The sequence below is a fragment of the Mustela nivalis genome (assembly GCF_964662115.1).
Source record: "Mustela nivalis genome assembly, chromosome: 20".
In the NCBI taxonomy this organism is placed as follows: domain Eukaryota; kingdom Metazoa; phylum Chordata; class Mammalia; order Carnivora; family Mustelidae; genus Mustela; species Mustela nivalis.
This window is the reverse complement of record NC_139039.1, coordinates 36,288,787-36,360,875: the sequence shown is the minus strand read 5'-3', so window position 1 is coordinate 36,360,875 and position 72,089 is coordinate 36,288,787. Positions and strand designations below refer to the sequence as shown.

Here is a 72,089-nt window from a genome sequence, read left to right as displayed (position 1 = left end):
AGACAAGAGTGGCAGATGATTCATCAAATCCCACAGCCAGCAGTCAAGGCTGAAACACCCACGCACCGAAGGAAAAAAAGAAATTGTCACTCTAAAGCTCTTTGTCCAAGAAACTGTCTTTCAAAAAAAAAAAGCCAAATAACAGTATTTTCAGCCAAAAAAAGTAATTAATTGCCTGTATATCTGCACTGAAATAAAGGTTAAATGAAGTTCACCAGACACCAGGAAAATTACAGGAGCTGGCAATGTGCTTAGAAACAAAGGAATGCGGAGCAGGAGAAATGGTGGGGATGGCTCTGACATACACAGACCCTACAGCATCCCTCTCACGTTTACGTCTTTTTTTTTTTAAAGATTTTATTTATTTATTTGAAAGAGATCACAAGTAGGCAGAGAGAGAGGGGGAAGCAGGCTCCCCGCTGAGCAGAGAGCCCGATGTGGGGCTCGATCCCAGGACCCCGAGACCATGACCTGAGCTGAAGGCAGAGGCTTAACCCACTGATCCACCCAGGTGCCCCTCACGTTTACATCTTTAAGGGGCAGGACTTCCAGCTCTGACTGCATGAACAGACTGAACAGGAGCTTACATGCATGTGTGCACACATGCACATACACACGGACACACACATACACACACGTGCACACAGTCTACCACATTTACAACACGTTCCAGGCTCTGGAAGCCCCAAAAAAAAAAAAAAAAAGTCAAGACAATGAATGAAGAGTGTTTATCCACAACATGCTGGCAGAATTTGGATAAGAAAGGTAGAGATCTGGGAGCATCTTACCAAGCCCACTCACTCGGTGGAGATGGTCTCTGAGGGAGCAGAGCTGACAACGAAAACAAGCAGCTTTTCTGCCGAGGGGCCAAAGCATATCTGGATGGTGATGATCATTTCTTGGATTGTACAAATCTCCAAACCCCAAACTGAGTGTATTTTGGTACATTATAGATGTAAATTACAGCCCAGTAAAACTGATTTTAAAAAAAAAATGTAGATCTCAAAGAACTGATGTAGATTTTTATAGAACATGAGCTCAAAACTGGAAACGCCCATTGTTAAGAGAAAGCATCGACAGGAGCAAAGATCACAAATTCACGACGCTGGCAATGATGTAGCGACTGTATTAGAATTACACGATCCCAGTTATTTCAAATTTGTTTAATGTGAATAAATAAGATGGTGTTGGAAGTATAATTAACTAATAGGAAACAATCAAATTTATCATAAGATCCAAAGAATAAACAACAATCCAGCGAGAATCTCCGCGGAGAGGTTAAGCAGACTCGAGAAGGTGGCTGAGGAGTTAGTGGAGAGGTTGCTACGGAAGCAGAATGCAGCAGAGAAAAGGAGATGAAAAATGTGTGTGAGAGATAAAGAGGAACGGACTCAGTGAGCCGACCCCATGTTCAGTCAGCAATGCAGGGGACAACAGAATGGGGAAGAAGCAATATTCAAGGAAATAACAGTGGAGAATAAATGAACAAATGGATATACAGTCCCAAATTGTGCCAACTTACAGAACACCAAACACAAAGTGAAAATGCTAGGGGAAAAAAATCAAAAACAGCTATAAACAGGGAAAACGGGACCATACAGTAGACTTTTCAAGCCTACTTTAGAAATTAGAAAAAAAGTAAAAGGATATCAATAAAAGTACTGAAGGAATTTAGTTATTGTATTAGTGAAGGTTCTCCAGAGAAATGGAACCAATAAGATATACAAAGATGGATGGAGGGATAGACAAATGGATAGACGAATGGATGGATGGGTGGACAGACAGATGGACAGACACACGGATGGGAGATTTATTAGAAGAATCAGCCCACATGGTTGTGGAAGCTGAGGAACCCCAGGATCTGATTTCTGCAAGCTGGAGCACCAGGAAAGCCAGCGGTGTCCCTCCGTCCCCATCTGAAGTTATGAGGACGAGAAGCACCGACATCTGACGGTAGAAAACAGAGGTTTTAGCTCCAGCCATGCGCTTACTGCTCCCTCCTCTGCATCCTTGCTCTATTAGGGACCTCAGGGGACTGGAGGTTACCTACCCACGGGACAAAGGGTGATCCCATTTACTCACTCCACAGACGCCGATGTTGATATCTTCCCAGACTCACCAGACAGAATGTTGTCAGCTCTCTGGGCATCCCTTAACCCAGCCAGGTTGACTATCAACTGGGCATTCCATACCCTAATAATCTAGAAATAATGAGGGTGAATAAGGGTATCTTTAAGAAAAAGATGGGGGGGGGGAAGAAAAGAAGGAAAGAAGGGAGAGAGAAGGAAAGAAGAAGAAAGAGGCAGGACGGATGGACGGACGAAGGAAACAGAGAAAATTATACTCAAGGAAAGTAAAAAAGGAACACAAGGAAAGTGGTTGTAGAAGGTCTCATATGCAAAAAGAAACGCTGAACAAAGGAAATGTGAGGATATTGGATGTTATGATTTTCTTTCAACTTCGCATTTCCTGAATTTTCTTTGCATTGTCTTCATATTAGTATTTTTTTAAAAAAGAATGATGTGGGACCATTTATTACAGGAACAAGCAGTACTGGACTCCCAGCAGGCCCAGAGAGCATGGCATTATCCCACCACAGTGATGGATGGAAGAGTCATCACTTAGCTGTGGGAAGTCAAAGGCAGAAGGGCTTTGTAGAGGGTCTTACATAGCCTCTCCCAATTTTTAGTGAGTAAAGAAAGGTCACATATAATACGTTCTTTTTTAAAAGGAGAAACATTTGTAGGTATGTTTTAGGAAAATTTCCATCCAAAACAGTGGAGCACTTTGAAAAGGTTTAACACTTTCAGGGTAAAGCACAACCATGTGCAAAGTTACATGGAGTGAAACGCTTTATTATCTAGTATCACCAGATCGATGCAAGCATTAATTGCACCTGATTGCTTAATAAGGAAGTTTGAATTAATAAGGAGATAGTTCTAATATAGAAAACAAGGAAACAAAGCCTTTCTTTCCAGTTGATGAGCTGATAATGGTAAGAAATGTTTATTTGCTTTTGTCCTTCTACACTTCTCCCCATGGGGTACCCAGCCTAGTGCTTTATGGTAGAACATAATCAGTGAACTGCAGGAGAATTCACTGAATCTATTTAAAGTTGTAGTCTCTTTTCATGGGCAGAGAATGGGCAACATAATACAGAAAATGTCGATCTAATACTTAATTAAATATTTGTTTTCCTGATGAATTTAAGTAGATCAAGAAGAGACTCCAGGATGATGATTGAGAGTATCCAAAAAATAATAATAAGAAGAAGAAGAATCCTCTAATTCCTCAGTCTGGGTAGAGTTTGGAGCTATACGGATTAGTTCAATAAAAGAGTGTAGGTGATGTATACGGGGGGCATGGGCGGAGGCAGTCAGAGAGAGAAGGAGAGACAGACACTGTCAGAAAGAACAAGCACAATCAAGACAACGTTAAATGTTCTTGGAAAACATAAACAAGAGGCTGTCGTTAGGGCTATGATTTAATTGTATCAGAATAACAACACGAGATTGAATGTAATGCATCAACGGAGAACTAAATCAACTACCCCGAGAGACAGAAAAAGCACTGTGGCGTTCAAAAGGAAGGAAGGAAGCCTTCGTGCACTGAGGAGGATATGAAAAAGAGGCAAAATTGTGCGTACAGTACAGCGTCTTCCAAGGATGATAGGGGAAAAGACAGTCCCCCCTGCCACGTCCTTTTGAGTTTTAGATATGTGAGTGCTCTGCTGGACTTCAAAAAGACACACACACACACACACACACACACACCCTCCCAGCTGAACAGCATACGTCCCTGATTAGTGCATTTGCTCATTTGCTTTATATATGCCCCATTTTCACATTTCTGCATGAATCACAGATACAAGATGCTATTTACGTTTGAAGGCCACAGATCTAGCAAGGCTCAGAGAACAGCAGGAAAGAAGGAAAAACACCAAACACAGTGAACGTTTCCTGCTCACATTTGCGGGAGGTGCATTGGCTTGTGGGATTCTGTGCATGTATAAGCCAGAAAAACAAAATTAACATCATCTCAGCCCCCTCCCCTGCCCGCCACAGAGAGACTGCCTTTTCTGCCTCATGTGAAAAATTGGCACAACAAATATAGAGCCAAAACCAAAGACACTGACAGCCCAGGTTGATTTACTTGGCAACGGCAGAGAGTTTCCAGAGAAAGGTATATAATTCATCCAGAAGTTGAGGAGACCAATGAGAAACAAAAGAGTGAGCACAATTGGCTGTTTGCATAGAGCGGGGAGAAATATTTGAGGGATTGCTGCCATGACTGTTTTTTTTTTCTTTTTCTTACTTTTTTTGGTTGACAGATTGGTTTTCTACTAGTTTTTTTCTTTTTCTTCTTTGAATGTTTTATTGTACTGAAATGAACCCTAAGAAGGGATGTATATATACATATATGTGCATATAAAATATGTATACATAGATACCTGTAATACACATATATACCTGTAATACATGTGTAATGTAATCTGTCTAGCCATCCATATATTACAACGACCAAATGAGAAAATATTATGACAGTGTTTTGTGTACCACAAAGAACTATCATATAGTACTTTCCTCATTTGGTCATTGTAACAAGCTTTAAAGAAAACATTCTTTTTTTTTTAAGGAAGCAGGATGAAAATGGTCCAATGCTTTATTCATTACAGCACAGCTAACACTGGAAAGCGGCAGAGTTTAGTTTATGTATCCATTCATGCACGCATTCATTCAAGAGCTTAGCCCAGGCCAAATACTTTTGTTTGCTTTCAAGATACAAAGAAAAAGTCGAGTCTCTGCCTTGAGGGAGCTCATGTCCTAGCAGAGGATGACAAAGGTCCAGCACACATGTGCTGAGGAAGAAATGTCCCATGTACGAGGCAGGCACGAAGTCTGCCAGCTGGGTCACACGAGCTTGGATGAACCAGGTCACCTGGAGCTGACCTGGAAAGCTGTGCGGGCATTCCCGAGGGAGATGGGACAACGGGGAGAGAGAGAAGACATGGAGAGGATATCTCTGGCCAAGGACCTTCCCTTGAAGAGCCACACCCTTCCAAGGAGTGTCCCCCAGCCTGCCATCGTGAGACGTTGACAAAGGGCTGTGCTCTTCAGGTGGTCAATTCCCAAAAACCCTTCTGTCTCTGAGCCCAATTTCTCCTATGGTCTCCAAACTTCAATGCACGTAAAATCACTGCGGTGATCGTTTGAAAGTATCTGGAGCCACCTTGGGGTTCTGATTTTGATTCACACAGTCAGGCAGAACAGAAGCCAGACTTCCAGTCTTCGGGCTAAGGAGAGACTGTGTGGTGTAGGAGAACAGCCAGTGACGGAGTGCCCAGCACATCTGCCAGCACTGGCTCGACCACCATGAAGCCCCTTCTTGTCTTGGGGCCCACATTTTAGCATTTGCAAAGTGATCACACGCGCCAGGGGAGCAGTTTCCAAAACTGTGGTTGTGTTTTCAGAGTAGATGTTGCTGTCGTTGTTCAGACACTTCTTACAGGGAACAGGAATAAATAAGTAACCAGTATTGGGATGATTCAGACGTGAAGAGAACAAGCTCTCATGCTTGCTCTGCTGCTCACCCAGAACACTTCTGTGACCAAACGCATGGGTTTGCCACACACCAAACAATCCCCCAGCTCTCCAGACACAAGCTGGGGATCCCGCAATTCAGTTCCATTCTAACCCTACCAACCTATCAACCTGCAGATCCCACAAGTCAAGGGCTCAGTCCCACAAGATGGCACCCACTGCTGGTAAAAATCACCAGCCCTGTCACTTGTTATTGTCACCTGTAGCTCTGATGGATTCTCTGTAAGTCAGGGGTCCATGAGCCATCCTCAGTTTCAATGATCTGCAAGAATGGCTCACAGAACTCAGACGACCTACGTTTGCCACTTTGTTACTCAATAAGGGACATGCTGAAGGCTACAGATGAAGAGCCATATGAAGGGATATATAGGGTGAGGGCTAGATGGGTCTAGAGCGGAAGCTCCAGGCTCCATGGACCGGGTGGTTAGCCATCCTTCCAAAGTGTGAATGCCTCACCCATCCGGATGCTGTCAGAACTCTGTAAGTTAGGCATTTTTGTAGAGGCTTCTTCACATAGGCATGACTGATTAGTAACTCAATCTCTAGCCCATTCCCCTCCCCCAAGGACAGGAATGGGACTGAATACATAAAGTCCATTTACTGCTGACCCTACAGTCCACTGGGTCATCCAAAAACTTGTGGTAAAGCTAGATTGGACTGTGCCTCACAAAATTTATCTGAAAATATCCCAGAGAAATGCCACAAGAAAAACGGGCGTAGCATATGTGCATCTCATTCACATGCATCTATAAGAGAACGTCCTGATAAATGATCCCGCCTCTGACCTGTTTCAGACTTTCTCATTGAAAGTGATGAATTGGAGAAGGGAAACAGCTAAGACATGGTTGGAATTGCTTGGTACCTACACTGAATATTTTAGAGTTGATATTTACTTTGACCTACAAGGGCAGCCTTGACCATTTTTACTCATTAACACAACTCCTTCAGGGGCTCAGATACACATCCTGATTTTGAGGAGGTAACAGGGAAAAAATTATTTAACTGTCTATAAAATAGATAAAGAGTCTGTACAAAAGAGAAATGACTTACACCACCAGCAGCAGCGGGATTAAATGCCACGAAGGGGTTAAGAGATGTATTAATACAGAGAACAGCACTGAGTTGCAGGGCAAGGGTCCCGGAGTGATCCATCACCGGCCACGGGCATGGCGCAGAAAACCGCACAGGTAGCCAAAGAGCACTGATTAGCACGAACAGATGGTAAGGTAGTGACAGCCCAAAGTTAGTCTAAAGCTTACAATTCAATATGCTTCGGCTTCTTCCTAAGTGTGCAATGCACAGACGAGTTTATGGTGATTACACAATAATTATTAAATAACACATTTGAGTCGCACAATCTTGATGGGCTCGCAATACATTAGCCATAGTTTCCATGTAGCCAGAACAGAGTTGGTGCTTAATGTTAAATGAATAAGGACGTAAAACTGGAAAAAAAAAAAAAGGACAATATGAATACTGAAATTAACTATAAGATAAATGCCATCACAGCTACCTTCTACAAACAATCAATAGCTATGTTAATCTAATACATTTTGTCTGCCTCAGATTTTTTTTTTTAAGATTTTATTTTTAAGGACTCTCTACACCTGAGGCAGGGCCTGAACTCTCAACCCTGAGATCAGGAGTCCTAGGCTCTACCCACTGACATTGTCTGCAAAGCCACTAACCTCGGGACCGTCCTTTCGCTTGCCTCTTCAGAGCCCCTCAAGAAAAGCTTTTGAGAATCTACAGACCATGATAAATACAACATTAATCACGTTATCAATGAATCCCCAGCCACAGACAAGTGGGAGAAACAAAGTTCACATCAAAGTTGGAAAAAGAAAGAAAGCCAATTCAAATTCAAGTCAGAATCATCAGTAAGCAATACGGAAAATGAGATCAGCTTCATTCTCTCACTCTCAATGCCTCTGAGAGAAAGAAAACAATTAGCCATTGGTGCTAACTAGAAGCTACAGGTCACACGCGGCAGCGTCCCTCCCTGCGTAGCAGTGGTGATGCGGTGGGATTCTGCTTCTTACTAAGAGGGCTCTTTCTTCTTCCCTTTGCTGTTTTTCACTGTCAAATATTCAACTGGTGGGTGTTTCATGTTTACTTACTTTTCTGGCTTTTGGTATCTACACCCACACTGGGTTTGCAAAAATAATAATAATAATTCATTATTATTTATTAATTTATTATTATTAATTTATGACCGCGCTATCCTCCTGTGCCTTTTCAGAAACAGAATATTTCATTTCTAAAGCGACTGTTCCCAATCTAAGAAGAAATATCAAGAGTCTCACTTTCTTTGTATAAATTTTTAAAGATTTTATTTTTATTTATTCGACAGACAGAGAGATCACAAGTAGGCAGAGAGACAGGCAGAGAGAGAGAGAGAGAGAGAGAGAGAGAGACAGAGGGAAGCAGGCTCCCTGCTGAGCAGAGAGCCCGATGCGGGACCCCATCCCAGGACCCTGAGACCATGACCTGAGCTGAAGGCAGAGGCTTAACCCACTGAGCCACCCAGGCGCCCTCTTTGTATTAATTTTTAGACTCCCTGTTTCATCTTTCTGAGATTTCAGGGCTCTCAAGAATGTACCAGGTGAGAAGATGCACACTTCTTATCTCTCGCTGTCACACGGACGCCTCGCTTGCTGAGAAGCACAGAATATTCCTCAACAACATCCCAGGGCTTCAGTGCAACATCCCAGGGCTTCAGTGCAACATCCCAGGGCTTCAGTGCAACATCCCAGGGCTTCAGTGCACAATAAAACCAATGGGCTCACCGTGTAGGTGTGAGAAACAAAGTTGACCTCCACTGAAAAGAAAGGATTTAACCAGGTTTAGTGAACTTTCTCGAGAAGACAGAGATCAACATGTGATGCTTGTTAGGATCTTCCATGAAGACGGCACCACACAGGTGAAGGGACACAGAAGGGGAATGAGATTCCCGTCTCTGAGTAACTGACATTCCTTGAAGCCTGTGCACCAAGAACCTCACTCCCAGCAAGAACAGAATAAAAGCTAGAGGGAAAGTGAAAAGTCCTACATGAAAAACAGAGACGGGGGAGAGGTTAGTGGTCAAAAACCCAGGAATCCTTCCCACGAGAAATGGTATCTGAGGTGCCGGACCACTGCAGCTGGAGATGGTGGAACAGAGCATGTGTGCAGGGTTTGCCTTAATCACGTCGGTTACATGCTTGGAATCTGCATGTGGGCAGGAGGAGGAGGAGGAGGAAGGTCAAGGACATGAGTTAGACCAGAAGGAACAAAAAGCCACAATAATTAGTTGAGGCTTTAATGAGCGGGCACGAAAAGATTTTTAAGCAAAGAAATAACATAATCAGGGCTGTGTTCTAGGAAGATTTTGGAAGCAGAAAGTGTTACTCTCGATGTGGAAGGAATCTCAATTATGTTTAAATCATTGATGTACCTAATTCATAAAGATTTGTGGGACGACACTGCATTACTAGAGGACTACTTGTGACTATTAATACTTTATATTAACAAAATGCTTCCTAGTTAAAAAAAATAAATTTTCTATTTAGGATCTCATTGTAGCTTTGCAATTGCCTCAAGACGTAGGGAGCATTATCTTTGCTTATAAATAGAGAGTAATCTTCTGTCATATACACCATATATATACATATACATCATAATTAGGAGAGCAAAGACCAGAATCCAGGATTCTGGAAAATCTCATGTGATGTTAACGGTTATATGAATTAAATGTCAGTGAGAGATCAAGAGAGTGGGGGACTTAGGAAATAACAGTGACTAAAAAAGTAAAATTTTTAAAAACATAGGTTCTAATTCAGGAATTCAGGAATGACTCAATGATTTTATATGTATCCTACTTGAAACACATAATTTCACTTTTAGAGAAAAAAACAGGAGTTAACATAGAAAAGGGCTTCATGGGTGGCTCAGTCAGTTGAGTGGCAAATTCTTTTTTTTTTTTAAATGAGGTAAGTTAGATTTGTTTTATGCAATATCATTACTATAAAATGATATATTTAAGAAAAAATGCATACATTGCAACAATAAGTATATCTGGTAGGTCTTGTTTTCTTTTTTTTAATTAATTAATTAATTAATTTTCATAAACATATAACATATTTTTATCCCCAGGGGTACAGGTCTGTGAATCGCCAGGTTTACACACTTCACAGCACTCACCATAGCGCATACCCTCCCCGATGTCCATAACCCCACCCCCCTGTCCCTCCCCCCTCCCTCCAGCCACCCTCAGTCTGTTTTTTGAGATTGAGTCTTTTATGGTTTGTCTCCCTTCCAATCCCACCTTCTTTCATTTTTTCTTTTCCTACCCCCAAACCTCCCCACATTCATTTCCACTTCCTCATATCAGGGAGATCATGATAGTTGTCTTTCTCTGATTGACTTATTTCACTAAGCATAATACCCTCTAGTTTCATCCATGTTGTCGCAAATGGCAAGAAGTAATTTTTTGATGGCTGCATAGTATGTGTGTGTGTATATCTCACATCTTCTTTATCCAGTCATCTGCTGATGGACATCTAGTTTCTTTCCATAGTTTGGCTATTGTGGACATTGCTGCTATAAATATTCAGGTGCATGTGCCCCTTTTGAGCACCACGTTTGTATCTTTAGGATATATACCCAGTAGTGCAATCGTTGGGTCATAGGGTAGCTCTATTTTCAGTTTTTTGAGGAACCTCCACACTGTTTTCCAGAGTGGTTGCACCAGCTTGCATTCCCACCAACAGTGTAGGAGGGTTCCCCTCTCTCCGCATCCTCGCCAGCATCTGTCATTTCCTGACTTGTTAATTTTAGCCATTCTGACTGGTTTGGGGTGGTTATCTCATTGTGGTTTTGATTTGTATTTCCCTGATTCCAAGTGATGTGGAGCATTTTTTCATGTGTCTGTTGGCCATCTGGATGTCTTCTTTGTAAAAAGGTCTGTTCATGTCCTCTTCCCATTTCTTGATTAGATTATTTGTTCTTTGGGAGTTGAGTTTGGGAAGCTCCTTATAGATTTTGGATACTAGCCCTTTATCTGATATGTTGTTTGCAAATATCTTCTCCCATTCTGTCAGTTGTCTTTTGGTTTTGTTAACTGTTTCCTTTGCTGTGAAAAAGCTTTTGATCTTGATGAAATCCCAATAGTTCATTTTTGCCCTTGCTTCTGTTGTCTTTGGCAATGTTCCTAGGAAGAAGTTGCTGCGGCTGAGGTCGAAGAGGTTGCTGCCTGTGTTCTCCTCAAAGATGTTGGTGGATTCCTTTCTCACATTGAGGTCCTTCATCTATTTTGAGTCTATTTTCATGTGTGGTGTAAGGAAATAGTCCAATTTCATTTTTCTGCATGTGGCTGTCCAGTATTCCCAGCACCATTTGTTGAAGAGGCTGTCTTTTGTCCATTGGACATTCCTTCCTGCTTTGTCAAAGATTTGTTGACCATAGAGTTGAGGGTCTATTTCTGGGCTCTCTATTCTGTTCCATTGATCTATGTGTTTGTTTTTGTGCCAGTACCATGCTGTCTTGATGATGACAGCTTTGTAATAGAGCTTGAAGTCTGGAATTGTGATGCCACCAACGTTGGCTTTCTTTTTCAATATCCCTTTGGCTATTCAAGGTCTTTTCTGGTTCCATATAAATTTTAGAATTATTTGTTCCATTTCTTTGAAATAATGGATGGGATATTGATAGGAATTGCATTAAATGTATAGATTGCTTTAGGTAGAATAGACATTTCCACAATATTTTTCTTCCAATCCATGAACGTGTAACATTTTTCCATTTCTTTGTGTCTTCCTCAATTTCTTTCATGAGTACTTTATAGTTTTCTGAGTATAGATTCTTAGCCTCTTTGGTTAGGTTTATTCCTAGGTATCTAATGGTTTTGGGTGCAATTGTAAATGGGATTGACTCCTTAATTTCTCTTTCTTTTGTCTTGATGTTAGTGTAAAGAAATGCAACTGATTTCTGTGCATTGACTTTATATCCTGATACTTTACTGAATTCCTGTACAAGCTCTAGCAGTTTTGGAGTGGAGCCTTTTGGGTTTTCCACATATAGTATCACATCATCTGCAAAGAGTGATAGTTTGACTTCTTCTTTGCCAATTTGGACGCCTTTAATTTCTTTTTGTTGTTTGATTGCTGAGGCTAGTTCTTCTAGTACTATGTTGAAGAGCAGTGGTGATAATGGACATCCTTGCTGTGTTCCCAACCTTAGCAGAAAAGCTTTCAGTTTTTCCCCATTGAGAATGATATTTGCAGTGGGTTTTTCATAGACGGCTTTGATAATATTGAGGTATGTGCCCTCTATCCCTACACTTTGAAGAGTTTTAATCAGGAAGGGATGCTGCACTTTGTCAAATGCTTTTTCAGCATCTATTGAGAGTATCATATGGTTCTTATTCTTTCTTTTATTAATGTATTGTATCACATTGATTGATTTGAGGATGCTGAACCAACCATGCAGCCCTGGAATAAATCCCACTTGGTCGTGGTGAATAATCCCTTTAAGGTACTGTTGGATCCTATTGGCCAGTATTTTGGTGAGAATTTTTGTATCTGTGTTCATCAAAGATATTGGTCTGTAATTCTCTTTTTTGATGGGATCCTTGTCTGGTTTTGGGGTCAAGGCCATGCTGGCCTCATAAAATGAGTTTGCAAGTTTTCCTTCCATTTCTATTTTTTTGGAACAGTTTCAGGAGAATAGGAATTAATTCTTTAAATGTTTGGTAGAATTCCCCTGGGAAGCCGTCTGGCCCTGGACTTTTGTTCATTTGGAGATTTTTGATGACTGTTTCAATCTCCTTACTGGTTATGGGTCTGTTCAGGCTTTCTATTTCTTCCTGGTTCAGTTGTGGTAGTTTATATGTCTCTAGAAATGTATCCATTTCTTCCAGATTGTCAAATTTGTTGGCATAGAGTTGCTCAGAGTATGTTCTTATAATTGTTTGTATTTCTTTGGTGTTGGTTGTGATCTCTCCTCTTTCATTCTTGATTTTATATATTTGGGTCCTTTCTCTTTTCTTTCTGGTAAGTTTGGCCAGAGGTTTATCAATCTTATTAATTCTTTCAAAGAACCAGCCCCTAGTTTCGTTGATTTGTTCTATTGTTTTTTTGGTTTCTATCTCATTAATTTATGCTCTGATCTTTATGATTTCTCTTCTCCTGCTGGGCTTAGGGTTTATTTTTTGTTCTTTCTCCAGCTCCTTTAGGTGTAGGGTTAGGTTGTGTACCTGAGACCTTTCTTGTTTCTTGAGAAAGGCTTGTACCGCTATATATTTTCCTCTCAGGACTGCCTTTGTTGTGTCCCACAGATTTTGAACCGTTCTATTTTCATTATCATTTGTTTCCATGATTTTTTTCAATTCTTCTTTAATTTCCCGGTTGACCAATTCATTCTTTAGAAGGCTGCTGTTTAGTCTCCATGCATTTGTGTTCTTTCCAAACTTCCTCTTGTGGTTGAGTTCTAGCTTCAGAGCATTGTGGTCTGAAAATATGCAGGGAATGATCCCAATCTTTTGATACCGGTTGAGTCCTGATTTAGGACCGAGGATGTGATCTATTCTGGAGAATGTTCCATGTGCACTAGAGAAGAATGTGTATTCTGTTGCTTTGGGATGAAATGTTCTGAATATATCTGTGATGTCCATCTGGTCCAGTGTGTCATTTAAGGCCTTTATTTCCTTGCTGATCTTTTGCTTGGATGATCTGTCCATTTCAGTGAGGGGAGTGTTAAAGTCCCCTACTATTATTGTATTATTCTTGATGTGTTTCTTTGATTTTGTTATTAATTGGTTTATATAGTTAGCTGCTCCCATGTTGGGGGCATAGATATTTAAAATTATTAGATCTTCTTGTTGTACAGACCCTTTGAGTATGATATAGTGTCCTTCCTCATCTCTTATTATAATCTTTGGCTTAAAATCTAATTGATCTGATATAAGGATTGCCACCCCAGCCTTCTTCTGATGTCCATTAGCATGGTACATTGATTTCCACCCCCTCACTTTAAATCTGGAGGAGTCTTTGGGTCTAAAATGAGTTTCTTGAAGGCAGCATATTGATGGGTTTTATTTTTTTAATCCATTCTGATATCCTGTGTCTTTTGATTGGGGCATTTAGCCCATTAACAGTCAGGGTAACTATTGAGAGGTATGAATTTAGTGCCGTTGTATTGCCTGTAAGGTGACTGTTACTGTATATTGTCTCTGTTTCTCTTCGATCTACTAATTTTAGGGTCTCTCTTTGCTTAGAGGACCCCTTTCAATATTTCCTGTAGAGCTGGTTTGGTGTTTGCAAATTCTTTCAGTTTTTGTTTGTCCTGGAAGCTTTTTATCTCTCCTTCTATTTTCAATGATAGCCTAGCTGGATATAGTATTCTTGGCTCCATGTTTTTCTAGTTTAATGCTCTGAATATATCATGCCAGTTCTTTCTGGCCTGCCAGGTCTTTGTGGATAGGTCCCGTGCCAATCTAATGTTCTTACCCTTGTATGTTACAGACTTCTTTTCCCCGGCTGCTTTCAGGATTTTCTCTTTGTTGCTAAGACTTGTAAATTTTACTACCAGGTGACAGGGTATGACCTATTTTTATTGATTTTGAGGGACGTTCTTTACATCTCCTGGATTTTGATGTTTGTTCCCTTTGCCAAATTAGGGAAATTCTCTACAAAAATTCTCTCCAATATAACTTCTACCCCCCTCTCTCTTTCTTCTTCTTCTGGAATCCCAATTATTCTAATGTTGTGTCGCCTTATGGTGTCACTTATCTCTCCAATTCTCTCCTTGTGCTCCAGTATTTGTTTGTCTCTCTTTTGATCAGCTTCTTTATTCTCTATCATTTGGTCTTCTATACCACTAATTCTTTCTTCTGCCTCATTTATCCTAGCAGTAAGAGCTTCCATTTTTTTATTGCACCTGATTAATAGCTTTTTTTTAATTTCAACTTGGTTAGATTTTAGTTCTTTTATTTCTCCAGAAAGGGCTTTTATCTCTCTGGAGAGGGTTTCTCTAATTTCTTCTATGCCTTTTTTGAGCCTGGCTAGAACCTTGAGAATCATCATTCTGAACTCTAAATCTGTCATATTAACAGTGTCTGTATTGATTAGGTCCCCAGCCTTCAGTACTGCCTCTTGCTCTTTTTTTTGTGGTGAGTTTTTCTGCCTTATCATTTTGTCCAGATAAGATTTGCTTTCTCCTCCTCTGGAATTCCGATGCTCTCCTTGATGAGTGAAGGTGGTCTTGGCTGGGTTTCTTGTTGATGTTCTGGGGGAGGGGCCTGTTGTAGTGATTCTCAAGTGTCTTTTCCCCAGGCGGAATTGCACTGCCCTTACCAGGGGCCAGGCTAACTAATCCACTTGGGTTTGCTTTCGGAAGCTTTTGTTCCCTGAGAACTTTCCGTTGAGTTCCAGAGGACGGGAAGGAAGATGGCAGCCTCCCAATCTGGCCTGGAGGAGCCAAGAGCTCAGGGTCTGCTCCTCAGTGCGCCCTCAGAGAAAAGCACCCAACCGCCCCCATCTCCCTGGCGCTTGGAGGAAAGCTGAGCGGCAAATTCTCGATTTCAGCTCAGGTCATGGTAGTGTTGTGGGACTGAGCCACTTAACTCACAGAATTTAGAATCAGAATGAATTTCAGAAGGAAAACCACTGAGAGGGGGAAGAATCTTAAGATGTGGGCCCTGAGATTCCTGGGCTCTTGTGTATACAAACAGGTCCCAAATCAACTGATCCTAAGATAGGGAGATTATCTGGGTAATCCTGACCTAATAAGAGAAGTTAAGAGGCTCTTCCTCTTTCTGTCTGATAATACTCATACCCATGTCAAGGGCTGTGCCCTCTGCCCTGTCCCTGTTCCCAAACCTCAGTATAGAACAAGGCAATTTCACAGTTCTTTGTGTCTGACCCAGCTGGGGCCACTTAAAGGACCAGAGGCAGTGGAACGGCATGTCCCTCAGGGTGGGACAGCTTCAGATTCCGGTGGCCATCAGTTTTCTTTCTTGGATTCCAAAACTGGGTTTCTGGCAGGAACCAAGAACCCTGAGTGTTCTCTTTTCTGTGCTGGTTTTCTTCATTGAGTTTCAGTTTCTACAATGGGATATCTGGTATCTTTTGCTGACAGATCAACTTCCAAGATGAAGTTGACCTTTATGGGTTTAATCCTATGGAGCAGTTCATTAATCTCTCATTGTAAGAATACCATTAAACTCAGAAGGGCAGGTATCCTTACCTATTAGTGCTTTTTTTCTTATTCATGTCAGTTAGCACTCCAACATCATATCAGTCAGAATCAAGAATAAAAAACAAAATCATTTTAATTAAAATATAATTTTAGGGACACCTGTGTGGCTCAGTTGGTTAAGCCACTGCCTTTGGCTCAGGTCATGATCCCAGGGTCCCGGGATCGAGTCCCACATTGGAGTCCCCGCTAGGTGGGGAGCCTGCTTCTCTGCCTTTGCCTGACACTCTGCCTGTTTGAGCTCTCTCTCTCTCTCTGACAAATAAATAAATAAATAAACTCTTTAAAAATAAATAAATAAAATAGAATAAACTTTTACATTTGCCAAGGACAAAAAAAAAAAAATCACAGAGCATCAGATCAAATTAAAAGTACCATTCTTAGTTATAATGCTAACAGCCACCAGCTACAAAACAGATTATGTCCCAGACTGAGTTTCAGTTCAGTTTACGTACTGAAATACACATGCAAGCTCAAGTAAAGGGAGATTAAATTAATCTTATTTATCAAAACCCAAAGTTGTCCCATGCCTGAGAATTTTCAAGGCTTAAAAACAAGATTTTTAGAATGTCACATTACTAATGTCCTTAAATTTTCTTAAGGGGTTTGAATTTCAGTTATGTTATCCATCTAAAAAACTTCCTTCAGTTGACTTTTACATGGTATTTGAATTAGATGATACTGAATCGTAGTGACATTTGTAAATATGTACACATAGTTTACTGTTCTTTCCAAAGTTAGTAACATGCAGATCAGCCCATTGAAAAATCACTAACTTGCTTTTATCAGCAAATTTTTAAATAACAGCTAATTCAAGAGCAGACCTTCATTTTCTCTGAACAAAAACCACTTGCTTCATTAAGCAATATGTTGACAGCTAATATGATAAATTTAAATAACAAATATGAATTTTATGAGCTCATTAACTGATAACAAAAGATGCAAAAGGGCATACTTTTGAAAAGGGTGATTACCTCATGTACATAATGTTTGTCAAATTTACTTGAAATACACATAATAGAGCATTGATGTTGCATAAATTATCATAGTAATCCACTTTTAATTTCTTTCTTTCTTTCTTTCTTTTTTTGAGAGAGAGAGCACAAGAGTGCAAGCTGGGGTTGGAGAAATAAGGGAGTAGGGACAGAGGGAGAGAGAGAATCTTAGACTCCACACAGAGCCTCATGTGGGGCTGTATCTTAAAACCCTGAGGATAAAGACCTCAGTCAAAATCAAGAGTCAGACACTTATCCTACAAAGCCACCCAGGCACCCCTAGTTTCTATTATGATACTGCTGGTAACTACACTTCTCAAAAACAAAACAAAACTGAGCAGCAGATGAAGAATGGAAAAAATAGGTAAAACAAATTGATGCTAAATATATGGCCAAAGTATTCAAAGAAAATTTAATCCTAAAATAAACATGATAGGAATAAAGCATATATAGTAGTAACTCCTCCAGTGAAATACAGACGACCTATTTTGCAGAGGTTTTCCTGTTTCTCTACTACTTCTAGAATAAATTCCTCCTTTTGGGCAATATACAAACACTTTGCCTCCCAATAGGATTTCAGCAAAAGTTGTGCATAGTGTTTAATAACAGGGAAAGTTCTCGTTCCTGAGGCACCATCAATCCAGTAATAGATGAAGATACTCCAAACAAAATGTTTCACTTGTCAACATCCTCCTACTGGCTTTCTTACTTCTCTTTACCACCACTGACAAAATGTTGCTGGCACAGAATATTCCCTGTGGTTCCTCAGTGAGGGACCCAAATCAGTCAGTAGTTAATGTGTGGTAAAATTCTTACAGAAGATGATTTCATTTCTGTAATAATGCATGACACCAATCTCTGCATACATCTTCCCAATCTCAACAAGGCCAAGTAGGGGCAAGGTCTAAAGCCGCCCTTGCCTTAAGATGCTTCCTTTATGGGATGCCTTCTGTCCAGCAATGTCCCAGTGCACAATGGTGTTTAAGACTGATGCTGGGTCTCCTGGAGATGACATGAAAAGTGAAACTGATGCCAGTAAGGTGTTCCTCCAGACACCATCCAGCAGAATCTGACCACAGCAGGAGAGCAAAGTCCCAAAGAAAAAGAAACCCCTGAGAAGCACAGACCAACTTCCTTGGGAAGAGTGAGACCCGCCAGGCATGTCAGGCAGAGTTCTTCCAGCAGTCTACCAAGAATACTCGCTTAGGAAGATTTCCATTTTAAAGATTTTATTTATTTATTTGACAGACAGAGATCACAAGTAGGCAGAGAAGCAGGCAGAGAGAGGTGAGGAAGCAGGCTCCCCACTGAGCAGAGAGCCTGATGTGGGGCTCAATCCCAGGACCCGGGATCATGACCTGAGCCGAAGGCTGAGGCTTAACCCACTGATCCACCCAGGTGCCCCAGAAGATTTCTATTTTAAAAAGTAAATCTAAATCCCTGAAAATAAGGCTATAGGACAGGAATCTATAATGGGTCAGTGCAAATGTCTTCTTCCGAGAAGTTTGGTTCATCATGGCACTTACCATCTTGAATCTTCTCTTGAAAATGTGTTACTATTAGATAACTTTAAAGGAAGTCCTTTTTTCATGATTCATTTTGCCTTCCCCATAATGCCTAACACAGTCTATTCCATGCAACGTGCACGCTTGCTAATTTTTTAAGTAAGCTAACAAAGGACTCTCAATTTCTTAAGAATCTAAAGTCCAAATATAGACCATCGTCATTGTGCCTTTAGGTCAGCTCATCCAGATCCTAAGGTATTTTTAGTCAATCAGAAATAACCCCCCGTTAGGGCATACTAGGGTAGGAGGTGCCTTTCCCAGCACAGTCTCCTTATCAACCTCCAAGCAGAACATATTCTCTGTGACTCCTACTGTTTACTCAAAACAATGGAATTGAAATACCTATGGATTTTAGAGGTTTGGTAGAAAAAATTATTAAAAGAGCAGGAAAGAAAAAGCATCACACATTTCAAGATAGCACATACGAAATAAACAATGCAGGAAAAAGAGTATTTTCTTCTCTTTAGGTCTTGGAGAAGACATGTGGGGGTGTTTTGGTTGGTGGGTAGCCAGGGAGGGCTCCTCAAGGTCTGGCAATTCAGCTGGAAGGAACATTCCCATCCCCTGGACCCCCTTCACCGGCTAGAACTCTGCTCTAGGTTGCCCACCGAGAAGGGACACTGAGATGTGTAGAATGACAAAGACTAGAAAGCAAACGGGTCTGGGAACAGCCACACAACCACTGCCATCTAAATGACTCCCCGTCCTCCCTTATTCCACATTTTAACATCTCTGTCCCTGGTAAGGTCTCGTATTCCTTTTCCGAAGTAAAGATGGGAGAACCCATATATGAATACAGCACAGAAATAATGTATTCTGTAGGAGATAAGCAGCTCACTTTTTTTTTTTTTAAAGATTTAATTTATTTGACAGAGAGAGATCACAAGCAGGCAGAGAGGCAGGCAGAGAGAGAGAGAGAGGAGGAAGCAGGCTCCCTGCTGAGCAGAGAGCCTGATACGGGGCTCGATCCCAGGACCCTGAGATCATGACCCGAGCCAAAGGCAGCGGCTTAACCCACTGAGCCACCCAGGCGCCCAAGCAGCTCACTTTTAAACTGTTTGACAATTCCTTTCTTCACACTTACTATTTTCTTGAAAAACTGGTGTTTTAAAGATTTATTTATTTGAGGGAAAGCAAGCAAGCACAGGGGAAGGAGCGGGGTGGGGGGGGGGGTGAGAATCCCAAGCAGACTCCCCACTGAGTATGGAGCCCAATGTGGGACTTGACCTCATGACCCTGAGATCACGACCTGAGCCAAACAAAGGCAGACACTTAATTGACAAGCCACCCAGGTGCCCCCAAACTGTCTTCTTGAACAGTCACAATCCTCTCTCATGAGAAAAAGTCTGCAGTTGCTGTCACTGATCGAGATTTTCTACAGATATAAATTTCTCCTTAGAAACAAAGAAATGTTTTTTTCTGCAAATTTATTTGCTTGAAATACACCTTTGTTCTAACAACTACTCCCACTTACCCCGCTGAACCAGGTCAAACCTCATCTAGGTCCCTTAGGACATCCAATACTTTGAACAAACCCTCCCTATTCTTCTCAAGTCAGAGTGACTTCAACCCAGGTTAGAGTCTCACTTGCTGAATCATAAAGCTGTCCTCAACATAATTTAGGAGCCATCTGATAGCTGTATTTGTAACCCGACAGATGTCTAGGTAGTTAAAACCCTCTGGAGGATGGTGCCATGCAGTTTGGAACTCTTTGAAAGTGGCCCGGTGTTTGTCATTGTTGCTACCACTCGGCCCCTAGGGACCCTGACAGATGCAGCAGATGCCCACTGGAGCTTCTTCTGTCTTGTTCACTCTTTACATCCTCTCCTAACACCCAATAATTTTTTTATTAACCAAAGTCCCTTGGCAATACCAGTTGAAACGACATCTTGCTCTAAAGAGGTCAAAAGAATTCATGCATGAGGCATTGTCAGTATGTTCTGGAGACACAAAAAAGGATATTGCTTCATTATAGTGAACCAGAATTTTGAGGATTCAGAGGGAAAATAGCACTATCACAATCTAACTGTTAAAACTTAACACTATGTGATAGTATGTTTGTACTAATGTGAGCTTTTATGGATGCCATTTCATTGCTCAAAATGAGAATTTATAGGAAAACGCCATTTAGCTTTGTAGCAGGGGCAACTGAAGTTTGCTGCTCCTCCAAATTCTTCATGAATTCTCCTCCACGTGCTCTTGCTTACACGTATGCCTCTGATGCCCCGGGGGCTGTCAGTCATCCACTCAGAACATAGCATCCTGTCTTACCTCACTCCAAAACCCTCTCTTCCACTCTGTTCCTCATTGCCACTATACGCACCTGCCCACCCACTGCCCTCTCCAAGAGACACTCCCCAGAACTGCTGTGCAATTAAAACAAGGGCACAGATCAGATGCCAAGAGCCCTACGCCAAATTCTGTGGCAGGACATTTTAGCCAATAATTTCCTTGTGATGTGATTTGTACTTGTTGATTGGCCAAGATGAAACACTCCATCCAGAAATTACAATTTTTGAGTGAAATGAGAACCAGACAATACATTAACTATAACAGAAGGGTAAAAATTATTGTAGGATCATAAAACCAACTATAGGAGTATCAACCTTTCAGAGAGGCCCAAAGTCCTTGGCTACCTTCAGTCACAGAACAAACACAAATCTTACGATGAGAAGAGACGTGTTTCCTCCCACCGAGTAGTTGACAGACCCGGTTTATTTTGAGCTATTTTCCACATACACCCAGGAGATTTTCAAATTCATAGGTCATGTTTCCATGTAAACAAGCATCTAATTCAGCTGTTTAAGTGCAAAAACAACCTCAAAATAAGTAGTGCATATTAAATAGTATATTTGTCTCTGATCTCTAACTTACACTATAGTATATTTGTCTCTGATCTCTAACTTACACTAAACAGATGTTGAGATTTGGTAGATTTTTAGGATGCTTCTCCTCCATTGTTTCCTAACTCTCTCTGGCACTAAAATGCAGCCATCCAGGAAAGGACTGTGCTGAGGTAGTGACAGTCTTTCACTCCTGCATCTCTGGGATCTAGAATAAGGCCTGGCATGTAGCAGGTGCACAGCATGTTCCAGAGCCTTCCAATAAAGACCTTGAGGACACGATGCTGAGTGAAATGATACACACAAAGAAAGACAAACATTGCGTGGTGTCACTTACAAGTAGAATCTTAAACAAAACCAAAAACAAAAGCCAAACTCACAAAAACAGAGTAAAAAAGTGGTTGCCAGAAGATGAATAGATAAAGAAGATGTGGTACATATACACAATGGAATACTATGCAGCCATCAAAAGAAATGAAATCTTGTCATTTGCAGCGACGTGGATGGAACTAGAGGGTATCATGCTTAGCGAAATAAGTCAAGCGGAGAAAGACAACTATCAAATGATCTCCCTGATATGAAGAAGTGGAGATGCAACATGGGGGCTTAAGTGGGTAGGAGAAGAATCAATGAAACAAGATGGGATTGGGAGGGAGACAAACCATAAGTGACTCTTAATCTCACAAAACAAACTGAGGGTTGTGGGGGGGAAAGGGGGGATGGGAGAAGGGGGGTGGGGTTATGGACATTGGGGAGGGTATGTGCTTTGGTGAGTGCTGTGAAGTGTGTAAACCTGGCGATTCACAAACCTGTGCCCCTGGGGCTAATAACACATTATATGTTTATTAAAAAAAATTTAAAAATTTTTAAAAAATGCATTTTTCAAAAAAAAAAAAAAAGTGGTTGCCAGAGCTGGTGGCAACTGGGAGGACTCAGTAAAAGGAGACACAATTTCAGCTGCAAGTGGAATAAAGTCTGAAGGTCTAATGTGAAACATGTGTTACTGAGTAACACTGAGAGTGTTACTCTCAGTGAGTAACACTCTGTCATGTAATTAAAACTTGCTGAGAGTATAACTTAAATGTTCTCTCTCTCTCTCTCTCTCTCTCTCTCACACACACACACACACACACACACAGAAATTACAAATTTACTGTGATGGGGGTTGGAAAGGCTCTGCTATTGTGAATGTTTGCTGTAGAATCCAATGGGAATTGCAAATATGTACATACAGGTGTTTGTAAATAGATTTTTTATCTTCTCATTTGATCAGATAAAATTCCTCCTCTTTATTTTTTTTTATTTTGTTGGGGCTATCATAGATATTTAACATAGGAAAATGTGTGGACTGAACTGACCTGTCCCTCCTAAGCCAGAAAACAGAAACAGCCAAGCCTTATTTTCACCATGGGGGAGGGGGTTCTTTCCTTGTTTTTCTAGAATGGCTTTACACATGGACACCAAAAGGGACAAGGGGATCCACTAAAAATTATGCCATCCAGATCCTGGACTATATAGTTCCTCCAAATGCCTGATGAAGAAAAAACTACAAAGCTCGTGCCATGTATTTCTGGGCATTCCTCTTTACATAGTTTTGTGTGATCCTTAAAACCACAATTTATGGTGGAATGTTAAAAATAAATTTTTTTAATGGTATTTTTTCCAGTCTCCCAGACTTAGATGCACTATCATTCTTACCAGGAGCTACCTTCCTTCCCTAACCCCTTCCACATAGTTTCTAAATGTTAATCCTGTGTCTCATCATATGAACTTATATAATAAAGTAAGTTCAATAATATTAGGCCTCTATTTTGACCATGTCACTGCAGATGCAGTTGCTTTTTCTGAACCCAACTAAGGGAGGGTGAGTAGCCCCTGATGCTCAGAGCTTTGGGTCTTTGTACTCCAAGATACTTAGAGTACCTGCATTTCCAACACCCTCACAAATAACACTGTTGAGAGAGAATTTCACACAATAGAACTTTTTTTCTTAGAATAGTCCAAATATTAAACTAATGAGAGTTAAATTCTCCTTATGCCTTTGCAGGTTTTTGCCCACATTTTATATCAGGCAGCGGGACCCCAGGTGTGAGAAAAGGGGTTATTTCAAAGTCATTTTCCAGATAGCTTCAAGTACCATCCCGTCTTCTGCAGGGAAAAAGCTAGTGAAGAGGTATCACTCTTAGTGATGCTTTTTAGTTATAAATGTACATAAACCAAGATCAAAAGATTTATCACACTGCCTGCATGCTGCCTGGAATTTCTCCTTTCTCAAAAGCCTTTATGGCCACATTGAACACAAAGCCCTTTCCTATTTGTCTACCTGCAAATGCCTACTCACCCTTCCTAGGCTCAACAAGGCTTAGAAAACCCTATGGGCTGTTCCTGACCCGATCAGGGTCCAGGTAAACTTACCCACTCTTGTCTTGTATAGTACCTCCACTATGCCCCACACAGACCTTGATGAGAACATGGTAATACTCCAACAGATGCTGAGATTTTTTTAAGGAAAAGGACCATCCTTGCATACACAAAGCGGAGCATCGTTTGAGCACATGATATATTTTCACTAAGTATTTGTTGAAAGAATCAGTAAATGGGTAAGTCATGAAATTCAAATGATCCACCCACTTATCCAGTCCTCCAAAGACCTTCCTGAATCACTGGAAATGAGCTGAGAGAGCTCAGAGCAGTGCCCTTTCAATCTGCCAGTATCCTTTGGGATACTTGAACTGAAAACAGTAGAAACAAACTCTGGCCAAAAGTAAAAAAGCATACTAACTGGTAGGATAGGTCTAACTAAGAGAACCAAAGGAAGGCTGAAAAACTCTAGGATTCAGCAAATGTCAAACAAAGTCAAAGAGCTCTTGGGGTACCTACTGGAAACCACCGTCAGGGTGAATAAGCTCCCCCAGTTTTCAGACCTGGTCATCCCACTCAAAATTGAAATTCCAGAACACCTGATCTTGGCCTGATTTGGAGCAGACAGCAATCCTCTACAAGGGAGAGTCAGTCAACTTTCTTGGCTGTGCCATCTGCGTTTTTATGATGGGGGAAGGATTTGCAGCAAAAGAAAAACTAGTCTGCTGCTATGAAAAGGCAGCAAAATAGATACTGGGCAAGAAAAAAATAGTTTTGACTGGCGTCCTCTATCTTTATCTTTGCTCTGATAGAACTTATTGCTGATTCTTTCATTCAACAAAATCATATTAGGAAGCTGCTATGCCAGGAAGCACTCAAGCAGCAAGGATGTAGCAATGAATAAATCTGACACCTCCCCCTGCTCTCACAGATCTTACATTAAAATCAAAGGAGACCGACAATAAACAAATACGCAATACGCCGTGAGCCAATTAGTGAAATGGAGAAAAATGAGTCAGAAAAAGTAAATACTGCAGGTGCTGAGGGATGGATGTAATTGCCACTTCATAAAGGACGCTCAGGGAAGGAAGGCTTCTCCTATAAGGGGACATTTGAGCAAGAACCTCCAAGAACAGATGGTGAGCCATGCTGGTATCTGGGGAAACGGGAGGAGGAACATTTTAGGGAGAAATGGGGATATTATTGGGAATGTAAATTAAGGGTAAGGAGACCAGTGTACCCAAAATGGGGCAAGGAAACATTGTAGCAGAAGAACCACAGGGGTAAATAGCAAGACACATTATACATTTATAACCATAATAATGATAATAATTATAATTATAATCCTATTATAACCATTAATATTCTACAATTATGCCTATTATCTATAATTACAGTTTTATTAATAGATAACACTCATTTTTGATGACCTTGGTACAATACATTGATTTTATTTTGAATGAGATGGGATTTTTTTTGGAGGTTTCTGAAACACATCTAATTTATATTTTAAAATGGTCCCCTTGATTTTTGTGGGCAAAACAGACTATGTGGGCAAGAAGAGAAACATGGAACCTTGTTATGTTGCTGTTATAATCCTGGTTATTTATAATTTTTCCTTGGAGTAGACTGAAGGATGTAAAGACAGATTCTGAATGTGTTTGGGGGTGGGGTAGCACCAGCACAACGAGCGGTGAGTTACGGACTATGTGCACTAGGAAGGAAAGTATTGAGCCTGATCAAATGCAATGATGGAGTTTGTATTTATCGGATAAGAGAAGAATATGTAAGGTGGGCAGAAATTTGATGGCATAGGGTAAGCAGGTAACAGGAATGCAGGTGTAGACATGCTAATTTATACGTACCTGTTGTAAATCCAAGGAAAGATGTCCAGCTGAAGTCAGATGTGGATGTTCATTTGGGAGGAAGGTCCGACCTAAGAATATAAATTTAGAAATCATGTAGGTAAATATTGTTTTTAGACATATTTTCATTTCTGTCTTTTGTTAACAATCAGTTATTTCATCCAGTCCTAGGCTTTAAAACCTAAGCGCGTGGCACTCCGATTTTAGAGGTTAAGAACCTGAGTAGGACCCATCAAAGGTGATGAAGAGATAGGGTCAAAATTGTCACAAATTAAGACAGGGATGTCCCAGAAGTCAAATGATACAAGAAAGACTGAAAACTAGTGAGAACATACATATGGCCCAGCCACTGTGAAAACAGTTTGGCACTTTTAAAAATACTTTAGAAAAATTACAATCCTGAAATTCTACTCCTAGGTATCTACCCAAGAAATTAAAATCTGTGTTCACACAAAGACATAGGCACAAATGTTCACCACAGCATTAAACAGAATAGCCCAAAGAGGGAACAAAGTGCCATCAGCTAATGAGCTAATGAACACAACGTGGTCCATGCGACCATTGATGACTACACGGCAGTAATAAAGGAAAAAAAAAAAAAAAAGAAGACATCCTAGAGCATGGATGAACCGCTGACCCTGTAGTGAATGTGAACTAGTAACTGAAGGAAACGAGACAATAAAACCGCATATTCTATGACTCCATGATATGAAATGTTGAAAGAAAGAAAGAAAGAAAACAAAGGAAAGAAAAAGAAAAAAGAAAAGAAAGAAAAATTGAAAGGAAAGGAGAAGAGAGGAGAGGAGAAGAAACGCGGGCAGGGGAAGGGAGAAGAAGAAGAAGAGAAGAGAAGAAAAAAAGAAGAAAGCAAAGAAAGGCAGGCAGGTGCACACAGAACGCTTCGTGGCTGCTGGGATCTAGCGGCTGGGATGGAGAACACGCGCTGAAAGGCACCATCACTGAACTGTACACTTAAAATGGTTGTGGTTTACTGCATGCAGATAATACCTCAATCAAGTTGTTAAGAGGAAAAAAAGTAATCCATCAAGTCGGATGACCTTAGGATTTTGTCACCCGGAGTTACAACTGCAATTGACAAGAGCTGCTCGTGTGGTCTAGTGGAGCCCCGGAAAGACAGTGGGAGGACAAGCATTGAACACTGAAATCATACTTCAGTTCATCCAATTATTAGATAAAGATGGTTTCCCTATAACTGCTTAACAAAAGCTGAAGAAAATCAAGTTAGTATCCACAGTCTCCCAATTTTTCACACACAATATTCAACAATTAACCTAAAATCACCAGGCATGCCAAGATGCAGTACCAGGGAAAAATGACCTATCAGAAACAGACTCAGGGTCTGGAGTTAAGGACATTTACTTCTACTTAAAATAGTGGTGATTAATATCATCAGAAAAATAAATGAAATCATGAATTCTGGTCATCTGGAATTTTATAAATTCCAGAGAACTAAAGATAGTGGGAATTATAGAATTGATTAAGAACTGAAATTAATAATTCACTTATTGTGTTAAATGGTAGATTAAACACAGAGAATTAATAATGGTCAGTAGTCAATATCCAGATCCTTCAACATGAGGGGGAAAAAAGATGGGAAATAAAGAAAATGTTGAGTTCTACTGGACTTGATAAAATCCTGTAACATCTATGTATTTACTGGAATCCTAAGCAGAAGAGAGAAACAGGACAAAGGCGTTCTTTAAAAAAGAAATTCTCACCAAGAAATATTATAGCAAAACTGCTGAAATCTGAAGAAAAAGAAAATAATCTAAAGAATTCAGAGGGAAAGCAGCATATTGCCTCAAAAAAAAAAAAAAAAACCACCAATGAGGTTTATAGCTGATTTCTTAACAGAAATTATAGAAACCAGATTTCAATGAAATGACATATTCAATTTCTGGAAGTAAATACTTGCCTACCAAAAAAAGGTGTCAAGCAAAACTATTTGACAAAATAAGGGGAAAAAATTTTAAAACAAAGAACAATCACACAGCAGCACCAGACACCTCTTAAATGAAACACTGTCCACCAGTTTCCAGTGGAAACAAGATGAATGCAAAAGGAAGCACTGAAGTTTCAGAATGAATACAGAGCACTGCATGAGCAATGATAAAAGGAACTACGTGGATGAACCTAAATAAATATTGATGGTGTAACACAAAAAATGAAAATAATAGTAATGATGAATTCTAAATAAACATAAAATTTAAATATATAACAAACACTTAAGGCATCTTTATTTGTCCAGGATTGGCAAAAGGTCACATTTCTATTATGTAAGGCAAGGCTGAATGATGTAATCTGCAGGGTAACTACTGAAATGACAAACGAACAGCTCTTTACTCCCTCCATCTGTTCAAGCTGACGTGACAAGATAATACTGCAGCCTGGGAGCCTCAAACAACAGAAATTTGTTTTCTCACAGTTCTAGAGGCTGGAAGCTCAACACCAAGGCTGGGCAGGGCTGGTGTCTGATGAGAACCGTCTACCTGTTTTGCAATAAGCTGTGTTCTGGTGTCTCTTTCTCTTCTTATGAGGACACTGATCCTATCAAAGTAAGTCCCCCTTTATGCCCTCAACTTACCTTAACTACCTCCTTAAAGTCTTTATCTCCAAACAGTCATGTTGGGGGTTAGGACTTCAATATTAAATTTTAACCAAGGGACATGACTGAGTCATTACAATTACTGAAGAAGATTAAATGGATTAAAAATATTTTATTACTCCCAAAGAAGAAAAAAAGAGAAGAATGAAAATATAGAAAGATTTGGTAAATAGAAAAATAATAGAATGACATTAGAAATTGAAATATATCACTCAAAATAAACCCAATCTCTCTATTCTAATTAAAAGACAAAGATTAAAAGAATTTTAGAAACAAACCCCAACTATGTTGAAAATACATAATTTAAAAGGATACAGAAAATTACAAACAGGATGGAAATTTAGATCATAAAACAATAATTAAAAAAATGATGGTATAGAAGATTGACCATACTGACCTCAAAACATTAAGAAGAGAACTACCATATGATCCAGGAACCACACGACTGGGTATTGGCCAAAAAAAACCTACACACTAATTCAAAGGGATACATGCACCCCAATGTTTGTAGCAAATTATGAAAGCAGACCAAGTCCCCATCGCCTGATGTATGGATAAAGAAGATATTACACACAATCGAATATGACTCGGCCATAAAAAGAATGAAACCTTGCCATTTGCAATGATATGGATGGAGCTAGAGTAGAATGTTAACTAAAGTAAGTAAAAAAAAGACAAATAACATATGATTTCGTCTGTATGTTGAATTTAAGAAAGAAGCAAGCAAATAGAAAAAAGAAAGAGAGATACAAACCAAGAAACAGACTCTAACTGTAGAGAACAAACTGATGGTTCCCAGAGAGGAGATGGGTGGGCGAGTGGGGGAATGTGGCAACCCGTTGCCGCCATTACAAGATGGCGCCGGAGAGCCTCGTAAACAAGTGGTTGGACGCGTGGCCTTAAGCTTATTCTGCCCAGCAACAAGGCTGACCTATCATAGTGAGCCACGTACCCCAGAATGAGACACGCCCCAGCTAGCCTGTATATATGTGCAGCCCTGGCTCTACCCAGGCGCTTCCTGCTTCCATCACCCTACAAACCTCAACCAAGTGCACTTCAATAAAGCGTGATAGAGAAGAATCCTGTGTCGGTGGTCTTCCTTCCTCGCGGGCGAGCGTTGGCGGACCACAGCTGGTGCCGAAACCCGGGATAGTTCGGCGGACACCGCGGGGAGCCTAGAAAGGATTCAGAACTCTACATGCGAAGTGGTCGGCGCCGGTAAGTATTCCCCGGTATGTTATTTTGGACACTTGAGCCTTGGGTAGCTGCTATAGCTATAATTGTCCTTGCAGTTGTAGCCTTGCCTTTTTGCTTTTGGATACGTGAGTGCAAATATCCAGACTTCGTGAGCCCCATACAGGCACATGCGTGCTTACGGGACGGAAAACACGTAGAGCATCTGAAAAAGGGCAGGCGTGCTTTAGCGGAACATCAGGACAGCCTTTCGGAATCAAGTAGTATAAAGGAAGGGGGAAACAAAAAACAAATGAAGAAGTCAGAAAAGGGATATAAAAGAAGAAGTGAAAAACAAAAGGAAACAGATGATAAAAGTAAGCACAAAAAACATCAGGCAACCGCTCCCAGTGCACCCATCTACCCGAGTGTAGATGAGTTCTATGAGGAATTTGCCGCTCTCAGTGTAAAGCAAGAGAGGGACTCGGGAGATGACTCACTAACGGAGGACGAGGAGGAGGAGTTAGAGGAAGAGGCGGCTAGATATGAGGAGGAGCGATATGGACTGCCGCCTCCGGCAAGAGCTCCGCCTCCGCCTTATCCAGGCAAGCAGAACGGAGGGGCCCATAGGCTCTCTCGAAAAACGCTCAGATGCCTTGCTGAGTTCACCCCGCTGGACGCTGTTGCGTTCCCTGTCTTTGAAAACCAAAACCAGCAAAGATATCATGAGCCCATACCCTACAAACAGTTGAAGGACTTAGTAGAGGCCGCCCGTACTTGGGGGCCCAATGCACAGTATACGTTAATTTTACTGGATAGGATCACCACCGCAGCCCTGACACCAAATGATTGGTGGGAGATAGCTCGAGCGTGCCTAAACACAGGACAGTATCTAGACTATAGAGCAGTGGTTACAGAAGCCGCGCATAATCAGGCGCGAGTGAATGCTCGTACACCAAACACAGCACCCTGGACTGCTGATATGCTACTGGGGCAGGGACAGTGGGCTGAAAACCAGACGGCCTTCCCGGTGCCTGTTTATCAGCAGATCGTAGAAATATTTAAAAGAGCATGGAGGATGATACCTAAACGGGGAGAGGTATCAGGAAACCTGACTAAGATAATCCAAGGACCGAATGAGCCTTTTTCAGATTTTGTGGCTAGAATGATAGAGGCAGCTGGAAAAATTTTTGGAGACGCTCAGGAGGCCATGCCTCTAGTGCAACAGCTTGTTTATGAGCAATGCACTAAGGATTGCCAGCGAGCGATCACACCATGGAAAGGAAAAGGTTTAGATGCGTGGCTAAAGGCCTGCAGAGAGATAGGAGGACCACTCACCAATGAAGGACTGGCCAGAGCTATGATAGCGGCTACTAAGCACGGGAGACGTGATGGCTGCTTCATTTGCGGACAGCCGGGACACGTAAAGAGAAACTGTCCTAACAAGGAAGGCTTCAGGGCAAAGGGACCAAATACCAAGCAGCCAGGGACATGCCCAAGATGCAAGAAGGGGAAACATTGGGCCAATGAGTGTAGATCCACAAAAGACATTAATGGACAACCTATAAATAACCCATATGTCCCGGAGTCAAAAAACATGCAGAGGGGCCCACGCCCTCAGGGCCCGAAAATATATGGGGCGTTTCAGGAGGGGATCCTTCAGCCGCCGAGAGCACCCGAAGAGCCACGACAGGCTCCGCGGGGCTGGACCTCTGCGCCACCGCCGGACTGGTTTTAACCCCTCGTATGGGTATACAAGCGGTTCCTACTGACATGTCAGGACCTCTTCCTGTAGGCTCGGCTGGGCTGGTTTTAGGCCGATCATCCAGCACCATGAGGGGCTTATTGGTCCTCCCCGGGATCATTGACCCAGACTATCAGGGTACAATTAGGGTTATGTGTCACTCACCTTTTGGCATTGTCTCCATTGCCCCTGGGGACAGAATAGCCCAGCTGGTAATTCTCTCATCCTTGCATGACCGTTTCCCCGCCCAAAATAAGGTCAGAGGAGATAAGGGCTTTGGATCCTCTGGAGTCGATATGGCCTACTTATCTTTGGAGCTAACAGGTCGCCCCATGTGTAGTTTGGAGATAGAAGGAAAGGCCTTCACCGGTCTAATAGATACGGGGGCCGACCGAAGCGTCATGAGCCAACGATTCTGGCCAAGGAATTGGCCGCTGCAAAAGGCCTCTCAAACATTACAGGGGCTAGGCTATCAAAACACACCTGAGATTAGTGCAAAAACTCTACATTGGAGGATGGAAGGGAACAAAGGGACTTTTCAGCCGTTCGTACTGGACCTTCCCATCAATCTCTGGGGAAGAGATGTCCAGAGTCAATTAAATCTAATTCTGACTAATGAGGGAACGCTTTCCAAACAGAGCAAAGATTTGATGATGAAACAAGGCTATATGCCAGGCAAAGGCCTAGGTAAATACTTGCAGGGAGAATCAGAGCTAGTCAGTCCTAGTTTGAAAAATGATAGAAAGGGATTGGGTTTTTCCTAGGGGCCACTGATGACTTTCTAAAAATTCCATGGAAAACAGATAAGCCCGTGTGGGTCAATCAGTGGCCCCTTTCAATAGAAAAGCTCCATGCGGCACATCAAATTATTGAAGAGCAACTGCAACTAGGGCATATTGAAACATCCACTTCCCCTTGGAATGCACCAATATTTGTAATAAAAAAGAAGTCAGGTAAGTGGAGACTGTTACATGATTTGCGAGCCATCAATGCACAAATGGCTGTAATGGGGCCAGTGCAAAGAGGTCTCCCAACTCTTTCTGCCCTGCCTAAAGATTGGCCGGTATACACTGTGGACATTAAAGATTGCTTCTTCTCTATTCCATTACACCCGGAAGATAAGAAGCGTTTCGCCTTCACGGTCCCTTCCATAAATCATGAAAAACCTGACTGCCGTTTCCAATGGCGAGTCTTACCTCAGGGAATGGCCAACAGCCCTACTATGTGCCAGTTATATGTTAGCCATGCATTAGATCCAGTTAGGTGTGATTTCCCTGATGTCCGTGTGATACATTACATGGATGATATTCTCTTAGCTCACCCACGGAAGGAGACCCTTGATAAAGTGTTGATAGCGGTAGATCTAGCCTTGAGAAAAGCAGGACTTCTCATTGCCCCAGAAAAGATACAAAGGACTGAGATAGCTGAGTTCTTAGGGACACGTATCACAGCACAGCATGTGAGGCCTCAGAAGATAAAAATTGCCAAGACTTCCCTTAAGACATTAAATGACTTCCAAAAGCTGCTAGGGGATATCAATTGGGTAAGAAGCTATCTCCCGGTGACCAGGGATGAGTTGAGACCATTATTCCAGATCCTAGAAGGTGATCCTGATCTGAGTTCCCCTAGAACTCTGACACAGGAAGGCTTACGCGCCCTGGAACTGGTAGAAAAGGCGCTGGAGGGTGCACAGGTACAACGTGTCGACCCTCAGGTACCCCTAACTTATTGCATTCTCCCTACTGTAGGGAGCCCTACGGGGGTGTTTTGGCAATCAGCCCCAGTATGGTGGATACATGGACACTCACAAGGTCAACGTGCCCTGCACTATTATCCTGAGGCCGTTGCCCATACTGCTCTAGTAGGCCTAAAATTCTCCATCACCACTTTTGGGTACCCACCGGATAAGTTAATCATACCTTATACCAAAGAACAAGTAGAAGTCCTAGCGGGCACGATGAATAATTGGGCTATCTTGATGGCAGCATATGTAGTTAATGCTGTCCGTCAGCTGGAAGTGACCACTTACATCAAGGAACAGAGCACTGTAGCCTCTATCTTTACTCAAATACAAAATTTAATATTCGGCCGTGATAAGCCCTTTTACATTGGACATATACGAGCCCACTCAGGCTTACCGGGCCCGTTTTCTACAGCCAATGAAGTGGTTGACAAACTCACCAGGGTATCCATGGTAATGGCGACACTAGACCCCGTGGCTCAAGCCACAGATTTTCATACAAAGTTTCATGTGCCAGCAGACACACTACGACTCCAATTCAAAATCACCCGAGAACAGGCTCGAACAATCGTTAAGTCTTGCAAATCCTGTGTTACTTATCTCCACCCACCACATATAGGAGTCAACCCTCGAGGTTTAAAACCTCTTACATTATGGCAGATGGATGTAACCCATTTCTCTGAGTTTGGCACTCAAAAATGGGTCCATGTGTCTGTAGATACTTACTCAGGTGTTGTGTTTGCATCAGCCCTGACAGGAGAGAAGGTTACTCATGTGAAAACGCACTGCTTGCAAGCCTGGGCGGCCTGGGGCAAACCCATGAACTTAAAAACTGATAATGGCCCTGCCTACACGGCAAAAGGCTTTAAATCCTTCTGTGCCCAGATGCAGGTCCAGCATACTACAGGCTTGCCATATAATCCTCAAGGACAAGGTATTGTTGAGCGCGCTAACCGCACGCTTAAAGAACTAATACAAAAACAAAAAGGGGGAATAGAGGCGGTTATGACCCCTCGAGATCGCCTATCCCTAGCAATCTTTACTATCAATTTTTTAATTCTGGATGCCAATGGCAAAAGTGCGGCAGATAGACATGCAGAAGAGGCTGAGGCCATAAAGGAACGTGTAATGTGGAAAGATATACTGGATAACAAATGGTATGGACCGGATCCCGTGATTAGGAGATCCAGGGGAGCTGTTTGTGTTTTTCCACAGGACCGCTCGGATCCGGTGTGGGTGCCATCACGACTGACGCGAAAGTTGGATAAAAGAACCGATGACAACACCAAAGAAGCAGACATGGACTCCAACCCTGGAGATGCTGATAGTGCTGATGATCTGCCTGACCAGAGTTGAGGGAGCTACCTTTTGGGCCGTTTCAAGAACATGGCCCATCCCCATGCCAGTCACAAACGCGACAAAAATATTACCCCATCTGTATGTTCCAGAATGTGTTTTTGATTTACCCTGTAAACAAATCAATAATAAGGTACAGCGTTATAACGCTACAAATTTCAACCTTCAAGGCACCTTGTGCTTTACCACTCCTGGAGTAGGAGTCATGGGCATGCTAATGTTTGCAGGACTACTGGTGGCTTTGTTCTTAATTCTGAGGGTAATGAGGGCTCGCAGAAGAGAGAAGGTGGCCATAGCGCGTGCCTTTGCCGCTATAGGGGCTGGAACATCTCCCCAAGCTTGGCTCAGCATGTTAAATGAAACATAGGTTGTGCTCTTGCACTCGGAGGGCTTTGAGTAGCCCATTGCACCCGAATAGAGACAACCTTGCATTTTCCGCGGGTGGTTTGCACCTAGGAGTGCACAGGGTGAGCCACCCTGAAAGTCATGAGTGTCTGCATACGGGTACCTCCGTTTCTCTCCCGTCCCTAGGCAAAGGAGGACATGTTTACTAGGGGACACTCCTCTGATTTTAGCCATGACTGCAAAATAAAAGAAAAAGGGGGAGATGTGGCAACCCGTTGCCGCCATTACAAGATGGCGCCGGAGAGCCTCGTAAACAAGTGGTTGGACGCGTGGCCTTAAGCTTATTCTGCCCAGCAACAAGGCTGACCTATCATAGTGAGCCACGTACCCCAGAATGAGACACGCCCCAGCTAGCCTGTATATATGTGCAGCCCTGGCTCTACCCAGGCGCTTCCTGCTTCCATCACCCTACAAACCTCAACCAAGTGCACTTCAATAAAGCGTGATAGAGAAGAATCCTGTGTCGGTGGTCTTCCTTCCTCGCGGGCGAGCGTTGGCGGACCACAGGGGAAAGAAGAAATAGTGGAAAAGAAAAAAAATGGAGCTCACGACTGAATTATGTCCCCCTCAAATTCATGTACTGAAGCCCTAATCTGCAGTGTGGCTATATTTGGAGTAAATAATTAAGGTTAAAGGAGGCCAAAGGATGAAGCCCTGATCTGATAGGATTAGTTGTCCTTCTAAGAAGAAGCACCAGAGCTCTCCCTCTGCCCTGTGAAGACAGAGTGAGAAGGTAGCCAACGCAAGTCAGAATGAAGATTCTGTCCATAAACGAAATCAGCTGGCACCTTGATCTTGAACTTCCTGGCCTCCAGAACTGTGAGAAAATAAATTTCTGTTGTTTAAACTACTCAGTCAACAATTTTTATGGCATCCCAAGCAGACAAAGGCAGATGATAAGCTATATTGACAGAAGACAAAGCAGGTTATGGCAGAAACCACACTGGTGATTGAGGTATTTCATAATAACAAATGGAGTAATTCTAAAATTTTAAAGAATTCCTAATTTGTTTACACATAAGAATGTAAATTTGACATATATAAAGTGAAATTTAAAATCTGCAATTTTTTTTATATACATCTCACAGTAACTGACAGAACAGGTGACAATCAGTAAGGTACCAGATAACTTGAAACACATAATAAATCTGTCTCAAGCAACATATAAAACACTGTATCTAATAGCTACGTATACATGTGTCTTGGATTCACAGAAAAACATTAACTGGAAGTGTCGTTATGTAGGAACTAAAAGCAAATTCACAAAATGTCAAAGGACTCTCATGATACAGGGCGTGCTCTTTAATCAAGTGAAATTAGAAAATATTTAAAAAGTAACTTAAAACATCTCAAGTATTTTGAAATATAGAAATGCACATTAAGAAAACAACTGTTGTCAAAGAAGCAACGTAAATGGGAATGTGAAAATACTAGGAAATGATCATGACAACGAGTACTGCTGTGGGATGCAAGGAAAGCTACAGATTGGGAGTGAATGTATGCCCGAAAACCTGAGTGACGAAACACTGAAGACCAATGAGAAAGAACCAACCCAAACAGGCAGAAGGTAGGAAATAATAAAGAGCGAGGTTTAATGACATAGACGAGAGAGAGTTGAGAAAGGCTTTATGCTCAATGATTGATTTCTGAAAAACTAATTGATAAAATAACCTCTTAGTAAGAGGAATAAAAATGGAAAATAAAAAGTACCAACACCAGAAATGAAGACAAACACTCCCGGTATATAATAACCTTTTGTAAAAACATTTAGGAACAACTCTTTGTTGATAAGTAAAACATATGGGGGAAATTGACAACCACTATTTTAGAAGAACACAAATAACCAAACATTAGATGCTCTAACGAGGGGCACCTGGGTGGCTCAGTCATTAAGCATCTGCCTGCAGCTCAGGTTATGATCCCAGCGTCCCAGGATCGAGCCCCAATTGGGCTTTCTGCTAGGCAGAGAACCTGCTTCTCCCTCACACACTCTCCCGCTTGTGTTCCCTCTCTCACTGTGTCTCTCTCTGTCGAATAAATAAAATCTTTGAAAAAAATAGAAAAATAATAAAAGTTCTCCAGTGAAATATTTTCTGTGTATTAAAAAGTGACAAACGTCTTAAAAAAAAAAAACTATACAAAAAAGGTCTTCATCAGTGAATTCTTTCAAAGCTTCACAGAAGAAATAAAGCCAAATATTTACAGACGAAAAAAAAGGAATAATTCTGACTGTTAATTTGTTATGGGGTCAGAAAATCTTACTATTAATATCTCAAGAGCAGATTTCTTTCATAAACATTAGCAAATGTCCTCAACTGAATTAACAATTAAATCATTAACAATAAAATCAGGAGATACATTGTAATACAATGCATATCTGCTTCTGGGAAGAATGGAGTGGATTATGGCAAATCCAACGTCAGTATAAAATCATATAATATATGCCCCTATTTTTTTTTTGCCCCTATTTAAAGGCATAAGAGAAATACTGAAAAATGAGATCTACAAGCCTTTAGATCCTCGCTCATATTACATAGTCCTATTTTTCGGGGATATCTGCCAGCTTCAGGTGCACAGCAAAAGGTATGAATCCAAAGCCACTGTTGCAGACTTGAGAAACAGTTGAGGCTCTGGCCGTCTTCCAGGGCTAGAAAGATCAACATGAACGTGCTGCAGGGACCGGAGAAGCACGGTTCCTTCCTCGGGTACGTATTTTGATGTCTACTGTCTTTTGAAGCTGCACGGGAGGAAGGCTAAATTGGCAAGGAGTCAGCCTCTGACAAGCAAGGAGGCTTTTCCAGTTTCTATAATTTGGAGCCCACAAATATTCAAGCTCAGGAGAGAACCTACAAGTACACCAGGCTTCAGCTCGAGGGCGATCCCTGCCTGCGAGGACATAGCAGGACAGTCAGAAACAGGCTCCCCTTACCAAAATGGCAGCCCCCCCCCCTTAGGTCCAGCTCCTCATTTTGATCCATTCTCTCTCCCTGGCAGAGGAGAGCGCAGTTCCTGCAGGGATCCTCTACATTATTTACAAAACCTTTCTCATTCAATAAAAATGAGTAAGCATGCCTACAGAAAAGGGCATGACACCACCCAGACAACAAAAATGATGATATAAGTAGATCCATATATCATGCAAATATCGAACTTAAAAGACATGATGAATATGTCAGCTGGAGGAAAAAATGAAACTTTGGAGCATCTCACAAGAAAATTAGTTGAAAAAGTTGGTCCTTGGGAAATACAAAACAAGTATAAGACCTGGCAAACATCAAGCAGGAACGATTTCAAAGAAAAGTGGGGAAAACCCAAAATACAATATCAGAAATGAAAAGAGTATGACTCAAAGTAATAGAAACATAAAAAACAGGGTAATTATATCATGAACAACTTTACACTTAGAATTTTGAAAAGTGACTTGAAATAACTAGATTCCATAAAAAGCTCCACTTAGGAAGGAAGACATCAAAATAGAAAATTTGGTTGGTTATAACATCTAAAAAGTAATTTGTAGTTACAAATATTTTCAAAAACAAAACTCTGGGCTCAGGTATCTTCACCAGTAAATTCTTCTACTGAGGAAATAATGTCAACCTAACCAAATTTGCTCAGTTAACTTGACAGAAAAAAATTACTTCCCCAGATTTTTCAAGGTCATTTGATTGTCACATAGTCACTTTGATAGTTGCAGATGATGCATTTGATAAAATTCAAAACCCAGTCTGGCTGAAAAAATTATCACACAAGGAATAAAAGACAATTTAATCTGTTAAAAGGACAATTTAATCTCTTAAAAAATACCCACAGAAAGACCCAAAGAACACACCATTCTTGATCATAAATTACAGCAAATTTATGCGTGTTCTGTGCCTCTAACTTTCTACAGAACAAGGATAGCAATGCATGCAGGTTTAGGAGGATTATTTATGTGCTCACAAAGATGCATTATATGCACGTATTTGTGAAGCACTTTTAAGTAGAAAGATCTCCACAAATGTTCATTATTATTATTATTATTACATGAGCTTAATAAAATTGATGTTACTTGTCAATTAATTGCATACGACAGTTGAGATGGAAAAGGAAGCAAACATTAGCCCCATGGCTTCAAATCTGGGTGATTTTTAAGTTGTGTGTGAAGAATTGTGAGGAACTGGTAGACAAACCAGCTGGCCCCTGACAGTGTCACAGGCAGGGATGGGAGGCTGGGGACTCCTGGGTGAGCAGTGAGGGACAGCTCGTGCCGACAGCAACAGCAGTAGACAGAGGTGTGTCATATTCGTGATTCACATCCCCGGGTCACTAATGATGGGATTTTTTTTCATATAAATGAATTACTCAGAATCGGGATCGTCTTGTGATGTTAAGGCCAGGAACTGTCTTGCCATGGTCTCAGATATATAATCACACACTTCTCTGTCCTCAAGAGCTACAAGGGACCAAACCTAGGCTGGGTTAAAGAATCACGATGATTTACTCATCCTAAGCAGGGATGGGTTTTCCTTTCCTCGCCTTACTGGGGATTTAATTTATTGTCTTATAGACACAGTAGCACAGAATTTGAAAATGGCTTTGTAGAGCCTTTATCTTCCTCTGCCCTGACCTAGGAATTTACTTTATAAAGAGTCCTACTCGGTAGAATTCTAAAGAGTCAGTTATAAGTATGTTTTAAAACGTTTATCATAGTCTTCTCATATCAGATGATAATCTAATTGTTTTTAAACTCCTGAAGCCATGTAAATATTATCCTTGCAAGTTCTCTAAAAATGGAGAAATGCATTACTTTAAAAGAACTGCTTAATAGTCACATCACAGAATTGTGAGTACATTGTTGAGTAATAACTACTCCCCATAATATGCTGACAAAGACAGCCATAAGATGGACAGTAAATTCTATTTTACAGAAAACGGTTAGCTGGTACAGTTGGATGGGAGAATACGAAGTAACAAGAAACTTAAAAAGACACTGCTTTTGAAGGTGGATTATCCTAAACCAGAGAACCGAGAACATTTTGATTTTGTACTTAGCGCAAAAGAATAGGAAGGGGTTTCTGGTAAAATTTAGCTCAAAGTGATGGCTGTCTTGGAAAAATGGGACCTTCAGGTTTCATGATTGTGGAACTAAAATTATAAACAGGAGGAAGTACAAGAGAGCAACAATTTCAAATGATTACTCTAGTTCCCAACTCCTCTATCTGGAGACCCACGATCTTGCGTGGGGAACACGAACTCTAGCTGACCTCCAGCTCTGCCATTTCTTTCCCATCACCTGAGCCCGTTCCCTCCACATGAGCAGACAGTTCTCCGGGGTCCCTTGCATGGCTGTGATGCTGTGTAAAGTGACAGACTGAGGGTCCCTGTGCTCCACACCATCATTTTGGAAATGCCTGCTTAGTGAAGGCAGAGACCTTCTCTCCATCAGAGAGAAGAGGGAGCATGGCTACCGCCTACGGTAAGAGCTCTGGCTTCCTGAGCTCACGGTGTCCCTCCTGTAACAGCCCATCATGCCACCTGGCCCCTGTGTATCACCTGGTCGGAAGTAGGGCTTGGGGAGCTGGCCCCAAAACGAGGCTCCTTTGCCTATCGCTGTTGCTGTGGGCATGAGTCTACCCCTTACTGCTGGCCCAGGGGTCCCCAGCTTCCCATTCATGTGCAGGGCTTGCTGTCACTCTAGAACTTCCTCCCAGTTCTTCCCAAACCACAGCTTCAAAACACCCAGATGTGAAACCTCAGAGTTCATGTCTGCTTGCTTTTCCAACTCAACACTCATATGCAATTAACTGACAAGTGGCATCAATTTTTTAAGCCCATATAGTAATAATAATATTAATCACATTTATGGAGATCTTTCTCTAAGTGCCTTACAAATAGATGCATAGATGCATGTGTGTGTGTGAATATATCATCTTCATAAACCTGCATGCATTGCTCTCCTTTTCTACAGGAAGTTGGAGGCACAGAAAGAACACATAACCTTTCCCAAACCACCAAACCCATAACTAACTACCAGACCCAAGAGTCCAGAACACCCCCTGTTCCCTCCACCTGAGCTCTCAGTCACTCTGCTATGTGTCTCTGTAGTTAATTTCCTCCTATGTCCCGCTCTTTCTTCTTTGCTGTAGTTTCTAAGCTCCTGGGCGGCCAAAGACCTCATAGTCTAACTTCATAGTCCAATTATAAAATAGGAGCACAACTTAGTTAATGCAAGTAGACCGAGCTGATCTCTTTAGACAGTCCAAGAAAAAGTAAAAGGGAGGTGAGGATAAGAAGGGATTTGTCCTACTTTCAAGTATCCAGGAAAGATTTCTAGAGAATGAAACACCAATCTGAGTGAAATCGTATCATTGAAAATTCAGCCCCAAATCTCAGCTAAGCTCTCGACCCCATGGAGAAAGTCTTCTTTCTGAGAAAGCTCTTCACGCCACCAGAAGTCAGTGGGCTTCCAGACTTCACGACCCACTCCCAGACCCCACTGACCACTCCGCTCACTAGGTAAACACGTCGATGACTTCATTAAGATGACAGGGCACCACTCCCCAAAATAAGAAGCTAAAAATAAAGATCCTTAAAGAAGTTAGTCTGAAAAGGCTACATACTGTGATTCCAACTCTACGCCATTCTGACAAAGGCCAAACTTTGGAGGCAATAAAGAGAGCGTGGCTGCTGGGGTGGGACGGGGTAGGGAGGATGAACAGGTGGAGCACAGAGAACACTTGGGGCCATGACAACCGTGATGCATGACGCTCTGATGATGGAAGCACGTCATTATACATGTGTCCAAACCCAATGAGTGTGCCCCAACAGTGAGCCCTAACACAAGCCATGGACTCTGGGTGATAATGTGTTGTGTAGGTTCATCAGCTGTGGCAAACGTACCACTATGATGAAGGATGTCAGTCGTTGCCGGCGGGGGGGGTGCTGTGCATGTGTTGGGGGCAGGGGTATATGGAAAATCTCTGTACCTTCCCCTCAATCCTATTCATCTAAGCCCGCTCTAAATAATGAGATTAAAAATAAATAAATTTTTAAAGATACCTTGTGACCCCTGCATCCCTACAAACAAACATCCATGATTACTCAGGACTCCACGTACAGAGTTTCTCTCCATTTCCTCTCTTCACCTATTTGAGTTCCCACTCCTTCACCGTCACTACACTTGTACTTGATTCCATTGTCTACAAATACTTATTTCATCAATTAATTCCCCTTAATTTTGTATCTTTAAAATGTTCCTTTCCCATCTGTCCCTCCCCTTCCCTATAAAATTTTCAATTGTTTACCACTGATTTTTAAAGACCTACTATGAGCTCCAACAGCTAAGCTTCTAGAAAGAAGCATCACGCCACTGTCTTCACACTGTAACCTCCACTTCTTCCCTGTAGCCCATCATTTGCCACACTAGTTTTCTGAAGTCATTCTCTGAAATTGTCCATCTCTGATAGTGATTAATCACGATCAATATTCCTGCTCCTTTTAGCACTGAAATCCAGTCTCCCCTTCGAGACTTTCTCTTGGTTTGGTTTTCACTGCACATTCACTTGTAATATTCCTCCTAAATTTGTGATAATTCCTTCTCATGCTCCTTCAAGGTCAGGTTAGCTGCTGCTTGCCTCTCGAATAGTGAAGTTGATCTAGATTATGTTCTGAACATCTTCTCTTGGTACTCAAGGATCTCCCCCCAGGCAATCTTACCCGACCCATTTCCCAGCACCTACAGATCAGGTACTGAATTTGACTGTGGCTTCCTAGAATCCTGAGTTAAGAATGATTCTACAATTAACCATGGGTTTAGAGAGAAGGACTATGAGTGACTAGTGGCGTCTTCCATGGACACAGAAGATGCAAAGGCTGTGTAGACCCACATTTGCCATTTTGTGCATATATGCTAATAATTGCTGAATTCTTTTCTTCTATTCAGATGCAGGTATCTATCTGTGACAATGCTATGTAGACCTATCAAAAGACTACACACACAGTTTGCTAGAGCATCAAATGCCAAGTCTGAAGATATACAAAATATTTTGCTTGCATGATTGACACAGGCTGTAAGTCAGAAAGCCTGAATTTATCACCTTGTGCCAAACCTCTTCTTCCTCATATCTTCCTTATTATGAATTGTGCCATTCAAAGTCAGAGCCACCACGCAGACAGCTGCATAGGTTGGATTCTTCAAACTCCAGGGGCTTCTACTCACATAACAGACAATGTTTGTGGACCCCCTAGACTCGTGTGGTGCAGTAAACCTGTCACTCCCTAAAAATCCAAGCCCAAAATCTAGGTTCCACCATGTCCTGAAGTCCAGTAGATCAATACAGCCTCCTACTCCAACCCTCTTGCCAAACTGCCTTATCTCCATGCCCACTCCCAGTGCTTTGGTCACACGGTTGGCTTCTAGTGTAAGCCCTTGCCAAAATCTGTTTCCATTCATGGTCCCTTCTCATCAGTCCATCTGTACACTACATTAGGCAGAGTCAAGTATTTGGAACACACTGGTTATGACATTTCATATTTAAAACACCAAAACCTCCACATCAACCTGCAGCATGAAACCCAAAATCCCCCAGCCCGGTGCTCTGTCTTCCAACATCACAGCCTGCCTCCCTCTCTATCCGAATCCAAGGCAAATCCTTGACAGCAGCATCCCTGCCTCACACCTCACACCCCCTGCTCCCACCTTGGCAAAAAAGCACAGGACTCCTCACACATGTTTGTTCACCTCATGGCTTCTCATGTCTTATTTTCTCTCTCAGTTCTCCCAGTCTCATTATCCACAAAACACATGCCGTCCGCTGTTCCGTGGTCAACGTTTCCATTACTCCTTCCTGTCTCTGCTTTGCTGCTCTCTTCCTACCGTGTGCATGTCTAACCATATTATTCACTATTGATGTCCACATCTCTCTTCCCTTCCAGGCTAATAGTTCCCTGAGACGGAGGAAAGGGAATGGTCTGTAGTCCTATCCTACACAGCTAACACAATAACTGGTACCCAGTGGGCCTCGATAAATGCTGTTGAATGCATTAATAGAGGCTTTAAAGATCACCAACCTCTTCTTTCTACAGTTTTCAAGTATGTTCATGAAATAATATGAGCAGAGAAAAAGTAGATTATGAATATTAAAATGACAGATACAAGATGGAAAAATATACGTCAAGAATGCTTAAATTTTTCAAAGAACACAAAAACAAGTGGAGATTAGTCTTGATGAATATAATCTTTATCTCTTTCTCGTAAAATACATCTCACTGAGAATGCCATCACAGGAGATTACTGACCACTCATGAAATCTTGCTTTCATTCCAAGTTCAATCCTTTTTCTAATTTCAAAATGGGTTTTGGAAAAATCTCGTTGTTAATGAAATGCAATATTTCATGAACTGTGCTTTGAATGGATGATTTTTTTAAATAATAATAAAGGGTTTAGATATTTGGCAAATAAAAATATAGGATAAACAGTTTAATTTTAATATCAGATGAACAATGATATTTTTTTAAGTCTAAGTATGTGTCATGCAATATATAGGACATACCTATAATAAAAAATCCATTGTTTATATACAATTCAAATTTAAATGGTAGGTCTCTATTTTATCTAGCAATACTCCTTTAATATGAAGTTACAGAAAGTTAAGAAGTCACAAAACTCCCAGTACTATGTCAGCCTGTCTTTAAATATAGATATAGCTGTAGACAGAGATACAGATACAGATAGAAATTCTATGCAAATTCTTCCTTTCTTATGCCATAAAATTATAATATTCCCAGACATCCTTTCTTCTGGATAAATAAAAAAGAATAATGATACCGAAATATTATTCAGTTTAAGCCAGGACCATACTTTCTTGATTTGCGGATGGTATGTATTCTGGGAAGCCGTGCCCCAGTATTCTAATTATTTATCATAAAGGTCATTCCACTGTGTTAGCATTCACACTGAAGCATGACCCTGAATAATCACAGGGCAATTTCTTCCAAATAGATTCTCTTTCTGTACATCCGATCCTAAATTCATGTAGCTCTTTTTGGACTAATTAGTCTAATGAGATATTCAACATAGGGATCCAAGTAGTTTTCATAACCACATTCTAATTTAATGATGGAGAAGATGATGCCTCACTTAATCGTCTAATCACAAGGAAAATGACATAAACACTTTACTCTCTTTCATTCCCCATACACGTCTAGGAGCTCAGTAGACCCTGAAATGCCCAGGACTAGACTGAATTTCTTCTACTGGTAGTTATAAACACGTTTGAAGCCAAAAGGTAAGTCACCAAGAACATAAAGTAAGAAAACAGATGCCATAAGAATTGATCCACTCTCTTAATAAGTGAAGTAGCAGACATGGATAAAATTTACATGACATTGGGGCGCCTGGGTGGCTCAGTGGGTTAAAGCCGCTGCCTTCAGCTCAGGTCATGGTCTCAGGGTCCTGGGATCGAGTCCCGCATCGGGCTCTCTGCTCAGCAGGGAGCCTGCTTCCCTCTCTCTCTCTCTGCCTGCCTCTCTGCCTACTTGTGATTTCTCTCTGTCAAATAAATAAATGGAAAATCTTTAAAAAAAATAGTACTATGTTTAAAAAAAATTTACATGACATCAATATAAATAAACAGGAAAAAATAGTCTAATAAAAGATTCTAAAACAAAAGGGCAAGAGAACATAGCTCAGGAAGGGGCAGCTAAATAGTTTCACTGCAGAAACCAAACATTTCTGAAGGGCATACTTTCTACTTCCAAGAGAAAGCAAAATTTTTATTGAAAATGATCTATGAAATATTAAATTGTTAGAGCACAGACTCAAGGAAATATGGCTAAGGGATAGACACAAATTAAAGGTGAGTCAGATGAAATAAAGAATGGTTTGTACTTAATAGAAGAAAAAGTTTGATCCTAGAAATTGAGCCAGCATTAGAATAGTAATGAACAGAAGAAACACTGCAGAAAATTGAATTAGGGTAGTAGATGACAAGCTGGAAAAACTTCCTGGTTTTCGAGACCGGAAACAGAGTTCAACGTTATCTGAAAGAAAATGTGGGTATAACTGACGTGACATTGCCTCTAAGTTGTGTTACTTGAAAAACATAGAGTAGCATCAAAACACATATTTGCCATATGGAAAGCAGCATTATTTTTTTTATTTTTTTATTTTTTAAGCAAAAACTATACGTAAAAGAATTCAACATCTAGATTCCATCAGGTGAAAATTTAACTCTTAAAGGCAAAGGAAAGAATCTCACAGACATGAAATGAAAAAAATTAATGAGTCAGAAGGAAAACTTCGATTGAACTAAAATTTCTTCTCCCCAACATCAGATATCCTTCCAGAATCATGAATAGAAAAGTTTATGACTTACAATTCTATATTCAGAAATTCATTCAATAAAAATTTTATTGAGGGCCAATGTTGTACCAAAAATTGAGCTAAAGTAATCGCAATCATGTCTAGAAGCGAGAGGAAGGCTGAAAAACAAACTTTTCACATTCCTTTGTCAGTGGCCTCCAGAAGCACCATAGGCTACCCCGCACTAAACCATGCCAAGGAACCCCAAGAAGAGAAGGTACAAGAGTACCCTAACTAGAAAAGAATTAACCAGACACATGTCTACTTATTGCTCCTTGTCACTGGGGCAGAGGCTGTTTTCAGGTGTTTGTAAACTTTCCACTACCAATGCGGTGGGTATACGACAGTGAGAATGCGCTGTTCTTGGACTTGCTCTGGGAGGGGACGGACTTTGCATACCGGCCATTGGTCAGCACCCCTCTACGAACCTGAGACAAAGCCTCACCTGACTGTCACCATCTAAATCACAGACACAACCATAAACAGGTTCGGCGAAGTCTTGCCATTAAGTTCAACGACAAAAGGATTGATGAGTAGCAAAAATACCATGACAACTTACATTTTTCTGAATAATTTTTAACAGTTATAAAATTATGCAAATATTGTTACTATATTGACATGTCATATATCTATATGTATATTTAAATCTAGTCAGCAAACAGTGTTAGCATTAGTGTCGGGTGTACCATAAAGTGATCCAGCACTTTCCTGCGTCCTCCGGTGCTCCTCACAAGGGCACTCTCGGGCCCGTCCCCTGCGTCCCTCATGCCCTCCATCCTCCTCCCCTCTGGGACCATCAGTTTGCTCTCCACAGTGAAGAGTCTGTTTCTTGGTTTGTGTCTCTTTGTTTCCGTTGCTTTTTTTCTTCCTTAAATTCCACATATGAGTGAAATCATACGGTGTTTGTCTTTCTCTGGCTGACTTCACTCAGCACTACACTCTTTAGTTCCAGCTACGGCATTGCAAATAGCAAGATTTCATTCTTTTTATGGCTGAATAATATCCCGTTGTGCATGTACATTGGTGTGCACGTGTGCGTATGCACGTGCCTTTGTGTGAATGTTTGTTCTAATTCTCTGAAAAATACTGCTGGTATTTTGATGGGGTTAAATGAGTAGATTGCTTTGGGTCCTATAGACAGTTTAACAGTATTTGTTCCTCCGATCCATGAGCAGCATGGAATGTCTTTTCAATTTTTTGTGTCGACTTCCATCTCTTTCCTGTGGCTTTACTGAGATCATTCATCAACAGGTAAGATACAATATCCAAAATAAGAATACTCATCTAAGATTTCAGTATCATCACTAAAAACTGGTACTAGGAACAATTTCCTTGTATTTAACGAGAGTGTCAGTAGAGTTTGTTTTATTTCTGATACTGACATTACCAAACACAGTCTCAAAAATGTTTTCGAAATTGGTAAGTATAACTGAAGTTCGTATAAAAAATAGTGGGCTCGTCTGCTCAGGCTACGAGAACAAAGTACTGTACACGGGGTGGCTTCAATCACAAAAATTCATCTTCTTGCGGCTCTGAAGACTAGAAAATCCAACATCAGGGTTCTGCCACCTCAGTTTCGGGCGAGGACGCCCTCTTGGTTTACAGAGGCTGCTTTCCCTTTCCCTCTGTGTCCTGACATGGCCGCTCAGTGCAGACTCGGAGAGAAAGTGTGCGTGCCACAGTGTGTCTTCTTACAGGGACACTAAACCTTTCAGATCAGGGCCCTACCCTTTTAACCTCATTTAACCTCAATTATTTCCTTACTCCAAATACAGCCACACTGGCATGGGGGGAGTGGGTTAGGGCTTCAACCTGTGAATTTGACACACAAAACTCAGCCCACTACCAACGGAATATATAGCCTTTATATTATAGGCAGAGGAAATGCACAGTGATGAGATATGACAAAAGGAACGAAGGAGAGAATAACAAAGTCCCGAATGATGACAGAAGTAAAATAAGACTACCAGGCTAAGACTATGGACAAAACAGGATAAACTTCTCTTTCAAGAGGAAGACTCTCAGATTGAATTACTTACTTTCCACAATAAGTGAATCCTACCACCAGAACGAAACACATGACAAAAGCTAACACAAAACATCCATAAGTTATGTTAAGTCATGATAACTTCAAGAAGAGAAGGATTACCGTGTTAAGAAGAACAAGACAGAATTTAAAGTCAAAATAAAATTAAAGGGGGATTTCCTATGAGAGGGTATAATCCACCATGACGATGGAACAGAAACAGGGATCCTCCAAGAATACACCATAGAGATAAAGAACACAAATACTGGCTTTTTCACAAAAGGAGAAACTGATAGGTGTAAAGGGAAACAGCATGCATTCTTTCACGCAGCTGCATTTAGAGCAAGAAAATACAGAAAATCTGTGCTGAATGCGTTTGCATAATATCAGATTATCTGCCATAACAAATAGAAAGATTGTTTACTTGCAGCATTCAAGAAAGACAAATGGAAATGTATTTGAACTAAGAAGAGAGCTTGGTGGGATACACAGGTTGCAAAATATTATTTTAAAAAATCAATAGCTTCCCTTTACACCAGAAATAATAATCAGGAAAACATATTGAAAAACATCCTGTTCACAAAAAAAAAATAACGGACAAATACGGCCAAGAAAATCAGCTTTAAAATACATGCTTGATTGTATCAAGAAAACTAGAGAACCATAGACAAGGGCCTAGAAGATGGTTTAAATAAATGAAGAATCAATCCCTACGTGGCAAGAAATCAATAGGATAAATCTGTCAATTCTTCCCAAATTAATTTATAAATTTTAAGTTATTGCTCTTACAGAATTGAATTGGATTGATAAGGCTGTCAAAACAAAATACCATACACTGAGGGGCTTACACTGCAGAAATCTGTTTTCTCATGCTTGTAAAGGATGGACATCCAAAGGACCGGTATCGGCGGGTATGGCTGGTCCTGAGGTCATCTTCTTGGCTTGCGAATAGCTGTGGTCCCACTGTATCCTCTCCTGGTCCTTCCTCTGAGCTTTCTGTGTCCTAATCTTTTCTTCTCCTCAGGAAGACAGAAGCCAGACAGGATGAGGCCCACCGCAGTGACCTCACTTAACCTCATGTACCTCCTGAAGGGTCTATCTCCATGTGGAGTTACTGGGGGTGAGGGCTTCAGCACAGGAATTTGAGGGGAACATTTTCAGCCCATAGCAAGAGCACAGCAGGGGCCTCACGCGTCACCAGTCCCCATGTCCTGTGCCTGCTTCCTGTGCCACTCCTGTGAACACGGCACCAGATTCTGCTCCAACAGGAGATGGGAGGAAGTGCTGTGCTCCGCATCCCAATGGCCCCGGGTCTCTGTCCCAACCCAGTCTACTGTGACGTGGGAGGACTTTGGTTTATATGACAGCATCATAAAAGGAAAGCGGCCAGGAGCTCTGACTAAGGAGGTGGAGAGCCCTGCACCCACCTGTCTGCTCAGGCTGTGCAAAAACAGGAAACAAACCAGCCCTTCTGCGAGGTCAGCGGGGTTTCCTCTTGCACGCCAGCGAGCCTGAAGACTAATGCTGGATGGCGTGCCCATAGGGCGCCATGGACTCTGGAGCACTGTCCTCACTTGAGAACTCAAACGCTGTCATTCTTAGTTGTATCTGCCATTGAGCATTTCAGTATTACACTGAAAAGGGGTGTTAATCTAACCGTAGTTAAAATATTAAAGGTGATTCACAGACCTGTACCCCTGGGGATAAAAATATATGTTTATAAAAAAAAAATAGAACTTCCCTACGACCCTGCAATTGCACTCCTGGGTATTTACCCCAAAGATACAGATGTCGTGAAAAGAAGGGCCATCTGTACCACAATGTTTATAGCAGCAATGGCCACGGTCGCCAAACTATGGAAAGAACCAAGATACCCTTCAACGGATAAATGGATAAGGAAGATGTTGTCCATATACACTATGGAGTATTATGCCTCCATCAGAAAGGATGAATACCCAACTTTTGTAGCAACATGGACGGGACTCAAAGAGATTATGCTGAGTGAAATAAGTCAAGCAGAGAGAGTCAATTATCATATGGTTTCACTTATTTGTGGAGCATAAGAAATAGCATGGAAGACATGGGGAGTTAGAGAGAAGGGAGTTGGAGTAAATTGGAAGGGGAGGTGAATAATGAGAGACTATGGACTCTGAAAAACAATCTGAGGGGTTTGAAGTGGCGGGGAGGGGGGTGGGAGGTTGGGGTACCAGGTGGTGGGTATTAAAGAGGGCATGGATTGCATAGAGCACTGGATGTGGTGAAAAAATAATGAATATTGTTATGCTGAAAATAAATATATTTTAAAAATCCCCCCCCAAAATAAATAAATAAATAAATAAAAATTAAAAAAGGAAGCAAAAAAAATAATAAAAAAATAAAAAATAAAAAATTAAAATATTAAACCCTCTAATCTTATTACTCACAAAAAAAACAACGCTATAGACTAAATTCTTATATTAAAACCTAACTCCCAGTGTGCGTTTATCAGAAGTGGGGGCCTCTGGGCGAGGATCAGATCGCTGGGTGCAGTCTTCAAGAGTGGGGTTAGTGCCGCACAGAAGGGACCCCCAGAGAGCTCGCTCACCCCTCCTGCCATGGGAAGACACAGCGAGAAGATGGCCTCCAGTGAAATGAGATGAAGAAAGGAACAGGCCTTGGGCTTGGACTTCCCAGTCTCCAGAACTGTGAGAAATAAATGTCTCTTGTAGAAGCCACCTAGTCGATGGTGCTTTTATCACGGCAGACAGATAGGAGCAGACGAACACAACCTACTTGATGCGACGATCAATGTTATTGCAGACGACAGCCCCTCTGAAGGCCTTTGGGGAGGAGGGATTCTAGCGACTCCCCAGTGATGCCATGAAAGGACAGTATGTCTGCCCTGCATGTACAAAGAAGCCTTTAAATACAGTCCAAAGTGTAAAGTGATATCAAAATGCATTAGTCCTGACATGCGGCCACAGGTCCCCCAACAAAACCCTCTACTGAGGAGGAAATCATGACCTGATACAAAAATCATGATACAAAAATCACCACCTTGCAAAACTCCAGGCCACCGCAGGTAGAGGAGCTCAGCAGTGCTACAATGGACATATGGTAGAGCCCATTATTCTGCCAACTTCTGCTCTAATTCAATCTAAAATTATCCTCCAACGAAAAAGCAAAGGACTTGAAAACTTTTTCAGTGCTTTTAAAGGTAGACATCCAAGGACACAGAGACCCCTGAGCAGACACGCAGACTCCCAGCCAAGCTATGGCACACACCGTGTGTCTAGAGGAGAAGCGCTTTCCACAAGCATAATGGTGAGAAAGTTTACAGTGCCTGTTGATGAAAGCGCCTCCTTTAATTAGTATTGACGAAGGTTAAAATTTAGCCCTTGAACACGAGCATAGGCAAAAACAGGAAGGATGAAAATCCTTATAAAAAGCAAGAACCCTTCCAAAACAGATGGGCAGAAGGCAAGAACAGTGCGGTAAGCAAAGATTGCGCCAAAAAATACGCACCAAAAAAAAAAAAAAAGATTTCTTCTTGGTGCAGTTAGTTGAGATTTTTATAGTTGCTCTAATAAGACTGTAATGGAAATGATGTACAATACCCATCCATGCACACAGGCACACACAAGGTGACCATTTCCTGAACAGCATGATGTTTTCATCCACTTGGTATAACTTCAGATATCCCGCTTCTCTCCCAAACATGTCACACCTGGAGTGTGTTTTAACTAGTCGCAGCTCTGGCCAGTAGTGTAGCTCTAAACCTCACACATCCTTGAAACCTTAGCAGCTCGAAAATATTTACAAAATGTCACTTGAACACTCAATATCTCAAAGATGAGTAATGTGCTCCTGAAATTATCCTACAGATGTAAGCTGCAGATGATCTGACAGTGCTTTGTCATTGGCAAGGAGATGGTGTATGCTTTTGATTTCCTTTATGAATTCATCACCTAATATGGAAACAACATGCCTGAAATTAATATTAGGAAGAGCAATAGACTGAAATCATTCACACTAACCAAAGGAGTTTTCTGAAACTCTCACTAGAACTCGTATTTGTTTCTAGTAAGACATAGCATTCCTATCTTATTTTGTCCTCCCCAACAATCAGAAAAAAAAAAAATATAGCAAAGTCAACATAAAACCCTGTACCTTAAGGTTCACATGGAGCTGGCATGACTAGTAGACAGGTGGGCAGAGAGAAGCGGCTTGAGGTTGAAGACCACTCACTGCCAGAGTGCAGGGGTTCATTCAGACAATGGGACTGTCACTCTGTCCAAGAGACCTAATGCAGAAAAATCTGAAACAAGGAGCAATTAGGAAACAATCCAAACAGCTGCCTTCTCTCTACCATCAGGAAGGGGTTAAAAGTACAACACCAGTGGTGCACTGAGATCTAAGTGAAGGGACAGGACCACAGTGGAGAGGAGCCGGTCATTCCTGCAATGACTGTGGGGACATGAGACAGACTGGGTACCCTGAGCAGTGAGCGGGGTCAGATTACACTTGTGACAGAAAAACAGTGCAAGTATGTATCAAAGAGTCAACAGTGCCAGCAGATGCCAACAGAGTCAACAGCTCCCCAATATGGGGAGCGAGAGCTGGAGAAGAAGGAAGCCATGACGTTCCATAAGGCCTGCTAGCATCCCGAGGACAGCTGCTGCGAGCTCACGGGAAGCACCAGCTGGCCGAGCCCAGAACTGATGAGAACTCAGGTGGAGTTCACTGGGGGCAGTGATGGAAACCAGGGGTCTCTCTCTCATTGTCTCGGGCCATTAATTTCGTCATCCACATCTTGTAGACAAGAAAACATGAATTTCACTTAGAGAAATAAACGATTGAACTGTGTCTTTGGTGCACTGATGTTTGTTCTTCATGGTGATCCCAGTGAGCGAGTAGGTGTGCCCTCCGGGGAAGGGGGAGTAGAGAGCCTACCCCAGGCCACGTGCCCCTTCCTCCATGCGGCCCCTTCCCACCCAGTCAGTGCGCTTAACATCCACAGGTGAGGAAGCCTCCGTAAGGAAGGAGAGAAGGACTCATGAGTTGCATGAACTCACATTACTAGCATGATAGAAAAGTCGACTCAACAGTCCTTCTGAACCCTTGGAAATAATCATTTATGATTGAAGACTGGCATAGGTGAAAATAATTACAGATAAAGACTTATGATTAAAATTTGTGGGTAAAAATAATTTAAAAGTAAGCTGTATACTTTAAAAGTATATTAGAGAATTATGTTTAGAGAAAAGGAATCCATAGAAACAGGCAAGTACAGGCTGCCAAATTATAAGATATTTATGAGGATTAATTAGACTGTATTAGTAAGCTTTCCTGCAGAGAGAAACCTTTGAGATCTCTGCCCCTATCCCAGGACCTCACTTCTCATGACTGGAGGTAAACACAGCTACACACTGGAAGGCCCTGGAAATGCTGGTCGGACACGGTGCATCCCATGACCACTCCTACTCTGTGGGTCCAAGCGAGTCTCCATGGGCAATTCTCAAGTCTACAGGAAGCCCAAGAGGAATAAAAATTAAATGCCCCTTCAAGGGAAAGGGGACATGAGAAAAAGTGAAAATAATAATGAAGCCCATTAAAAAAATTATCTGTAAAATCTAGGAAACACAGATAATAAAAACTATTCCTTACCAGACAGTATAATAATGTCTAAAAGATACAAGGCAGCACTGCTGATTAGATAAACAGATCAGTGAAACAAGATGGAAAACCCCACATCAGATGCACATAGAAAATTGTAGTAAATAATGAGGACATTTCACATCAGCAGGGAAAAAAATGTCAATAATGTGAAGACAACAAGAGAGACATTTGTGGGAAAATGTCCATTTCCAACTGACCTCCAAGAAATAGCCAGTGGGACAGATTTTTAAACTTGAGAAATGAGACAAAAAGTACTAAAATGGGGGAAATAAAGTTGTTCATATTCTTGGAGAGCAACCATTTCTTTTTTTTTTTTTTTTTGAGAGCAACCATTTCTGATTAAGGCATACAATTCAGATATTATCAAAGTAAAAATTGACAAATCTAACTACAAAAATAATTTCTGCATGATTTAAAAAACTCAGGTAGAAAGATAAGAAACAAATAAGGAAAAGTATTTCCAACATTACCATAAAGGAAAGGTTAGTCTTCTTAGTTTATAATGATCTAAGCATTGGTAAGAAAAAACCCAAAAGAAATTGGACAAAAATGTAAAGCTGAGAAGACATTTTACAGAGAAAGAAATTCAAATATACCTTAAATACAAGGTAATAATTCTCAACAATAAAATCACAGTGATTCCAATGAGATAGGCTTCACCTGTCTCCCTGCAAATTTCAAATAAATGAGAGCATTCTGTATTGACAGAAACAGGAGCTAATAGGTGTGTTCATGTATTGCTCCAGGAAGGGCAAGTAAGTTCAACCTAGAGTACTGGCAGTGTTTATCAACATTTACAATTCAAATATCCTGTAACTAACAATTCTACTGTTCACAATGGTGAATAGAGAGACTCACACATGTATGAAACAATCAATGTATGTACAAAGAGAGTTACTGTATCTTTCCCCATTAGCACCTCAGGGCAAAGGGTTATCCCTACTATCCATTCATGACACGCTTTCATCACTGGTCCATAAGCGACCCTTTAATTATTGCTTTTTCACATAATGTAAAACATATTTACAAATACTCCATTTTGGGTGCCTAAGTGGCTCAGCTGGTTAAGGGTCCAACTCCTGATTTTGGCTCAGGGCCCTGCATCAGCCTCCACACTGGGCATGGAACCTGCTTGGGATTCCCTCTCTCCCTCTCCTTATGCCCCTCACCCCTGCTCATGTGCACGCTCTCTCTCTAAAACAAAACAAAACAAACCCCACCAAACAAAACAAACAAAACAAAATAAAGGCTATGACCTTGAAGAGGATATGCCACCCCTTCCCACACCCCAGTTAAGCATTGTCCTGAAACCATATTCATTGTTATTTTATTTTTCGGAGAGTTTAACTGCATCTGTACACATTCCTGAAAAGTACTATACAAATGTAACACATATATATCATATGGGTGATATACAGATGTGTGTTATATGTATCATATCATATATATCATATATGTAGGTGGTTTGGACTTTGACCATATATATATATATGTACTGGGACTCATTTTTCCACTTAATTTTTTTACTAAAAATCATCCATGGAGTTCAATGCCCCTGTAATCAGTTTGAGATATGACCTGATAATATTCCATTATAAAACATACAATTTATTCATTCATTTTCCTGTGGATGCACAATTGGGTTGTTGCCAGGTGTTTGTTTTTATAAACAGTGTTGCTACAAATACTCTTGTTCATATCTCTTGAAGAACATGTTTAAGGTCTTCACTTTGGTGGGATTGCTGGGACATGAGTTCAGTCAATATTTAACTTGAGGAATTAACACTAATGTGTTTTCTAAAGAAGCTAGGACAACTGAGATGATCACCAGTAATGTCTAATAGATTCCATGGATTCATATCTGTTACAAAACTTGATAGTGTCGAGTTTTTCATTTTAGAGAATTTTTCGTTTTTGGACATAAAATTGTAACTCACTCTTTAATTGTATTTTCCTGATTACTAATGATATTGAAAATCATTTTATGTTTTAGTGGACAAAATATGTTTTGTTCAATCAAATGTTTGTTTATCTTTTGCCAAGTTTTTTTTCTTATGAAATTATTTTTCTTATTGTTTTGTAAAAATTCTGCATATATTCTTGATAGGTCTTTTCAATTGTGTTTGTGAAAATCTTGTGTTTTGTACTCATTTATATCTTTTTATTTTTATATCTTTTTACTTTAAAATATCTGTTGATGAACAAGAGAGCTTACTGTCATAGTCATTTACCATTTTTTCTTTCATAATCAAAGCACTTTGTATCTTATTTAAGCAACTTGTTCATTCCAAGGTCCAAAGACTTTCACCTATAATTTGAAAATGTATTTGTATCTAAGATTATATTCATTTGTATCCAAGATCTATAAAGAATTTATATAACTCAACACCCCCCCCCAATATAATCAAGTCAAGAAAAGGGCAGAAGAGATGAACAGACATTTCTCCAAAGAAAACATACAAATAACCAACAGATACATGAAAAAATGCACCACATCACTTGGCATCAGGGAAATGCAAATTAAAACCACAATGAGATATTATCTCACACTGGTCAGAATGGCTAAAATGAGTAAGACAGGAAACAACAAATGTTGGTGAGAATGTAGAGAAAGGGGAACCCTCTTACACTCTTGGTTGGTGCAGCCACTGTGTAAAACAGTGTGGAGGTTCCTCAAGATGTTAATAATAGAGCTACCCTACAAGCCAGAAATTGCACTACTGGGTATTTATCCCAAAGATACACACGGAGTGATCCAAAGGGGCACAAGCACCTCAATGTTCATAGCAGCAATGTCCACAATAGCCAAACTGTGGAAAGAGCCAAGATGACCATCAACAGATGAATGGATGAAGATGTGGTCCAGATAGATGATGGGCTGTTACTCAGCCATCAGAAAGGACGAAATCTTACCACTTATATCAATATGGATGGAACTGGACAGTATTACGCTGAATGAAAAAAGCCAGTCAGAGAGAGACAATTATCATATGGTTTTAATCATATACGAAATATAAGAAACAGCACAGAAGATCACAGAGGATGGGAGGAATCAGAGAGGGAGACAAACCATAAGAGACCCTTAACTCTAGGAAACAAACTGAGGGTTGCTGGGGAGGGGAGGTGGGTGAGGAGAAATGGTAACTGGGTGATGATGGGCATTAAGGAGGGCACATGATATGATGAGCACCGGGTGCTACACGCAACTGATGAATCACTGACCTCTACATCTGAAACTAATGATGTTGGCTAATTGAATTTAAATAAAAATATAATAAAGAGTTTGTTTTTTGTTTAATTCCTTAATTCTTCTGCAGTTAACTCATTAATATATGAGATGGTAATTCAATGTCATTGTCAGAAATATAGCTATTCTCCAGTTCTATGAAGCCCACCACCTCTCCTGACTGATCAGATACATGGCATGTGTTGGTCTTCTACAAAAACGCTAGTTTATTGGCCAATTGTCTGATCCTGAGCCAATATCACACATTCATAATAACGTCTATTAAGACAAGTCTCTTCTTTCTGCCCTTTTTCTTCACAAGTGCCCTACCATCATCGACCATATCTTTGCTCCATATAAATGTAGAATCATCTTGTTGAGTTCCATGGAGGAGGGGGTGGGGTGGGCGGAGCCCATAACATTTTGATTGGATTTGCATTGCATCTGTACATCCATTTGAGAAGAATTAAAATTTGTACATTTTTCAAACAATTTTATTTATTTGTCAGAAAGCAAGCAAGCATTAGCAAGGGGAGCAGCAGGGAGAGGGAAGCAGACTCACTGTAGGGCAGGGAACCCAATGCAAGACTCAATCCCAGGACCCTGGGATCATGACCTGAGCCAAAGGCAGATGCTTAACTGATGGAACCACCCAGGCATCCCTAATTTTCACAACATTAAGTCTTATGTATTCACAGGACAAAGAATTAGGTTCACAATATATAAAGAATCACTACAAATTGATTCACCTGTGTATTACTTTAGATCTCTGTAAAATTTTAGGACTTTTACATAGACATTTTACACATCTACTGTCTAGTTTTATTCCTACATACATGATATCATCAGATGCTATTATAAATTCCCTTGTCTAATTGTATGATTAAATGTTTACTGTGCTTATATTTCTAATCATTATTCCATAGGTTTTTGGGGATTTCCTACATCAACCATCAGAAGTGGGAACCTGGGGGATGGGGGCTAAATCTGGGAAGAGAAAGCTCCTTCAGTGTAAGGAATTCTAGGGGAGGGATTCAGATGCTGGCCGTCAGCAGACAGCACGCCCAGGAGTTGGCACCTGGAGGTATAAGTACCTAAACTCCTGAAAGTGGGTGAGGCTTGGGGTAGCCGCATGCGTTTCTTAGTACCCTCCCTGCCCTGATGCTATTTTCCACTGTGGACCAGACACTACACAGCGATGCTGCATCCCCTGAGCAATTCCAGAGGCCCAGCCATCCAAGACTTATGCGGGGATATGGCCACCAGCTCCTAGGACCCTCCTCAAGGTGCCTCTGTGGCTCCTGCAAAAGTCCGGTGGCTCATGACGGATGAAGGCTGACAGCTATAAATGTAAGCCGGTAGAGCCCATGGCAGCGACTGCGCCACACTTGGGATCATCACCACAGGAGATCGACACAGACTCTGGCACTTGATGTGACAGCTGATAATTTAGTGAAAACCTTCTCAGTAGGAAGAAAACAAAGCAGTTTATCTTCACATAATGGGGAGGGCAAATTCACGGTTTTGCACTCCATCTATGCCAACTCTTACTCTCTCTTATAATATAGTTCACAGGGGCCTCATTTATCTTCACATGCTTTTGAACATCACTTTGATCCAGTATTGATTAAATCATTATGCCTGAACCTGGAGAACAACAAGTAGTAAGTACCCTGGTGCCAGAGGGTCCCATTAAGACACAGGGACTTAATCTATTAAAAGAGCTTTAGGGGTCCGGTGCTCTAGGACATATCATAATACTCCCTCGAAGATACAGGGCAAGTCCTTCTATCTCCCAAAGTTTACTACTCAAAAAGAATAGCATTTGGTGGGCCTCTCTGGGTTTTCTCTAATAGACTTTATTTTTAGAGCAGTTTTAGGTTTACAAAAAAATTACATGAAGGATAGAGAGTTCTTATCTGTAAGGTGAGAGCCCACTCTCATCTCCCCCACAATTTCTTCTATTATTAATGCCTTGCATTAGTGGCATTCACTTGCTACAACTGATAAACCAATATTTATATATTATTAATAACTGAAGTCCATAGATAAAACTAGGGTTCACTCTTGACGTTGTACATTCTATGTGTTTTGACAGGTGCAAAGTAACTTGTAACTACCATTTCAGTAACATTAAGAATAGTGTCACTGCCCTAAAAATCCCCTGTATGCACCTATTCATCCCCTTTTTCCTCCCCTGGCAATTACGGATTTTTTTTATTATTAATTATTTTTATTCACATATAATGTATTATTGTATTATTTGCCCCAGGGGCACAGGTCTGTGAATCACCAGACTTACACACTTCACAGCACTCACCATAGCACATACGCTCCCCAGTGTCCATAACCCAAGCCCCCTTTCCACACATACACCCCCCCTTTTTTTTTTTACCATGTACATAGTTTTGCCTTTTGTCACAAAGTTGGAATTACACAGTATGAAGCCTTTTCACATTGGCTTCTTTCACTTAGTAATATGCATTTAAAGCTCCTCTGTGTCTTTTCGTGGCTTGATACCTTTTTTTTTTTTTTTAAGCACTGAATAATATCTCATTTTCTGGATGGATGAGAGTTTGTTTATCTTAGTATCCTAAGCTTGACAACTCATTTAGTTTTATTGCTGAATAACATTCCATTGTATGAATGCACATTCAGAAGTGTCCTACATATTCCTGACCATTTTTTTCTTTCTTCTTTTTAAAATATTTTATTTATTTATTTGACAGAAGGAGTGAGATAGCAAGAGCAGAAATACCAGCAGGGGGAGTGGGACTGGGAGAGGGAGGAGCAGGCTTCCCACCAGGCAAGGAGACAAATGTGGGGCTCGATCCCAGGACCCTGGGATCATGACCCGAGCTGAAGGCAGAGGCTTAACAACTGAGCCACCCAGGCACTCTAGTTTTTCTTCTATCTAAATTTTATAATTGTCTTGTTCATTTTCATTTTAAAAAGCAGATATTTTTATGAATTTTCATCCCTACATCAACTCAAGAAAAACTGAGTAACATTTTGCTTGATTCCAATTTGGGGCAATTATGAAAAAAAAAAAACAAACCTGCTAAAAGCACCTGTGTGCAGGTTTTGCGGGGATGTAGGTTTTCAACTAATTTGGGTAAATACTAAAAACACAACTGCCTCTTTGGATTTTGTAGGCAACAGGCATGACACTTGGAAATCCAACCTGACCCATTTATTGAGGGAACACAGAATGCTCCATGTTTAAGTTCAGCCAAAGCCAGAGAGAGTTTCTGTAGGTTCAGACTCTGTGCAAGCTCCATGGCCTTAGAGCCCTGTAGATCAGTGGTGTTAAAAATACTGTCTGGCATCTCTGGCAATCCCTGAAAGGAGACTTAGCACATAGAACCTGATACCCAGACTACAAGACACAGGTGACAACATATCTGCAGCTGTCCATTAGAAGCCGATATGACCAGTGCCACTGAGGCACTGGTTCTTACTGGCCCGTCAACCATCCACTGTGAGATGAGTAGCAAATTTTGAGCAGAGTCTTTGCAGATCCAGAAGGTATGAGAAAATTAAATGCATGAAATAATGACATGTTCCTGTCAATTCACATGTGGAAGGGTTCTTTAGAACAACTGATGAAAGAAGAAAGAATGTGTGCCTAGTTCCTACATGGGTCAGTGCATCCTGTGGTTACTATCAGAAAATGAGTGGCTGTCGCATTACAGCCACTTCCAGAAGTGGCCTTAAAGGGCAATATTGAAAATGATGCTTTTAGTGGATTGAGCAGGAAGTGGTGAACTTGGAGATCTACTTTAAATGGAGAAAGAACTGGCTGAGGTATATACTCCAAGGCAGAGGTTACCCAGCATTTTGTTCAGGAGCAAAACAGAAAAAACAACAGGAAGACTGAACACCTGAAAGTATGGGAGAGAGATTACTGAACCTATAGGACAGGCATAGAATAGGCAGATCCTTGACACCCGTGTTCATGACCACCATGGAGCTTTCCCTACAAACATGGCCACGAACTGCTCTGAGATGGGCTTGAAGAACTCCTGGATGGCTGTGCTATTTCCAATGAAGGTGGGAAGGATGACTTCTGTCACAGGTATAAATCTCCCTTCCTAGTGTCATAGGGCTGAGGCAATGTGTCCATGAACTTAGTCACCTTTAGTGGTAGATAAAGAATCTATTCATGAGACCGAGACACAAGCTCCCTTTGATAACAGCTAACATAGGGACAAACACTACAGAATATCTAATCCACTATCAGCAATGACAAACAATGAGTCCTTAAAAAGGCACCCCACTCTGAGGAATCAGTGTGTACTTGGCTTCTATGTCTACCATGCCCTAACAAGTGCCACACTCTGAGGACTCCCATGATGCTTTCTCTATTAACATTATATCCCAAACAGTATTATCTCAGACCAAAGAACCCACTGTGCAGTAAAACAGTGAAAGAAAAACTGTAACCTATTCTATGTCCCAACCTAAGTTTCTGATAAAGGCCAAGATAAGATGTCACCCATAGTACCAAGAGCTAGAATAAATGAGCCAAATAATCAAGAAGTGGAAGAGGCAGTTCAAGATGGCAGCATGGGAAGATCCTAAACTCACATTTTCCCATGGACACAACTCTACAGCTACATATGGGTCTGAAAAAGATCCAAAAACAAGCACAGCTTCTCTACAACAACTGATAAAAGGGTCACATCAGGGTAAACAGGAGATACAGAGATAGAGTCTCACCAACACCCCACCCCCAGCAAGGCAAGCCTCACTAGGGAGCAATTTCACAATCTGGAGATTCTCCCTAAGAAATGAGGGGTTTGTGCCTCACATCAAGTACCCCAACCCTAGAGACCTGCACCAGAGACACAAGCCCCCAAAACATCTGGCTTTGAAAACCAACCTGGCTTATATTCAGGAGACCCCAAGGACCTAGGGAACTGAGATTCTACTTTGAAAGGGCACACACAGACTCACTAATGCCAGGACACAGCACAAAGGAAGTTGGAAAAGCACATGAACCATATGCAAAAAAAGATTCATTTGCTGATCTTAAAGCATGCTCTTGAGAGGCAAGGGATTATTAGGACTCCCTCCAGGAATGGAGGTACTGGTAGGCACCAATTCTGTGCTCTTCATCTATCTTGCCAGCACTAGCACTGGCATGCTCCACTGGTGTGTCCTGGCCCTATACTCCCCTCCCGCCTTACTAAAACCAGTGGATACATGTAGTCCACACAGGAAATACCCCTATGGCATTGGATCTGGTGAACTGGGGACTTGTACTTCAGGGTCCCATGGGACTGAAACAATAAAAGAGACATTTCCTGGCAGACTACCACCTCCCAGGGCATGAAGAAGAAGGAGGAGGAAAAGGAGAAGAAGGAGAAACTATGATTTATTTACTTATCCTATAACTTCAGCAATGGGGGGCAGGCTTCAGAATGACCACACATCTAGAGGCTATGGAGGTGCTCTAAGGGATGTAGGCCAGGTACACCATCTTTGCATCCCGCCTTTGCTTTGCTACATCTTGTGGGTACCTCCCAGAAAAGAGTTTATATACTAGAGCCCTGATTTTCCCAACTGTCACTCGGGGCACACATTCAGACTGCCCAGTCTAGAGGCTAGCAGGGTTTACAAATGTGGCCCCAAAGGACTGTACAGTGGGTACTCTTGAGATACTTCCCCTTGGAGTACAGACCAATCTTGGCAAACACAACAATTGGAACTTAAAAATAATAAATCAGGCAGTTTAGATAATCACAAAGACTCAAAAGACAACCAAAAATTTGTGTAAGGCTGAATGATAAGGCTAACCTCCTACACATGTACACTACTGGGACCCAGACTGGGAGAGGTAGATGTTTTGCCTAATGCATACAAACAAACACAGAGTCAAGCAAAATGAGGAAATGGGGGATATTTTCCAAACAAAGGGATACAACAATACCTCAGGAAAAGACCTTAATGAAGTAGAGATAAGAAACTTACCAGATAAAGAGTTCAAAGTCATGGTCATAAAGATGCTCACCAAAATTGGAAGAATGAATGAATGCAATGAGAACTTCAACAAATAGACAGAAAATAGAAGAAAGTACTTAACAAAAGTCATAGAACTAAAGAATACAATAGCCAAATTTAAAAATACACTATAGGGCTCAATAGCAGGCTGCATTTTAAAAATATACTACATGGGTTCAACAGCAGACTACATGAAGTAGAAGAACAAATCAGAGCCGGAAGACAGCAGTGGAACTCACCCAAACAGGGCAGGGAAAAAAATTTTTTTTAAAGAATTAAAAAAAAATAAAGATAGCGTAAAAGTCCTATAGGACAACATCAAATGAAATAACATTCATTATAGGGATTCTAGAATAAGAGTGAAAGAGGAAGTAAATTTACTTGAAGTAATGCCTGAAAACCTCCCTAATGTAGGAAAGGAAACATACATCCAAGTCCAGGAAGTCCAGAGAGTTCCAAAAAAAATGAACCTAAAGAGATCCATGCCAAGACACATTATAATTAAAGTACTGAAATCTAGGGATAAATAATCTTAAAAGTAGCAAGAGAAAAACAACTTGTTATGTATAAAGGAATTCCCCCTAAGACTATTAGCAGACTTTTTTTTTTTCCAGCTGTCATTTATTTTTGGCTCTTGGGGCAATGTTATATTTTCAATATGAAAAAAAAGCAAGTTCAACACAAAACGGAAATTTGAAATGTAGGACAAGATGAAGCCTGTCCTACAGGGGATAGCAAAAGGAAAAAATGAGATGTTGCCAAAGATGGGAGGGTCTCCTTGGCCCCTTTCTGGAAGAATGATTCAAAAGATTTAGGTGGCAGTACAAACTTTTCTGTATATACAGAGCAGAGCTGGATATTTGCTAAGAAAAGGTGGGGATGGGGAGGGTCTTTCTGGAGGCTAGTCCCTCTTCCCCTTCTCCAACCAGGGGAAAAGAAAGGAATCTAACATATGAAGCAGGTTATGTAGGAAAGGGAAGGATCCTGCTTAACAGAGTGAGGCAGACCCCTGCAAAAGAAACAGCTCAGGACACAGCTTGGAAGAAGATGAAAAATAGAGATAATACTGTGAACACCTCTCCTGAAGCTGAGAGGGCCAGGGAAATTCCTGTTAATTAGGTCTAAAGAGCTGGATATCCCTCTCCAAACTGCTCTAGAATAGAATACGCTACCCCTTCCTTATAGGTACCTCTACTGCTATGAGGTAGCTTGGTTTCCTTTCCCCCAGGCTACCACATGGGCTTAGGATGGTGGCTGTCTACTGGGTTTTAAGCACTTGGTTCTAAATGGGACCTGATGAGACACAGCTTCTTAGAGAATTATCTTAAAAAACAAAGGGAAGTACCAACAGGACAGATGGGAGAAGGGGACACCAAAAGGAAATACAGGGTTACCCAAAATGGCAGAAATCTAGGTTTCCCGGAGTGGAAGAGAGGAGATATTCAACAAACAACAAGTGTTTATTGAGTGCCTATTATGTGCCAGGCACTGTGTTCTAGGACCTGCCCCCTCCACTTCCAAAAAAAAGAAAAAAGGAAAAAAAAAAGGAGACAGAGGCAGAAAATGTAATTCTGAGGGAAAGTACAGGGGCAGCTGAGGAAGAAGGCTGAGGAAATGGAGAGGTGATAGCACTCTACCATAAGCCTCCTCTTCAGCCTCCTCACCAAAATCTTCCTCCTCTTCTGTGGTGGCATCCTGGTACTGCAGGTACTCAGAGACAAGGTCATTCATGTTGCTCCCAGCTTCAGTGAATTCCATCTTGTCCATGCCCTCACCTGTGTACCAGTGGAGGAAGGCCTGGTGCAGGCCTGGTGCAGGAACATGGCCATGAACTGCTCTGAGATGCACTTGAAGAACTCCTGGATAGCTGTGCTATTTCCATCTTGAAGCCACAAGGTGGGATATTGCAGACTGCTATCTTGACGTTGTTGGGGATCCACTTCGCAAAGTAGCTACTATTCTTTTTTGCATGTTGAGCATCTGCTCATCTACCTCCTTCATGGACATTCACCCACGAAGACAGCCACAGTGAGGTAACAGCCATGGCAGGGGTCACAGGCAACCATCATGTTCTTGGCATCAGAGACCTGCTGGGTGAGTTCAGGCACAGTGAGGGCCTGATACTGCTGGCTTCCACAGCTGGTTAGAGGTGCAAATCCAGGATGAAGAAGTGGAGCTGTGGGAAGGCATGTTGACGGCTAGCTTCTGGAGGTCAGCAATGAGCTGACCAGGGAAGTGGAGACAGGTGGTGACACCACTTGTGGTGGCTGAGACGAAGTGGTTCTGGTCTCCATAAGTTGGCATGGTCAGCTTGAGAGTGCAGAAGCAGATGTCATAAAGGGCCTCATTGTCAATGCAATATGACTCATCTGTGTTCTCTACCAACTGATGGATAGAAATGGTGACATTATAGGGCTCGACCACAGTGTCAGACACTTTGGGTGAGGGTACCACACTGAAGGTGTTCATGATGTGGTTGGGATACTCTTCTCAGATCTTGCTGATGAGCAAGATGCCCATTCCAGAGCCTGTGCCCTCACCCAGTGAATGGGTCAGCTGGAAGCCCTGCAGGCAGTCACAGCTCTCGGCCTCCTTCCTCACCACATCCAGGACTGAGTCAACCAGCTCAGCCCCCTTTGTATAGTGGCCCTTGGCCCAGTTGTTTCCTGCCCCAGAGTGACCAAAAAACAAAGTTGTCTGGTCTTAGTATCTGCCCAAAAGGACCTGAGCAAACAGAGTCCATGGTCCCTGGTTCTAGATCCACCAAGATAGCACGAGGAACATATTTGCCATGTGTAGCTTCATTGTAGAATGTGGAGATGTGATCCAGCTGCAGGTCACTGTCACTGTGGTAGCTTCCAGTGGGGTCGATGCTATGTTCATTACCGATTACCTCCCAGAACTTGGCATTGATCTGGTTACCACACTAACTGGCCTGGATGTGCACAATTTCCCTCACTGTTAAAATTCATTTTAATTTTTTTACTCACCTCAAGGTATGTACAGGGCAAGAAAATGATATGGAATTTTTTTTTTCTGTACTGCTAGTTGCAGGATGGAAGGATGGGATGTGTCCCAGAGGCTGAAGCAGCAAGGTCTGAACACAGCTTCAGGAAGGTTCTGAGCGAGAGTATGAGCAGACCTTTTAGCAGAAGCTTTGCAGGCCCAAAGGGAGTGTCATGATATATTCAAAATACTGAAAGGAAAAAAAAATAACAAAACACTATCCAATCAAGAACACTCTACCCAACAAGGCTGTCACTCAGAATCAAAGGAGAGATACAGATTGTTCCAGATAACCCAAAGCTTATCAACCTATACCACTCAACTAGTTGTATAAGAAATACTGAAGGACTTCTTTAAGCTGAAATGAAAAGGCACTAATTAGTTACAAGAAAACATTTAAGAGTAAAAAAAAAAAAAAAGTAAAAAAAATAAAACAAAGAAAGAAAAGAAAGAAAAAATCACTGGTAAAGTTAAATATATAGGAAATATGGTAAATTAATTATTTATAAACATAGTATGAAGGTTAAAGGACAAAAGTAGTAAATTTAACAAAAACTGTAATGGTTAGGAGATACAGAAAATAAAAAGATGTAAAATATGAAATCAAACAATGTTGGGGGGATAATAATGCAGAGTTTTAGAATGTACCCAAACTTAACTTGCAATCAACTTAAAGTAGACTGTCATATATAGGCAAATACATGCAGGCTTCATAAAATCAAAAAGCAAAAATCCAAAGTAGATAATGAGAAAAGAATCTAAGCATAGTACTAAAGAAAGGCATCAAAATACAACAGAGAGAGCAAGAGAAGAAGAAAGGAACAGAAGAACTACAAAATAGCCAGAAAACAATTTACAAAATGTCAATAAACACATACCTACTAATAACTACTTTAAATATAAATGGACTAAATTCTCTAGCAGAATGGATAAAAAATAATTCATCTGTGTGCTACCTATATGAGACTCACTCCAAATATAAGGGCATACAGACTGAAAGTGAAAGATAGTCCATGCAAATGGAAACAAAAAGAAAGTTGGGGTAGCTAGACTCATTAAGAGACAAAATAGACTATAAAACAAAGTCTGGGGATAAAAGACAAAGATGAACATTACATAATGATAAAGGGGTCAATCCAAAAAGAAGATACAACATTTATAAATATTTATGCACCCAACATAGGAACACCTAAATGTATAAGGCAAATATTAACAGACCTAAAGAGAGAAACTGATATAATTACAGTATCCATAGAGGATTTTGATACTCCACTGATATCAAAGGAGAGATCCCATGGACTGAAAAAACACTAAGGAAACATCAGCCTTAAACAACACATTAGACAAGATGGACCTAATAGATAATATATAGAATATTCTATGAAAAGCAAGAGAATACACATCCTTCTCCAGTGCACATGGTAAACATTCTCCAGAACAGATGTCATGTGAGGCCAAAACAAAGCCCTAATAGGCAGCTACATGCAAAACAATGAAACTGGACCATTCTTAATACCTTACACCATACATAAAAATTAACTCAAAATGGATTAAAGTCCTAAATGTGAGACGTAAAGCCATAAAACTCCTAGAAGAAAACATAGGTAGTAAACACTCTGATTGCAGTCTTAGCAATATTTTTTTGGACCAGTCTACTCAGGCTAGGGCAACGAAATCTAAAATAAATAGACTACAACAAACTAAAAAGCTTTTGCACAGCAAAGGAAGCCATCAACAAAATAAAAAGGCAAACTATAGAACGGGAGAAGACATTTGCAAATCATATATAAGGGGTTAATTTCCAAATCTATAAAGAACTTCCACAACTTAATATCCAAAAACAACAACCTTATTAAAAATTTGGCAGAGGACTTAGACATTTTTCCAAAGAAGACATACAGATGGCCATAAGGCATATGAAATGGTGCTCAACACCACTAATCATAAGGGAAATGCAAATCAAAATCACATTGAAATATTGCCTCACATCTGTCCCATTGGCTATTATCAAAAAGATAAAAAATAACAAGTATTGGCGAGAGTGTGAAGAAAAAGGAACCCTCATGCACTGTTGGCAGGAACACAAGCCAGTGCAGCCATTATGGAAAACAGCATGGAGGTTCCTCAAGAATTTCAAAATAGAATTCCTATACTATCTAGTACTTCCATGTCTGGGTATTTATCTGAAGATAAACAGCACCATTTGAAAGAGATCTATGCAGTCCTATGTTCGATGCAGACGTATTTACAATAGTCAAGATACAAGAACAAATTAAATGTCTCTCTATGGTTGAATGGATAAAGAAAAAGAGAGTGAAGTGTTACTCAGCCATAGTCTTCTGATGCATCGTCAGACACACTATCTGCTGCCCTACTGGCCCCCTTTCAGCCATCAAAAGAATGAAATCTTGCCATTTGCAACAACATGGACATAGGAGAGGTATTATGGTGAGTAAAATTAGTCAGAGAAAGACAAATACCTTGATAACTTCATTAGAGATGGAAGTTAAAAAAACAAATGAAATGTAACAGAAATAGACTTGTGGATACAAGAAAAAACTATTGGTTATCAGAGTGGGGGCAGGGTTGGGAGTGGGTGAAACAGATGAAGGGGATTAGGAGGTACAAACTTCCAGCTATAAAATAAGTCTTGGGGACATAAGGCATAGCACAGAAAATATAGTCAATAACATTGTAATAACTCAGGTGACAGATGGTAACTAGATTTATCGTGGGGATCCTTTTGTAACATATAAAATATCAAATCATTATGCTGTACATTTTAACAGGATATTGTATGGCATATATACTTCAAGAAAAAAAAATTCCGTTCTTTGAAACACAAGACAGTGAGAGAGAAGATGAGGGGAAAGAGAATAAGCAGGAGGAAAGGGAGAGGTTTTTATTTTTTATTTTTTTTTTCAAAACAGGATTGCTTTGGGTTTTATTACAAATCTTTCACACAAGAACATTTGAGGAGGACAGTGATCCAGGAATGCCAGGGACTGAACCAAGCCAAGCGGTCACTTCAGGACACAGGATGTGCCATTGAGACGAGGGACCCCCCACTCCCCTACTTCCAGGGAGCTCGCTCTGTGAGGACCAGCGGAGGGAGATACACGACTGTGCGTGGAGAGTGAGCAGGGGTCGCCTGACCCGGAAAGGTGGGCGCAGAACCTCACTGAGGGCCACGAGTAAGACCAAGCACAGCACTTGGAGAAATCCAAGTGTCATGAATGCGGGAGGTCGATTCCTGATAGGGACCAAAAGTCGGTCACACTCAGCAGGGATAGATTGTTAATTGGCATAATTAACTGTAGCAACTGATGAGACAGACACAGGAATTTGGGAAGGATGGACAGAAGTCTCACTGCAAGTCCACGAATTTAATGATGGACAGAAAGAGTCAAGGGATGGGAAGGGCAAGTCAGACAGCTAAAAGGCTAAAAATTCTGCATTTCCACGCAAAGACAGACAGACAAACTGCATGAATGGAGATCAGGCAGAAGGACAGAAACAGAGCAAGAGAGAAACTCTGCTGGGTTAAAGGACGGGAAGGCGCCGTCTCCGAGTGGAGGGGTTTTCAGAGCAAACTTGCTCGGACCACCCACCTTGGGGCCACCAGAAGCCTCTTGCGGAGATGCCCACATTTGTGGGTTCCAAGACACTATGTTACAAGTTGAGATATAAGGAAGAGGAGGTTAAACAAATTTGGGCAAAATTACCGCTGTGGAAGCTTGGGACACAGGATGTACTCTGGCTTTCACCGAGTCTGTGACCTTCAAGCACTGGGGAGGCGACTGCCGGCCCCCCGCACGTCTCCATAAGCGCGTGACTCGGCGAGCAGACAGCACGGCTGGCTGTCATCACCGGCCTCCGGCCCCGAGTCCCTGACACCTGCTGCTAGTCCCAGTCCCCTCCTGGAAGGAACGGCTGACTACCCCCGTCCATGCCCTGGGCCTGGGGAAAGATCCTCCACTTCGGACTAGGCAGGAATGAGCACCCGCGGCCACCGCACGCCACGGGGCCGAATGTGCTGGACCCCACAAATAATGGGCACAGCGTGCCTCGGCGTGTTGCGGCCGACAGGACAGACCGCCGGAGGACTTGTGAGCCACGGACAGTCCTCTCTCACAGTTCTGGAGGCTGCAGGTCCGAGACCGAGGCGCGGGCCGATTCAGCGTCTGGCGAGAAGCTACGTCCTGGTTCCCAGTCGGCATTTTCTCCCTGTGTCCCCAAACGATGGAAAGGGTGAGGGAACTCTGTGGCGTCTTTTTTCTAAGGGCACTGATCCCACTCATGAAGGTGCCACCGAACTGCCCCCTCCTCATATGATCACGCTGAGGGTTAGCACTCAGGGTAGGAGTCTGAGGAGGACACAACCCACTCGGCGTGTGGCAGGGCACGCGTGGCAAGTGGACAGTGCGGATCCCCCACACTAGGAGCCCTGGAGGTTCTGTCTGCTCTCAGGGGCTGCTGGAGCGACAGCGGAGGATCTGGGCCTCAACCGATACAGTAAATAATTCTGCATTTGACCCAATATTGAGAGACCTAGGTCCTCCTCAGCAAGGGCTCTTCCGACAGCCACCAGCCCCATGTGGCTACTGAGCCCACAAAATGTAGCTGGACAAAAACACAACAAGCTGTAGGGAGAAAATACACTGGATTTCCATGATATAGTCCTCCCCAAAGTAAAATATCTATAAGTATAGGTTTACATCAATGACATGTTGAAATGATAGTATATTATGTTAAATAAAATATAGCAATAAAATTAATTTCACCTTTTCCTTTTTTCTTTGCACTAGAAAATTGAAACTTAAATATGTGGCTCCCATTTTAGGTCTTTTCAGCGATGCAGATCTAGATGGTGCTTAATAGCTAATAGATGAGCGATCAATCTTTCAACACTGACTGTGGTCTGACACCTACAGCCATGCTCTCAGACCTAAGCCCCCATGAGAGGTGGTCAGACAACTGCAGACGGTCCGATTCAGCGGGTCTGGAGGGGCCCAGGCAACTGACCTTGGAGCAGGTGACACAGATACCACTGGGCCAGGGACCCGACGTGGAGAACTGCCATCACAGCACGTCCAATGGGCTCTACCATCTCGTGTGGCCTGAGAACCAGCTCGAGGAAAAGTTTTTGTTCGCACTGGGTAGGACTTCTGGTTGGCCCTCCTAAATTGCAAACCTAACAAGCCTTCCAGGACAGATAGTTCACGAAGTTATCCTAGGCTCTCACAACCAACGTGAGGAGGCTCGTAAGATGTTGCCCAGTGGTCTGAAAGCCAGCAGCAGGCATCCCTGCGGATCTCGACAGGTGCCTCACAGGGATTGTGACACAGACACAGACAAACCTCTGCAGACACAGACACATTTGCCCCACACGGGCTCCCAATGTGCCCATGTAAACACGTAATGCTATCACCTGTATTGATGAACATGTAGAATTTTAATCTGACCAGTCTCCTAGGTGATCATAGTTTCCTAGGATTTTAAAACACTATTCTCTAAAGAATATACAAATATAGTCTCAAGTTATCCATACAGAAATAAGCAAAGAAAAATAAAAATCTCCGCTCACCACTCCCCATGCTGCCCTCTCGAGAGGCAAATTCTTTTATGATTTTGATGTAAATGTTTCCAGGACACCTACTATGTGTTTACACGTGGATCTGTACACCTATAAATCATCTTTCTGTTATATAAATGGGATTAAGTTCAACACACTGTGTGGAAATCTTTTTTTGTTCCTTAAGAAGAACATTTTAATGTTTGAGACGATGTTTTATGTCCGAGAATAGAATGCACGTGGGCTCATGTAGGCACACATGTGTGCGTAAGCACCTGGGGAAAGTACTTCACGGGACAGATACGCCTTTTTTTAAAAGTCATTAACCATTACTATTTAACCATGTCCTTATGAATAAACATTAACTTTCTCTCCAGTAGTCCTCTATTCCAAGCTACGCTAAAATGAACATTGTGCTAATAAAAAAAAAAAAAAAAAGTGAACATTTTTCCAAAATAGAAAACTGAAAATGGAATTGCGTGTGTCTTGATACGGGTATCGGCAGTTGCTCTTCAGAAAGACGGAGCCAACGTCTACACCCAGTATCGACACACCTACATCAATACTGGATGTTAGATTTTTCTGTTTTAAGAGGGTACAGTGAATATGCATAGATCATTTTCTAAGAACACTTTCACCAGACAGTCCGTCTACCCGAGTCACTCCTAACCCTTTCACCGGATTGGGCCTTGTGCTGATACCGCATTATTTCAACAGCAAAGATTTACACTGGGATTTTCTTT

General features: G+C 41.4%; 1 pseudogene across 1 annotated transcript; it reads right to left on the bottom strand.

Moving 5' to 3' along the window:
- Positions 1-25,461: 25,461 nt before the first annotated feature.
- Positions 25,462-65,629, bottom strand: LOC309855394 (tubulin beta-5 chain-like; annotated as a pseudogene). Its single transcript, XR_014316617.1, has 3 exons — positions 64,403-65,629; positions 52,025-52,172; positions 25,462-25,533 (listed from the first exon to the last, which is right to left on the bottom strand). The product of XR_014316617.1 is annotated as a tubulin beta-5 chain-like (transcript).
- Between the last annotated feature and the right edge of the window lie 6,460 nt (positions 65,630-72,089).